We start from the raw sequence: 72,089 nt of genomic DNA, 5'->3' as shown, positions 1-72,089 counted from the left end.
TCTCAGAGTTCACAACAGTTCTTTGGAAAAAACGCTTGAATTAGCGATCAATGCTCGAGTAATGCTACTGAAAAATATCAATGTATCAGATGGTCTTGTGAATGGAATTTTTGGAACAATTAAAGAATTCTATTATGAAAATGATGAAATATTTCCATCAAAAATATACATTGAATTTGATGATGAACGAGCTGGTAAAGAAGCTAGAGGTAAAAATCCATGTTTAAAACCTGGACTGGAGAAAAGCACAGCAATCGAGCCTGAAGAAGAGAAAGTGACAAGCAGTGGTGGTGTCAGAAGACAGTTTCCTTTGAAATTGGCATGGGCTTCCACAGTTCACAAAGTGCAAGGTCTGACAGTGAACAAAGCTGTTGTTTCATTGAAAAAGATATTTGCTCCAGGACAAGCATATGTAGCATTAAGTCGAGTGACCTCTCTTGATGTAGAATAGAAGATTTCACAGAAAAAGCTATTTTTTCAAAAGACAACATTGAGGAAGCTCTACAGAGAATGCCTCCTTTCATTGATCCATGTGAAACCACAGAAAACATACAATTTCAAATGATGCTACACAATGTCCAAGGGCTCATTCCACATATTTTAGATATTCGGCAAGATAACAGATATTGTCAAGCAGATATGATTTGTGTAACAGAGACGTGGCTAAAGCCAAACTATTCGGAGAACGACGTCAATCTTTCTGGATACCACTTTCATGACAAACCACGAAGTGTTGCATATGACACAAGTGAAGATGTTTTTGCTACACTTAAACAGGAAAATCATGGTGGTGTTGGTATATATCACAGAGAGAATGTAAAAGCTGCTTTAGTTGATTTACCATGCATTAACATTGAATGTCTAATGTGTCATACACAAGACTTAAACACAACTGTGGCAGTCGTATACAGACCATCATCATATAACATGCCGTTATTTAGAGAGAACTTGATTACCTTAATTCATCAAATAAACAGCTTATCAGGTGGAAAAATAATTCTAGGAGATTTCAATGAAAACATTTTCAATAAATCAACTATTCATGATCTCATGCAGCATTTTGGCTTCACACAAATTGTTGCAAATGCAACAACTGAAAATGGCACATTAATTGACCATGTATACATTAAAGATATTGATATTGATAGAATAAAGATTGATATCATGCCTACATACTTCAGCTATCATGACTGTGTTGTGCTGAAGTGGCTGTTGTAATGAAACGTCCAACCAGAATGGGGGGGGGGGGGGGGGGGGGGGGGTACAGAGGTGGATGACTAACACTGGACGGCCTCTGTGGGAATTCATGCTGCCTTCACGTGCTATCGGAATTAGTGCAAATATATTTTTTTAGTCGGAAATTTAGCATAATAATTATTGTTGATTAATAAGATTTATGAAATAAGAATCACTATAGATGTTATCAAAAATACTATTTTTCTGTACAACAAAGCACACGAACATGTCAAACCAATAATCATGGCTTATAAAGTCAGAAATAGGACATTTCCGAAAGAAATAGATAAGAATCAGATTCTATCAAAAATATAATTTTTTTGTACAACAAAACACATTAACATGTCAAATTCATAATCATGGCATAAGATGTCTGAAATAACACATTTCCGATAGCACGTGAAGGCAGCATTAGACATTAGGATTGTTAGTGGGTGTTAAGGCCACCTACAATACATTTCCATATTCCTGTTGAATTATTATAATGTTAATATTTTATTATTTAAATATACATGTCAAAATATATGTTTTTTTTATTCAAAGGCCTTAACACCCACACAAACATTTTATTATTTTTAATTTATTTATTCATTCATTCATTCATTCATTCATTCATTTTATTTATTTGATGTATTTTATTGTTCAAAATGTCTTTGTAATGTCATTTTACAATGAATTTATATGGAGACCTGCATCATACAGTTGGCTAATTTATAGTAAAGTAATTCAAAAGGTGAATATTTGCAGCAAAACAATAAATGAGAAGATATATAAAAAAGAAGAAAAGACAAAGATGGACTTTAAGAAATATTACAATATCTTTGCTGCTTCATTATCATCATATTCCAACACTTCAAGTATTGATAAACAAGGTAAGATTATTTTTGTCGTTTAAATTGATTATAACTTTCATTGCTCTGTAATATATGCTTATATGCATACATGCTTGCTTTAAGCACAATGTTTTATAAATTTGTATAAGTTATAAAGTATAAAAAAAATCCTAATCACATCTTCATTGTCTATAGGTACATCAAATATCTTACACTGATTGATGACCAGATCATCTTCATTATTAGGACAATATTCAACTCCAGAACCAGCTGAAGATTACATTCTGCAAATCAAGGAAGCAGTTTGACTATAGACAACAATGTCCAGATCATCACATCACCATTACAATTGTGGACTACATCTGTGTGGCTCAGTTCAGCATTCAGATTCATCACAGTGCAAGGTAATTTTTCTACTGTTCTCTGTTTATTTTGGTAACTTTGAGCTCATTGCAGCTTTAGCTTTCTGTTCTTGGCTTTCAAAAGAGGAAATCAACAATCAGTTGATCAGTTATTTTACATTGCCATGTGTTGAACATTCTGAAACGCTTATCCCTAGTTTTTGTGTTTAACAGAGGCCAATCTTGTCTTTGATTGATGGAATTGTAGTGGTGTTGTCCTGCATAGACTGAAGCGAAGCCCTGACCACACTGTCATCTCTGAGGATTGTCCTATGAGCCGACTGTCCACTGAATTATTGTCATGGGATGAAATGGATTATTACAGTTTCCACTGGTTTGGCCAACTTACAAGATGTCTTCATCTCTGCTAGTTCAGTCCAGTCATTAGATGTCTTTGTTGCTCTGCTTCAGTCCAATTCCATGTCATCTTCATCACCACTGGTCCTGCCCAGCTCCAAGTCTGTTTTGCTGAAGCTGCTCACAGGTCTTAGTCTCCTTGGTCACCATATCTGCCTGAATCTACACTGTTCACAACTACACCTATGTCAGTCTGAATCATGGTTCCACCTTGCCTCTTACCTCCATCACCTCCTCTAAGTCATCCTTTGTCTTCTTCCTCCATCATCTCCACTGTGTTGTTTCATTTAGCCAGATCCTGGGTCTCATTGGTATTTGTCTGCTCATTGCCAACGTCTGTTACCGCTGTTGAAAATTTTGCAGCATGAGCACAACATTTCTGGTGGTGTGTGATTGGGGGGAATTAAGCCACAATAGTATTCTGTTTCCTTTCATTGTCATATTCAGTTTCACTTTCCCTGTCACCAATATAACTTGTTTGTTGTTATATTTTTTAAATTATTTTTATTAATGCAGGTCTACAGTACTTAATAACTTTACTTTTTATTAAATGTTATTTTTGTTTTTAAAATTTGAATTTTTTTCAATGCATTCAAAAAGAATGAATTAATGAATGATTGGTTTATTTTTTATTGTTGACATTTGGATTTTTTTAAATTAATTTTTATATAATGTCATTTCACATTTAATTTGGATTTCTGTTTTACTCTATAATGCTTCTTTAATGTATTTAACAACTACACTTTTATTGAAAATAATAATATTTAATCTCAAAATATTTTTTAAATGCATTTGAATGAATTAATTAATGTTTAATGTTTTTAAAATTAATTTTTATATTATGTAATTTCAGATTTTATGTGGACGTCTTTTTTACTATTTATTGCCTCATTAATCTACTACTTAAGAACTATACTTTTTATTGAATGTTATTTTTGCTTTGAAAATGTTTTCAATTCATTTAAAAGGAATGAATGAATGCTTTATTTTTATTGTTGATATTTTTAATTGATATATTCTGCAATTTCACATATTTCATACTTGAAAATTATTCTTATTTAATATGCAATATAGTTTTGAACATATATTAACACAAATACTTTTCTACGTTCATATGTGCAAACAATTGAAATGAATGAATGAATGAATGAATGAATGAATGAATGAATGAATATTTATTTACAACTATTGGACATTTTTCAAATATTTTCCTATGGTTTGTTTAAAAAAATAATTTATGCTTTTTTTCGGTTACTATTTAACTTTTTTTATTTTAATAAGTAGTGTTTTAAATTTTATTTGTAGATTCTGTCATTTCAAATATCAATACTGCACAGTTATGTATTTTCATTTAATGTGATTACTATAAAAAATTGTTTTACTACAGAGACATACTTCAATATGCAAAAATTTGAATTTGAATGAATTGATTGATTTCATATTACCTATTTTCATATGCATTGTTTCAAAAGAAACATTGTATTATTCTGTCAATAAAATACAGTTTTGTTTTCTATGACTTGTTTGAGTCCATGTTTTTTTAATGGCACATTTTCCATATTAACTCTAACAAAAATGTTTAAACACACACACACACACACACACACACACACACACACACACACACACACACATATATATTAAATAAATGGCAGGTAAAAAAAAATCTTATTACAGGTTTCCCGTTTAAAACACAATTTTCAATTGTCATTGTAATCATATCATTTTATTGACAAAAATATGCCTCAAATCATCAATAAATGGTAAACCTTAAATAATCTGATCTGTAATGTTTTTATAATGATTTTTTAAAGATAAAATTTTATTTCAAATTAAATTAGTTAAAATATTAGCGAGCACAATGTAGTAATAAGTGATTCTCTACTGCCATCTAGTGGGAATTTCAGAAAAATAATTTCAGAGAAATTCCAAAAATAGAAAAATGATCATTCTTAACCTTTTTAACTTTTATAGAGGCACGTATTGCCCAATCTCCATGAAATTTTGCATGCTTGTTTATATGTCTATTTTACTATTGTAATTCCTAGAGTTTTAAACATTTATGCTTCTTGTAATGTACAACTGACACAAATAGCATAAAAGGATACACTAAAACAAAGAAAAGAGAACTTTAAACAATAATACTTGATACAGTTTTACACATGCGTACACACACACAATATGTTGTAATGAGATATGATATTGTGAACATAACTTTTAATGGTGATTAAGTATTTCACATTTTTGTTTGTGATCCAATAATATAAAACTATATTACAGTGCATTGTGATAATTAAAAATATTGTAAATGTAATCTTGCTGCTCCCTCTAGTGGACAACAGTGGTATTAAAGCCTCCATCTTACAGTTGAAATTATTGTTAGTTTAGATTTTACTGTGAACCCTCTTAGCATCAGAAGTCCATGAAATGTTGCATGTTTCTTCAAAATGACATGTTCTTCACATGTACAAAGCTTTGTGAAGTTTATACTTTGTGCAAACATTATATAGCAATGTTACTAATTATAGACAATATCAGATTTATAAATAAATAATAAGTATTCAAATCCTTAATGCAAGTCTTCTTTTTGTAGAAGACAAATGTTGTTGTTTTTTCAATCATTAACATCATAGATGGAAAGACAATGTTCTAGCATTATTTACCATGATATAATACATTCTAGCATGATTTACCAGAGTTTATCATGATTTACAACATTACTAGCAATTATGTGAAGTGTCAGTGCAAATGAAGTGATAAACACTGACAAACTATCATTGTGTTATAATAGTTAGTTATATAAGTGATTTTTTTAGTGTGTGTTCAAGTATGAATGCAAAAAACATGTAGAATGGCCAGCAGAGGGCATTAGAAGACCACTTATTAGCTCACTTTCACTTTAAACCTCATGATTTTCACCAGTTTGCTGCACTAAAGCAAACCAGTGTTTCTATGTTAACACAATAATGCATACTTACACACACACACACACACACACACACACACACACACACACACACACACACAAATGTTTCAGTGATATTGGTGTCACATTCACCTTCATCACATTCACCTTCTGTCTTCATCACATTCACCATCTGTCGTCATCACCTGCACCTGCTCCTCATCACCCTCATCATCATCACCTGCTCCTCATCATCACAACCGTCACCTGTTGTCTTGATCTGTGTATTTAAGTTCCTCTCTCACCCATTATCATTGTTGGTTATTGTTTGTGCACTAGCACTCTGTTATGTTTGTTTTCATGTTGGAAAATAAAACCTTTGTTATATTTGTACCACACACACACACACACACACACACACACACACACACACACACACACACTTACCATAGTTTATCATGATTTACCATGGCTGATACCAATATGACAAAATTACTATTTTAAACAGCAGGGGGCAGTAAAATACCACTTATTGGCTTAACATGCCATTAATTCATATCATTTTCACCTTTTTAACTGTTATAGAGGCAAATTTTGTCCGATCTGTCTGAAAATTTTCATGCTTGTTCAGGGTGATATTTCACACGTTCTGACTTGTTTTTAAGAAGGTCTGAGCATTGATTAAAGAGATATAGGCTTTCGGGGACACTGGGTAAAGGCCAGATTTTGAAGTGAACCTATTATAGCTATCCAAATGAAGTAGTTCAACTTTTTCTGACAATTATTGATCTAGTGAGTCCAGAGAATTGTATTGCACTAGTTTTGAACATTATGATATGAAAATTATATGATCAGAGATGGAAAAGACCATTTACAGCCAATACAGGCAGTTTACCATAGGAAATATATGATTTTAAAGCTTTTTAACAGTTATAGCGCCACCTATCGTCCGATCTCCATAGAATTTTTCATGCTTGTTAATGATGTTATGTCACATATGCTGACCAATTTTTGTGAAGTTCTGAGTTTTTATTTAGGATTTATAGGCTTTTTAATGTATTTTGACACGCCCATTTTATAAATTACCCTATTACAGCCATCCAAATGCAAAAGTTCAACTTTTTTTTGATAATTATTGATCTAGAGAGTCCAGAGAATTGTCCTAGACTGGTCTGGTTCCGATCGGGCAAAAAACCTAGGACTAGTTCGCAAAAGTAGGTTTTTAACATATTAATGAATAATTAATGAACAGTTTGATTGACAGCAATGGTTCTAGAGGCAAAGTTGTTCAGGATGAGGAGATCTATCAAATGATATGCATATTGTGTGGATATTTGTAACACCACGTGATTACAGAGCCGTAAAACTCGTTAGCGCCAACTAGTGGCCGATTTCTTTCAAAATTCTTACAGACCTTTAGGGCCATGAGCCGAACATGCCCATTGAGTTTCGTTCCGATCGGCCTCCGTTAACCTTGTCTAATAGGTGCTCAAACTTCGTTGGCCGATGGCGGCCATGTTTTTTGAGATACGCCAATGTCCTCATAGACATACATGGCACCTTGGACCAAGACACTGCATACCAATTTTCAAGTCAATCGGACTAACGGTCAGGTGGTTATAGCCTGTTTTATGTTTTTTTCATTTTATAGCGCCACCATGAGGCCAATCGTCGCGATTTTTTTACTGTGACCCCAGAGTAAGCTCATACACATGTGTACCAAGTTTGGTGAAGATACCTCATTTACATCGGGAGTTATAGCCATTTTAGTAAAATAGGCCCCTCCCACAACGTACGTTTTGGCGCCCCTTAGCGACCGTGAATCGAAATTTCCACTTTTTTTCGATAATTATTGATATTCAGTCTCCAGAGAACATTTCTGCACTAGTTTGGTTCCAATCGGGCAAAAATCCAGGGACTAGTTCGCAAAAGTAGATTTTTGACAAAATTCAAAATGGCGGAAAATCTATCATGACGGAAATGAAATCGGAGATATACGTTTTGTTCGTCAGGCGTCCAGCTTTCCAATGATATACGACACTTGAGTCTACGACATACGGTCTAGGAGTTATGAGCAGTTTCGCGCTTTTGGTTGTTATAGCGCCACCTATGGGCCAATCGGGGTCATAATCTCTGAACCTTTCCTCGATTTTTGTACTACCATCTGTCAAAGTTTCAAAGTTCCAGCTCTTACGGTTTGGGCTGCACGATGCGTTTTACGGCGGAATAATAATAATAATAATAATAATTAAAGCTGCAAGCAGCATTTATCGGGGTTCAAGCAGTTAAGGCCTTTAAGGCATTTAAGCACAAAAGCATCAAAAGTTATTAAGATTTATTTAGCAAGCATGTAACCACTGACATAATAGATGGAAAAGACCATTTACAGCCAATACAGGCAATTTGCCATGGGATATATATGGTTTTAAAGCTTTTTAACAGTTATAGCGCCACCTATGGTCCGATCTCCATAAAATTGTTTACTGTGACCTCAAATTGAACCCATACACATGTGTACTGAGTTTGGTGAAGATATCTCATTTACTTCTTGAGTTATAGCCATTTGAGTAAAATAGGCTCCTCCCACGACGATTTGCCACATTCTAGAATTATTTAATATGATTCTAGCATGATTTACTATCATATACCATGTTCCAGAATGATTTATTAGGATTCTAGCATGATTTACCTTGATACACCTCATTTCAGTATTATTTACTATGATTTACAATGTTTCTAGCATGATTAACCACATTACTAGCAATTATGTGAAGTGTCAGTGCAAATGAGGTGATGAACACTGACAAAATATTATTGTGTTATAATAGTTAGTTATATACGTGATTTTTAGTGTGTGTCCAAGTATGAATGCAAAAGCACATGTAAAATATTTCATTATTAAGTAGAATGGCCAGCAGAGGGCACTAGAAGACCACTTATTGGCTCACTTTCACTTTAAACCAGTTTTCTGCACTAAAGCAAACCAGTTTTTCCATGTTAACTCAATGCATGCTTACACACACACACACACACACACACACACACACACACACACACACATACACACACAGCATAGTTAACCATGATTTACCATGATATACCACGTTCTAGTATTATTTACCAGGAGATAAACGACAATCTAGTATTATTTACTTTGATTTACCATGTTTCTAGCCTGATTTATCACATTACTAGCAATTATTTGAAGTGTCAGTGCAAATAAAGTGATTAACACTGACAAAATATGATTGTGTTATAATAGTTATTGCTATATAAGTGATTTTTAGTGTGTATTCAAGTATAAATGCAAGCACATGTGGAAAAATTTAATTAATAAGTAGAAGGGCCAGCAGAGGGCAGTAGAAGACCACTTATTGGCTCACTTTCACTTTAAACCTCATGATTTTGACCAGTTTTCTGCACTAAAGCAAACCAGTGTTTCCATGTTAACTCAATAATGCATACTTGCTACATATGCTACACACAATAATGCTACACACACACACACACACACACACACACACACACACACACACACACACACACACACAAATGTTTCAGTGATATTGGTGTCACATTCACCTTCATCACATTCACCTTCTGTCTTCATCACATTCACCATCTGTCGTCATCACCTGCACCTGCTCCTCATCACCCTCCTCATCATCACCTGCTCCTCATCATCATAACCGTCACCTGTTGTCCTTGTCTTGATCTGTGTATTTAAGTTCCCCTCTCATCCATTATCATTGTCGGTTATTGTTTGTGCACTAGCACTCTGTTATGTTTGTTTTCATGTTGGAAAATAAAACCTTTGTTATATTTGTACCACACACACACACACACACACACACACACACACACACACACACACACACACACACACATCATTTATCATGATTTACCATGGCTGATACCAATACCAATATGAGAAAATGACTATTTTAAACAGCAGGGGGCAGTAAAATACCACTTATTGGCTTAACATGCCATTAAATCATATCATTTTCACCTTTTTAACTGTTATAGAGGCAAATTTTGTCCGATCTGTCTGAAAATTTTCATGCTTGTTCAGGGTGATATTTCACACGTTCTGACTTGTTTTTAAGAAGGTCTGAGCATTGATTAAAGAGATATAGGCTTTCGGGGACACTTGGTAAAGGCCAGATTTTGAAGTGAACCTATTATAGCTATCCAAATGAAGTAGTTCAACTTTTTCTGACAATTATTGATCTAGTGAGTCCAGAGAATTGTATTGCACTAGTTTTGAACATTATGATATGAAAATTATATGATCAGACATGGAAAAGACCATTTACAGCCAATACAGGCAGTTTACCATAGGAAATATATGGTTTTAAAGCTTTTTAACAGTTATAGCGCCAACTATTGTCCAATCTCCATAAAATTTTGCAAGCTTGTTTGTGATGTTATGACACATATGCTCACCAATTTTTGTGAAGTTCTGAGTTTTCATTTAGGATTTATAGGCTTTTGAGTGTATTTTGCCACACCCATTTTATAAATGACCCTATTACAGCCATACAAATACAAAAGTTCAACTTTTTTTTGATAATTATTGATCTAGAGAGTCCATAGAATTGTCCTAGACTGGTCTGGTTCCGATCGGGCGAAAAACCAGGGACTAGTTCGCAAAAGTAGGTTTTTAACATATTCATGAATATTTAATGAACGGTTTGATTGACAGCAATGGTTCTAGAGGCAAAGTTGTTCAGCATGAGCAGATCTATCAAATGATATGCATTTTGTGACAATATATCTAACACCACGTGATTACAGAGCCATAAAACTCGTTAGCGCCAACTAGTGGCCGATTTCTTTCAAAATTCTTACAGACCTCTAGGGCCATGAGTCGAACATGCCCACCGAGTTTCGTTCCGATCGGCCTCCGTTAACCTTGTCTAATAGGTGCTCAACTTCATTGGCCAATGGCGGCCATGTTTTTTGAGATACACCAATGTCCTCATAGACATACATGGCACCTTGGACCAAGACACTGCATACCAATTTTCAAGTCAATCGGACTAACGGTCAGGTGGTTATAGCCTGTTTTATGTTTTTTTCATGTTATAGCGCCACCATGTGGCCAATCGCCGCGATTTTTTTACCGTGACCTCAGATTGACCTCTTACATATGTGTACCAAGTTTGGTGAAAATACCTCATTTACTTCTGGAGTTATAGCCATTTTAGTAAAATAGGCTCCGCCCACAACGTTAATTTTGCGCCCCCTAGCGACCCTGAATCGAAATTTCAACTTTTTTTCGATAATTATTGATCTTCAGTCTCCAGAGAACAATTCTGCACTGGTTTGGTTCCGATCGAGCAAAAAACCAGGGACTAGTTCGCAAAAGTAGGTTTTCGACAAAATTCAAAATGGCGGAAAATCTATCATGACGGAAATGAAATCGGAGATATACGTTTTGTTCGTCAGACGACCAGCTTTCCAATGATATAAGACACTTGTGTCTACGACATACGGTCCAGGAGTTATGACCACTTTCGCGCTTTTGGTTGTTATAGCGCCACCTATGGGCCAATCGAGGTCATAATTTGATAACCTCTCCTCGATTTTTGTACTACCATCTGGCAAAGTTTCAAAGCTCTAGCCCTTACGGTTTGGGCTGCACGATGCGTTTTACGGCGGAATAATAATAATAATAATAATAATAATTAAAGCTGCAAGCAGCATTTATCGGGGTTCAAGCATTTAAGGCCTTTAAGCACATAAGCATTTAAGACATTAAGTTTTATTTGGAAAGCTTTTAACCACTGAAATAATAGATGGAAAAGACCATTTACAGCCAAAACAGGCAATTTACCATAGGAAATATATGGTTTTCAAAGCTTTTTGACAGTTATAGCGCCAGCTATTGTCCGATCTCCATGAAATTTTGCACGCTTGTTTACAATGTTATGGCACATATGCTCACCAATTTTTGTGAAGTTCTGAGTTTTCGTTTAGGATTTATAGGCTTTTGAGTGCATTTTGCCACGCCCATTTTCTTTATGACCCAATTATAGCCATACGAAAAATTCAAAAGTTCAACTTTTTTTCGATAATTATTGATCAGGAGAGTCCAGAGAATTGTCCTAGACTGGTCTGGTTCCGATCGGGCGAAAAACCAGGGACTAGTTCGCAAAAGTAGGTTTTTAACATATTCGCAAATAATTAATGAACGATTTGATTGACAGCAATGGTTCTTGAGGCAATGTTGTTCAGCATGAGCAGATCTATCAAATGATATGCATTTTGTGACAATAAGTGTAACACCACGTGATTACAGAGCCGTAAAACTCGTTAGCGCCAACTAGTGGCCGATTTCTTTCAAAATTCTTACAGACCTCTAGGGCTATGAGTTGAACATGCCCATCGAGTTTCGTTCCGATCGGCCTCCGTTAACCTTGTCTAATAGGTGCTCAAACTTCATTGGCCGATGGCGGCCATGTTTTTTGAGATACACCAATGTCCTCATAGACATACATGACACCTTGGGCCAAGACACTGCATACCAATTTTCAAGTCAATCGGACTAACGGTCAGGTGGTTAAAGCCTGTTTTATGATTTTTTCATGTTATAGCGCCACCATGTGGCCAATCGCCGCGATTTTTTTACTGTGACCTCAGATTGACCTCTTACACATGTGTACCGAGTTTGGTGAAGATACCTCATTTACTTCTGGAGTTATAGCCATTTTAGTAAAATAGGCCCCTCCCACAACGTACGTTTTGGCGCCCCTTAGCGTTCGTGAATCGAAATTTCAACTTTTTTTCGATAATTATTGATATTCAGACTCCAGAGAACATTTCTGTACTGGTTTGGTTCCGATCGGGCGAAAAACCTAGGACTAGTTCGCAAAAGTAGGTTTTTGGCAAAATTCAAAATGGCGGAAAATCTATCATGGCGGAAATGAAATCGGAGATATACGTTTTGTTCGTCAGGCATCCAGCTTTCCAATGATATAAGACACTTGAGTCTACGACATACGGTCTAGGAGTTCTGAGCAGTTTCGCGCTTTTGGTCGCTGTAGCGCCACCTATGGGCCGATTTGGCTAAGTCCGTGTATCTGAGTAGCGAGCAATACTACTACCATTTGACCAAGTATCACGTCTCTAGGCCTTACGGTTTTGGCTGCACGATGCGTTTTAGGGAAGAATAATAATAATAATTAAAGCTGCAAGCAGCATTTATCGGGGTTCAAGCAGTTAAGGCCTTTAAGGCATTTAAGCACAAAAGCATCAAAAGTTATTAAGATTTATTTAGCAAGCATGTAACCACTGACATAATAGATGGAAAAGACCATTTACAGCCAATACAGGCAATTTGCCATGGGATATATATGGTTTTAAAGCTTTTTAACAGTTATAGCGCCACCTATGGTCCGATCTCCATAAAATTGTTTACTGTGACCTCAAATTGAACCCATACACATGTGTACTGAGTTTGGTGAAGATATCTCATTTACTTCTTGAGTTATAGCCATTTGAGTAAAATAGGCTCCTCCCACGACGATTTGCCACATTCTAGAATTATTTAATATGATTCTAGCATGATTTACTATCATATACCATGTTCCAGAATGATTTATTAGGATTCTAGCATGATTTACCTTGATACACCTCATTTCAGTATTATTTACTATGATTTACAATGTTTCTAGCATGATTAACCACATTACTAGCAATTATGTGAAGTGTCAGTGCAAATGAGGTGATGAACACTGACAAAATATTATTGTGTTATAATAGTTAGTTATATACGTGATTTTTAGTGTGTGTCCAAGTATGAATGCAAAAGCACATGTAAAATATTTCATTATTAAGTAGAATGGCCAGCAGAGGGCACTAGAAGACCACTTATTGGCTCACTTTCACTTTAAACCAGTTTTCTGCACTAAAGCAAACCAGTTTTTCCATGTTAACTCAATGCATGCTTACACACACACACACACACACACACACACACACACACACACACACACACACACACACACACACACATACACACACAGCATAGTTAACCATGATTTACCATGATATACCACGTTCTAGTATTATTTACCAGGAGATAAACGACAATCTAGTATTATTTACTTTGATTTACCATGTTTCTAGCCTGATTAATCACATTACTAGCAATTATTTGAAGTGTCAGTGCAAATAAAGTGATTAACACTGACAAAATATGATTGTGTTATAATAGTTATTGCTATATAAGTGATTTTTTTAGTGTGTATTCAAGTATGAATGCAAGCACATGTTGAAATATTTCATTAATAAGTAGAATGGCCAGCAGAGGGCAGTAGAAGACCACTTATTGGCTCACTTTCACTTTAAACCAGTTTTCTGCACTAAAGCAAACCAGTTTATCCATGTTAACTCAATGCATGCTTACACACACACACACACACACACACACACACACACACACACACACACACACACACACACACACACACACACACACACACACACACACACACACAGCATAGTTAACCATGATTTACCATGATTTACCACATTACTAGCAATTATTTGAAGTGTCAGTGCAAATAAAGTGATTAACACTGACAAAATATGATTGTGTTATAATAGTTATTGCTATATAAGTGATTTTTAGTGTGTATTCAAGTATAAATGCAAGCACATGTGGAAAAATTTAATTAATAAGTAGAATGGCCAGCAGAGGGCAGTAGAAGACCACTTATTGGCTCACTTTCACTTTAAACCTCATGATTTTGACCAGTTTTCTGCACTAAAGCAAACCAGTGTTTCCATGTTAACTCAATAATGCATACTTGCTACATATGCTACACACAATAATGCTACACACACACACACACACACACACACACACACACACACACACAAATGTTTCAGTGATATTGGTGTCACATTCACCTTCATCACATTCACCTTCTGTCTTCATCACATTCACCATCTGTCGTCATCACCTGCACCTGCTCCTCATCACCCTCCTCATCATCACCTGCTCCTCATCATCATAACCGTCACCTGTTGTCCTTGTCTTGATCTGTGTATTTAAGTTCCCCTCTCATCCATTATCATTGTCAGTTATTGTTTGTGCACTAGCACTCTGTTATGTTTGTTTTCATGTTGGAAAATAAAACCTTTGTTATATTTGTACCACACACACACACACACACACACACACACACACACACACACACACACACACACACATCATTTATCATGATTTACCATGGCTGATACCAATACCAATATGAGAAAATGACTATTTTAAACAGCAGGGGGCAGTAAAATACCACTTATTGGCTTAACATGCCATTAATTCATATCATTTTCACCTTTTTAACTGTTATAGAGGCAAATTTTGTCCGATCTGTCTGAAAATTTCCATGCTTGTTCAGGGTGATATTTCACACGTTCTGACTTGTTTTTAAGAAGGTCTGAGCATTGATTAAAGAGATATAGGCTTTCGGGGACACTTGGTAAAGGCCAGATTTTGAAGTGAACCTATTATAGCTATCCAAATGAAGTAGTTCAACTTTTTCTGACAATTATTGATCTAGTGAGTCCAGAGAATTGTATTGCACTAGTTTTGAACATTATGATATGAAAATTATATGATCAGAGATGGAAAAGACCATTTACAGCCAATACAGGCAGTTTACCATAGGAAATATATGATTTTAAAGCTTTTTAACAGTTATAGCGCCACCTATCGTCCGATCTCCATAGAATTTTTCATGCTTGTTAATGATGTTATGTCACATATGCTGACCAATTTTTGTGAAGTTCTGAGTTTTTATTTAGGATTTATAGGCTTTTTAATGTATTTTGACACGCCCATTTTATAAATTACCCTATTACAGCCATCCAAATGCAAAAGTTCAACTTTTTTTTGATAATTATTGATCTAGAGAGTCCAGAGAATTGTCCTAGACTGGTCTGGTTCCGATCGGGCAAAAAACCTAGGACTAGTTCGCAAAAGTAGGTTTTTAACATATTAATGAATAATTAATGAACAGTTTGATTGACAGCAATGGTTCTTGAGGCAAAGTTGTTCAGGATGAGGAGATCTATCAAATGATATGCATATTGTGTGGATATTTGTAACACCACGTGATTACAGAGCCGTAAAACTCGTTAGCGCCAACTAGTGGCCGATTTCTTTCAAAATTCTTACAGACCTTTAGGGCCATGAGCCGAACATGCCCATTGAGTTTCGTTCCGATCGGCCTCCGTTAACCTTGTCTAATAGGTGCTCAAACTTCGTTGGCCGATGGCGGCCATGTTTTTTGAGATACGCCAATGTCCTCATACACATACATGGCACCTTGGACCAAGACACTGCATACCAATTTTCAAGTCAATCGGACTAACGGTCAGGTGGTTATAGCCCTTTTCATGTTTTTTTCATGTTATAGCGCCACCTAGTGTTCAATCGTCGCGATTTTTTTACTGTGACCCCAGAATGAACCCATACACATGTGTACCGAGTTTGGTGAAGCTATCTTATTTACTTTTTAAGTTATAGCCATTTTAGTAAAATAGGCTCCTCCCACAACGATTATTTTGCGCCCCCTAGCGTCCATGAATCGAAATTTCAACATTTTTTCGATAATTATTGATCTTCAGACTCCAGAGAACATTTCTGCACTGGTTTGGCTCCGATCGGGCAAAAAACCAGGGACTAGTTCGCAAAAGTAGATTTTCGACAAAATTCAAAATGGCGGAAAAATTTGCCAACCGGAAATGAAATCGGAGATATACGTTTTGTCCGTCTTGATCCAAGGATTATAGTGATATAAGACACTTGAGTCTACGACAAACCGGCTAGGAGTTATTAGCGATTTTATACTTTTGCTTACTATAGCGCCACCTATTGGCCAATCGGGGTCATAATTTGATAACCTCTCCTCGATTTTTGTACTACCTTCTGGCAAAGTCTCAAGTCTCCAGCACTTACGGTTTGGGCTGCACGATGCGTTTTACGGCAGAATAATAATAATAAAAATCAGGACAATTACAATAGGGTTTCAGCACTTCGTGCTTGAACCCCTAATAATAATAATAATAATTAAAGCTGCAAGCAGCATTTATCGGGGTTCAAGCTATTAAGGCCTTTAAGGGGTTTTAAGCACAAAAGCATCAAAAGTTATCAGGTTTTATTTAGCATGTAACCACTGACATAATAGATGGAAAAGACCATTTACAGCCAATACAGGCAATGTACCATAGGAAATATATGGTTTTAAAGCTTTTTAACAGTTATAGCGCCACCTATTGTCCGATCTCCATAAAATTTGGAATGCTTGTTAATGATGTTATGTCACATATGCTCACCGATTTTTGTGAAGTTCTGAGTTTTCATTTAGGATTTATAGGATTTTTAATGTATTTTGCCACGCCCATTTTATAAATGACCCTATTAGAGCCATCCAAATGCAAAATTTCAACTTTTTTTTGATAGTTTTTGATCTAGAGAGTCCAGAGAATTGTCCTAGACTGGTCTGGTTCCGATCGGGCGAAAAACCTAGGACTAGTTCGCAAAAGTAGGTTTTTAACATGTTTGCGAATATTTAATGAACGGTTTGATTGACAGCAATGGTTCTTGAGGCAAAGTTGTTCAGGATGAGGAGATCTATCAAATGATATGCATATTGTGTGGATATTTGTAACACCACGTGATTACAGAGCCTTAAAACTCGTTAGCACCAACTAGTGGCCGATTTCTTTCAAAATTCTTACAGACCTCTAGGGCCTTGAGTCGAACATGCCCATCGAGTTTCGTTCCGATCGGCCTCCGTTAACCTTGTCTAATAGGTGCTCAAATTTCATTGGCCGATGGCGGCCATGTTTTTTGAGATACGCCAATGTCCTCATACACATACATGGCACCTTGGACCAAGACACTGCATACCAATTTTCAAGTCAATCGGACTAACGGTCAGGTGGTTATAGCCTGTTTTATGTTTTTTTCATGTTATAGCGCCACCATGTGGTCAATCGCCGCGGTTTTTTTACTGTGACCTCAGATTGACCTCTTACACATGTGTACCAAGTTTGGTGAAGATACCTCATTTACTTCTGGAGTTATAGCCATTTTAGTAAAATAGGCCCCGCCCACAACGTACGTTTTGGCGGCCCTTAGCGTCCGTGAATCGAAATTTCAACTTTTTTTCGATAGTTTTTGATATTCAGACTCTAGAGAACATTTCTGAACTGGTTTGGTTCCGATCGGGCGAAAAACCTAGGACTAGTTCGCAAAAGTATGTTTTTGACAAAATTCAAAATGGCGGAAAATCTATCATGGCGGAAATGAAATCGGAGATATACGTTTTGTTCGTCAGGCGTCCAGCTTTCCAATGATATAAGACACTTGAGTCTACGTCATACGGTCTAGTAGTTATGAGCAGTTTTGCGCTTTTGGTTGCTATAGCGCCACCTATGGGCCAATCGGGGTCATACTTTTATAGGTTCTCCCCAAATTGAGGACTACCATTTGGCCAAGTTTCAAGGTTCCAGCTCTTACGGTTTGGTCTGCACAATGCGTTTTAGGGGAAAATAATAATAATAATAATAATAATTAAAGCTGCAAGCAGCATTTATCGGGGTTCAAGCAGTTAAGGCCTTTAAGGCATTTAAGCACAAAAGCATCAAAAGTTATTAAGATTTATTTAGCAAGCATGTAACCACTGACATAATAGATTGGAAAAGACCATTTACAGCCAATACAGGCAATTTACCATGGGATATATATGGTTTTAAAGCTTTTTAACAGTTATAGCGCCACCTATGGTCTGATCTCCATAAAATTGTTTATTGTGACCTCAAATTGAACCCATACACATGTGTACTGAGTTTGGTGAAGATATCTCATTTACTTCTTGAGTTATAGCCATTTTAGTAAAATAGGCTCCTCCCACAACAATTTAGCATATTCTAGTATTATTTACTATGATTCTAGCATGATTTGCCATATTCTAGCATAATTTACCATGATATACTACATTCTAGTATGATTTACCATTGTTTACTGTGATTCAAGCATGGATTACCATAGTTTATCATGATTTATCATAGTTTACCATGATTTATCATAGTTTACCATGATTTACCCTGTTCTAGCATAGTTTACCATGATTTACCATGTTCTAGCATGATTTACCATGATATACCACATTCTAACATGATTTACCATAGTTTATTATGATTTATCATGGCTTACCATGATTTACCCTGTTCTAGCATAGTTTACCATGATTTACCATGTTCTAGCATGATGTACCATGATATACCATGTTCTAGAATGATGTACCAGTTCTAGAATGATGTACCAGGATTGTAGTATGATTTACCTTGATACACCACATTCTAGTATTATTTATTATGATTTACCATGTTTTTAGTGTGATTTACCATGATTTACCACATTGCTAGCAATTATGTGAAGTATCAGTAAAAATGAAGTGATAAACTCTGACAAAATATGATTGTGCTACAATAGTAATTGTTATATAAGTGATTTTTTAGTGTTTTATTGTTATATAAGTGATTTTTAGTGTCTAATGAATGCAAAAGCATATGTGAGTAGACTTCATTAATAAGTAGAATGGCCAGCAGAGGGCAGTAGAAGACCACTTATTGGCTCACTTTCACTTTAAACTTCTTGATTTTCACCATTTTTCTGCACTAAAGCAAACCAGTTTTTTCCATTTTAACTCCATAATGCATGTTTACACACACACACACACACACACACACACACACACACACACACACACACACACACAAACACACACACACACACACACACACACACACACACACACACACACACACACACACACAAAGACAAATGTTGTTGTTGTTTTTTCAATGCTATTGGGATATGTCATTATGAAAATATATTTGAATGGTCTATAAACATTTCACAAAGTCTTTGTAAGCTATTAATCAGATCATTCAGAATTTATTCAGAAACCTAAGACTACACACACACATTCTGTTGTAGATACAGACATTTGAAGTATATGATGTGATCAAACTGTTTACTGCAAATCTCCTTCAGGATTCACTTTCCTCAATGTGACAATTGTTAGTAGTAATACTTCAATAGATGAATTTGACTACATGTGATTGTAAATGTTAAAAGAGTTATTCAATAACGTCTAAATATGAATTCTACAACAATATGACAAAATGACTATTTTAAACAGCAGGGGGCAGTAGAATACCACTTATTGGCTTAATATGCCATTATATTCATATCATTTTCACCTTTTTAACTGTTATAGAGGCAAATTTTGACTGATCTGTCTGAAAAGGTTCATTTTTGTTTAGAGTGATATTTCACATGTTATGACTTGTTTTGAAGAAGCTCTGAGCATTCATTGAAGAGATATAGGCTTTCGGGGAGACTTGGTCAAGGCCACATTTTGAAGTGACCCTATTATAGCCATACAAATGAAGTAGTTCAACTTTTTCTGATAATTACTGATCTAGAGAGTCCAGAGAATTGTACTGCACTAGTTTTGAACATTATTATATGAAAATTATATGATTATAGATGGAAAAGACCATTTACAGCCAATACAGGCAATTTACCATAGGAAATATATGGTTTTAAAGTTTTTTAACAGTTATAGCGCCACCTATGGTCCGATCTCCATAACATTTCGCATGGTTATTAATGATGTTAGGTCACATACGCTCATCCAATTTTTGTGAAGTTCTGAGTTTTTTTATATATGATTTATAGGCTCTTTATTGTATTTTGCCACACCCATTTTATAAATGACCCTATTACAGCCACCCAAATGCAAAATTTCAACTTTTTTTCGATAATTATTGATCTAGAGAGTCCAGAGAATTGCCCTAGACTGGTCTGGTTCCGATCGGGCAAAAAACCTAGGACTAGTTCGCAAAAGTAGGTTTTTAACATATTCGCGAATAATTAATGAATGGTTTGATTGACATTAGTGGTTCTTGAGGCAAAGTTGTTGAGCATGAGCAGATCTATCTAATGATATGCATTTTGTGACAATAAGTGTAACACCACGTGATTAAAGAGCCTTAAAACTCGTTTGCGCCAACTAGTGGCCGATTTCTTTCAAAATTCTTACAGACCTCTAGGGGCTTGAGCCGAACATGCCCACCGAGTTTCGTTCCGATCGGACTTCGTTAATAGGTGCTCAAACCTCATTTGCCAATGGCGGCCATGTTTTTCGAGATACGCCAATATCCTTTTAGACATACATGGCCCCTTGGGCCAAGACACTGCATACCAAATTTCAAGTCATTCGGAAAAACGGTCAGGTGTCTATACGTTTTTTTTATTTTATAGCGCCACCATGAGGCCAATCGACGCAATTTTTTTACTGTGACCTCAAATTGACCTCCTACATATGTTTACCAAGTTTGGTGAAGATATCTCATTTCGTTCACGAGTTATAACAATTTTAGTAAAACTGACTCCGCCTCCTTCGAACATTTTGGCACCCCGTAGCGACCATGAATCGAAATTTCAACTTTTTTTCGATAATTATTTATATTCAGACTCCAGAGAACATTTCTGCACTGGTTTGGTTCCGATCGGACAAAAAACCACAGACTAGTTCGCAAAAGTAGGTTTTTGACAAAATTCAAAATGGCGGAAAAATTTGCCAACCGGAAATGAAATCGGAGATATACGTTTTGTCCGCCTTGATCCAAGGATTATAGTGATATAAGACACTTAAGTCTACGACAAACCGTCTAGGAGTTATTAGCGATTTTATACTTTTGCTTACTATAGCGCCACCTATTGGCCAATCGGGGTCATAATTTGATAACCTCTCCTCGATTTTTGTACTACCTTCTGGCAAAGTCTCAAGTCTCCAGCACTTACGGTTTGGGCTGCACGATGCGTTTTACGGCAGAATAATAATAATAAAAATCAGGACAATTACAATAGGGTTTCAGCACTTCGTGCTTGAACCCCTAATAATAATAAAAATCAGTACAATTACAATAGGGTTTCAGCACTTCGTGCTTGAACCCCTAATAAAAATCAGCACAAATACAATAGGGTTTCAGCACTTCGTGCTTGAACCCCTAATTAAAGCTGCAAGCAGCATTTATCGGGGTTCAAGCAATTAAGGCCTTTAAGGCCTTAAAGCACAAAAGCATCAAAAGCTATTAAGTTTTATTTAGCAAGCATCTAACCACTGACATAATAGATGGAAAAGACCATTTTCAGCCAATACAGGCAATGTACCATAGGAAATACAGGGTTTTCAAAGCTTTTTAACAGTTATAGCGCCACCTATCTTCCGATCTACATGAAATTTTGCATGCTTCTTTAGAATGTTATGGTACATATGCTCACCAATTTTCGTGAAGTTCTGAGTTTTCGTTTAGGATTTATAGGCTTTTGAGTGCATTTTGCCACGCCCATTTTCTTTATGACCCAATATACCCATGCGAAAAATGCAAAAGTTCAACTTTTTTTTGATAATTATTGATTTTGAGATTCCATAGAATTGTCCTAGACTCGTTTGGTTCCGATCGGGCGAAAAACCTAGGACTAGTTCGCAAAAGTAGGTTTTTAACATAATTACGAATATTTAATGAACGGTTTGATTGACAGCAATGGTTCTTGAGGCAAAGTTGTTCAGCATGAGCAGATCTATCAAATGATATGCATTTTGTGACAATAAGTGTAAAATCACGTGATTACAGAGTCATAAAACTCGTTAGCGCCAACTAGTGGCCGTTTTCTTTCAAAATTCTTACAGACCTCTAGGGCCATGAGTCGAACATGCCCACCGAGTTTCGTTCCGATCGGCTTCCGTTAACCTTGTCTAATAGGTGCTCAAACTTCATTGGCCGATGGCGGCCATGTTTTTTGAGATACACCAATGTCCTCATACACATACATGACACCTTGGACCAAGACACTGCATACCAATTTTCAAGTCAATTGGACTAATGGTCAGGTGGTTATAGCCAGTTTTATGTTTTTTTCATGTTATAGCGCCACCATGTGGCCAATCGCCGCAATTTTTTTACTCTGACCTCAGATTGACCTCATAAATAATTGTACCGAGTTTGGTGAAGATACCTCATTTACTTCTGGAGTTATGGCCGTTTTAGTGAAATAGGCTCCTCCCACAACATACAATTTGGCGCCCCTTAGCGACCGTGAATCGAAATTTCAACTTTTTTTCGATAATTATTGATATTCAGACTCCAGAGAACATTTCTGCACTGGTTTGGTTCCGATCGGTCGAAAAACCTAGGACTAGTTCGCAAAAGTAGGTTTTTGACAAAATTCAAAATGGCGGAAAAATTTGCATACCGGAAATAAAATCGGAGATATACGTTTTGTTTGCCATGAGGTCTTGATTACATTGATATAAGACACTTGAGTCTACAACATACAGTCTAGGAGTTATGAGCAGTTTCGCGCTTTTGGTCGCTGTAGCGCCACCTATGGGCCGATTTGGCTAAGTCCGTGTATCTGAGTAGCGAGCAATACTACTACCATTTGACCAAGTATCACATCTCTAGGCCTTACGGTTTTGGCTGCACGATGCGTTTTAGGGAAGAATAATAATAATAATAAAAATCAGGGCAATTACAATAGGGTTTCAGCACTTCGTGCTTGAACCCCTAATAATAAAAATCAGCACAATTACAATAAAAATAAAAATCAGCACAAATACAATAGGGTTTCAGCACTTCGTGCTTGAACCCCTAATAATAAAAATCAGCACAATTACAATAGGGTTTCAGCACTTCGTGCTTGAACCCCTAATAAAAATCAGCACAATTACAATAGGGTTTCAGCATTTCATGCTTGAACCCCTAATAAGAAGAGACGTTTTGGACAGTTATAGCGCCACCTATTGTCCGATCTTCACGAAACTTGGCATGCTTCTTCACCATGTTCTGACACATCTGCTCATCGATTTTTGTGAAGTTTGGGGTTTTCCCTTAGGTTGTATAGGCTTTTGAGTGTTTTTTTGTCCCACCCCTTTCCTGAATGACCCTGTTACAGCCAGGCCAATGCAAAAGTTCAACTTTTTTTCGATAATTATTGATCTAGAGACTCCAGAGAACTGTGCTAGACTGGTCTGGTTCCGATTGGGCCAAAAACCTAGGACTAGTTCGCAAAAGTAGGTTTTTCACTAAATTGCCCATAGAATTTTTTTTTGTTGCTCGGATCGGGATTTGGAGATAGCCATTTTGTCCGTCTGGATCCAGGGATCACAGTGATGCTAAAACTGTCTAGGAGTTATGAGCAATTTAGTAAATGTGGTCATTATAGCGCCACCTATGGGCCAATCGGGGTCATATTTTGATAGGTTCTCCCCAAATTGAGGACTACCATTTGGCCAAGTTTCAAGGTTCCAGCTCTTACGGTTTGGGCTGCACGATGCGTTTTAGGGCGGAATAATAATAATAATAATAATAATAATAAAAATCAGCACAATTACAATAGGGTTTCAGCATTTCATGCTTGAACCCCTAATAATAAAAATCAGTACAATTACAATAGGGTTTCAGCACTTCGTGCTTGAACCCCTAATAATAATAAAAATCAGTACAATTACAATAGGGTTTCAGCACTTCGTGCTTGAACCCCTAATAAAAATCAGCACAATTACAATAGGGTTTCAGCACTTCGTGCTTGAACCCCTAATAAAAATCAGTACAATTACAATAGGGTTTCAGCACTTCGTGCTTGAACCCCTAATAAAAATCAGTACAATTACAATAGGGTTTCAGCATTTCATGCTTGAACCCCTAATAACAAATCCAAAAACAAAACAACAAATTATAAACACAATGGCAAGTCTAAAATCAAAATAACAATTCAGAAAACAAAATAACAATTCAGAAAACACAACGACAATTTAGAAAACAAAATAACAATTCAGAAAAAACAAAACGACAATTCAGAAAACACAACGACAATTCAGAAAAAACGGAAAAGGTAGGTATATTTTGAGAATGACGTACTTATCGCTGAATGGACGAGGCACCTGTCAATCAAGCCAGAACCGGAATCAAGCGATACTGGAAGTACCGAGGGTAGAAAACAAATCGTACCCATCAACGCGCCAAAGATAATTCGGTCCCATGGAGTGATAGGTTCGCCTAACGAATCTACGACGTGTCCTTGTTCTGTCCCTGGTGGGTTGAGTTCTTGCAGCAGCCGCATAATGTCATCACGTTTAACACGCAACTTCTGCAGAAGTACTAACCACATTGCCCGGTAGCCGAACAACTGTCCCAGTCCATGCAGCTTTTAATGTCGTGGTATGTCGAAAAATGAAATAAAAGAGAGCATTGCAGTGATGGCTTCTTTATTGGTGTATTACTCAGAATGAAGCACAATAGAACATGCATAACAAAAGCTCAAAACATACATTCTCAACATGTATATCACTTTTTTTACAGTAATGACTCGTTGTAGACATAAGTGACTTTAAACATTCCATCACACTAGGAAAAATATGATCAACAAGCTATTACTCTCTCTGTACAGTTCTCATGCTCTAGCTAGCCCCAAAATGACGTGTGGCATTTACAGCTGGTAGTAACACTAATCTCATGCTTTTTACAAACAAAATAAGACTGAAACAACATCATGTATTGTACTTGCATACACTCAAATAACATCGACATAATGAATAGCGGGCTATCGCGCTAATCGCGAAACACTTATGCTAACCATGTGCTGCTCAGGCATACTAAACTCATGACACACTATTAATATAGTAAATATTATGTGGTATGCCGCCAGCATGTCCACAATCACGGCACATGAATGTCCTTCTTCAAAGTAACGTTTAAAGTGTTCTATTTTCGCATTGCAAAACAAAGTTGAACACAAATTTGTTGATTGACAGGTGTCTCGTCCAATCAGTGATAAGTACGTCATTCTCAAAATATACCTACCTTTTCCGTTTTGTATGAATTGTCGTTGTGTTTTCTGAATTGTTATTTTGTTTTCTGAATTATTTTGTTTTCTAAATTGCCTTGTGTTTTCTTAATTGTGATTTTTGCACCTCTCGGCCACTGTACATGGTCCTACAACTAACGTTACTCCCACAATTCAAAGAAGTTAGACGGTGTTATCCTTCAAGCAGATAAGTAAAGATTATTCAACAAATCTCAATCTGTAATATGTTTTATGTTTTGGTTCTGTTGATCCTGGTTGTGCTGTCCTTTTTAAAAATTGTTTCAGGAATTTGCAACGCTGATGTCCAGCAATCTACATGCCAGAGAGCCCACGCCTTATTTCCTGGTATGTAAACATTAAAGGGGTAGTTTAAACCTAAAATGAAAAGCCATCATTTACTCACCCCACTGCAAAATATGTTTTTCTTAATTAGTGTTTTTTTTTTCTTGTTTCCAGTCCAGATATCTAAAATTCTTACATGAAGAAGCATGTAGGCCTAATAGACAAGTAAAAATTGTCTTGTTTTCTGAAAGAATAAGTCAAAATTAAGTGAGTTTATGCTTAAAACAAACAAAATTATATGCCAGTGCATTTTAGCGTTCTAACCCTAACCAATTTTAATTTTTAGTTGAAAAATGTAATTCATAGAACTATGAATAGACTACATCGAACCACAGTGGAACCCACAGTAGTTATTTTAATTATTAATATTATTTATTTATTCTTTTTTTTTTATTATTCCATTACAGGTCAATCTCAACCAGTGCTGGATATTACGTCTGGAAGGTCAAGGTGTGTGTGAAAGGATCACAGCCTAACTTCATCACTGGCCTGGCAGCGCTGTTTGCCTCCTCCTATGAGTTCAGCTTACAGTACCAGGAAGAGGCAGCACCTTGAGTTTGTTCAGAGGTTAGTCATTAGCATATTTGCCATTCATATATATATATATATATATATATATATATATACACACATATATATATATATATATATATATATATTAGACTGAATTGTGTCACTAACCTTGACTTGACAGTATTTATTAAGCTGACTACTGGTATGAACAATATGGCCCTGGTTTCCATACAGGGCTTAGCTTAAGCCAGGTCTAGGCCTTAATAAAATTAGGGTATTTAAGCAGCTTTTATAAAAATGTATCATACAAAAAAAAACATTACTGGTGTGCATCTTGAGACGAAACAGTGGCAGTCACATATTTTAAGATATGTCAGTGCAAGTTGTTTTCAGTTAAAGGATTAGTGAAAATTCTGTCATTAATTACTCACCCTCATGTCTTTCCAAACCTGTAAGACCTTCGTTCATCTTCAGAACACAAATTAAGATATTTTTGATGAAATCTGAGAGGTTTCTGAACCACCCATAGACAGCAAGGTCTTTGCAACTTTCAAGGCCCAGAAAGCTAGTAAAAACATTGTTTAAATAATCCATGTAACTACAGTGGTGCAACCTTAATATTATGAAGCGACGAGAATCCTTTTTGTGCACAAAAACCCCCCAAAATAACGACATTATTCAACAATCTCTTCTCTTTCACGTCATTCTCCTACGCTGTTGATGTAGTGTAAACAGTGTCAAGTCACCTTCATTTATATAGCGCTTTTAACAATATAGACTGTTTCAGCTTTACAGAGATAATAGGAGATTACAGTAGCATAGATTGTTTAGGCTTTACAGCAGCTCTAGAATAAAGTTATTAGATCGACTATTTTTGACCGTCAAAATGCTGGTGGACACAGCTTCAGTGAGTTGTTCAAAATCTTTCATTTTAGTAAACTCTGTGTACACAATGTTCTCAATGCTCAAGTTCATGTGTAGAGCCCCTGGTGATACTTCCAGCACAGTTTCATGTTGTGTCGAGCCTTCTTAGTGTTTTAAAAATAGTGATTTTTGATGCTATCATAGAAGTGCCCCAAGCACTCCCATTCAAAAGGCAATTTGACCAAAAACGCAGATACAGTCAAACTTAAAAGTGGCGTTTCCATTCTAATTATGCTTTTAAACGAAGGTTTGCCTCAGGCAGAAAAGGCCAGTGCAGCGCTTCTGGGTTCTACGTCAGAACGTAGGCTTATTATTGGCCGACTCTGGTCGTGTGTGATGACCCAGGAGCTAGCCAATAGTGAGTCTACGTTCTGATGTAGAACCCAGAAGCGCTGCACTGTTTACACTACGTCAACAGTGTAGGAGAATGACATGGGAAAAGAAGAGATTATTCAACAATGTCGTTATTTTGGGGTTATTTTGTGCACAAAAAGTATTCTCGTCACTTCATAATATTTAGGTCGAACCACTGTAGTTATATGTACTATTTACTGATGTTTTTACCACCTTTCTGGGCTTTGACAGTTGCAATGACATTGATATCAATGGAAGGACAGAAATAATGAGTAATAATGACAGAATTTTCATTTTTGGGTGCAAACATGCATTTTAGTCTGGTAAATGTCATGTTTAACATTATCATGTAGTCATATATGCAATAAACATTGCAAGGCTTGCAATTAAGTTAAATTATTTCTGTCACAAAGGTTTGGGCTGGATTCTGGCAATGTGTGCTCTATATAAACTGAGAGTCTATGGCTGCCTTTCCACTGATACTCTGATGGACCTGATGAGGGGATGATATTGTTAATGAGCTGGGTGATGAGTAGACAAAAGTTGTAGAATAAAACTTTAAATCTGGCAACCCCACTTCCAAAAGTTTAGTTAGTTGACAGTGCACATGTAAACAGACACATTGAGTTGATGTATTTTAACCAGGGCAGAAAAAATATCACTTATTGATCACAACATCCATTGCATTTTTTTTTTCATGTTGTTCAGTTTTATCCAAACAAACTAGTCGTTAAAACCGATATCTGGTTTCTTTTTACACATCTTTTGTGCTGTCTCTCTCTGTCAAAATATATACACTCAGTTCATAATATTTAATTGTTTTTTCTTCTTTCTTTTCTGCCTTTTAGACACTTTCTTGACATCAATCCTGAACGGTGGATCAAAAACAAAGAAAGGACAAGTAACTTCAAAGAAAGCTGGCCAAGTTGTGCAAAAAAAGAACACCACTGAAAGCCTACAGGTTTCCTCACTTCTGCGAAAACTTGCAGACTTTGAATGGGATTTTGTTTGTACTTTTATGGACTTCAAAAAAGAAACAGCAATTCACTGCCATTATAAAGCTTGGAAGAGCCAGGATATTTTTTTATATAACTCCGATTGTATTCGTCTGAAAGAAGAATGTCATATACACCTAGGATGACTTGAGGGTGAGTAAATCATGGGCTAATTTACATTTTTGGGTGAACTATCCCTTTAATTAAGTGCTAACTGTTACCTGTTTGTTGTTAAGTGTTAAAATTGCATTTTATGTTTAAAAAATTATTCAGCCAACATGTTCACAGAAGGCAATTTTCTGATCTTTGCTTTTAACCTAAATAAATGTTTTAAAACCCAGAAAATGTTGTTTTCTTTTTCCTAGTGTGACTACTCTTATGAAACCAAAGTATAATATTTTAATTATGTAATGATAAAAGCAGTATTCCCTGTAAAAATACAATTTATTGCTGTAGACCAGGGTTCACCAATCTCGGTCCTGGAGGGCCGGTGTCCTGCAGAGTTTAGCTCCAACCCCAATTAAACACACCTGAACCAGCTAATCAAGGTCTCACTAGGCGTACTAGAAACTTTCAAACAGGTGTGTTGGAGCTGGTTGGAGCTAAACTCTGCAGGACAGCGGCCCTCCAGGACCGAGATTGGTGAACCCTGCTGTAGACAATTTTAATATTGTAAAAGTATGTGGTATATACTGTATTTGGTAATTACAGTGGAGTACTGTAAATGCTGTTTACTGTACTAGTGTTGTAAAAATACAGTATGTGGATGGCAACCCAGCTGCCAGTATTTTACTGTAAATTTACAGTGAAAAGTTTTACAGTGTACATGCATGTGATACTGATGCATTTTTAAAGCTAAGGCATATGGTTATGGTACTTTGTGGATGTATGTGTCAAAAATGACAAAGAAAACACTGCATTATTGTATTAAAATACTATATTTGGTATTCACACAATAGACACAAAATCTCCAACTATAGGCATTTAATTACAAGGCATTCAGATATAAGATTTGTATCCCTAATATAAGTGAAAGTATGTACTATAGAAATAAGTACATATATGCATGTATACATATATGCGCCATATATGCATACATGCGTCTTACACATGTTTCACATTTATGTGCATATACGGGAAAATATATGGCACTTACATGAAAACGGTCATTTTTGCTATATTTTGAAATATATGTTTCATGAAATATCAATGTTCATTCATGTCTATGTGTTTTACATATATGAATTTTGCATATATTCTCATATACGCAGCAGACATACATGGGCACTGACATTATATATGTAATTTACATATTGACATATTACATTTCTGTATGGGATGGTCGCACCACATGACATTTTTTAAGGCTACGGACAATTCATCTAGATGAAAAAACACTAAAATCACTTAAATTAAAATTTTAAAATGAATTTAGGTGTACACAACATCCTTAATGTTTGAACAATTGCAACAGGTATTATTATTTTTTGTATTTTAAAATTGGCCTGTTGAAAATCCTTATACGTCATTGACCCATTTACTATTATCATTTTTAGTCATATTTTAAATTACCTTTAATTTTGTTCAGTTTGTATGAAAATTTGTTTATTTTTTTTGTAATTTTGTTTTTGTGCTTTTGTCATTTCTTTTTTTATATATATATTACTATTTAGGTTTAATTTATTTTTATTTCAGTTTTAGTTTTAGTTAATGATAATAACCCTGCTCTGAATGCCAAGGAGCAAAAATTACAATCCATTCTGTACCTTAGGAGATGTTTTAGATCTTTTCAAATGACTCTGTAATGAGAGATCATTAAACAAAGTGCTTATGGCAATGACGTTTATTAAATATTGAAGGAACATCGTTTAACAGACTTGTTTGCCTTGAAAATCTGTTGGTGTCATTTTTCCATGAATGAGACATTGTAATGAGTGATGGGACAGAGACTGAATTAGTTTTGATGAATGGGGAAGTGTTTACCTGGAGGAAAATGTTATTGCTCAGAGGTTTCTCTTTCACATTTAAGGAGCTTTACACACATTTTCACATGAGTAAGTCAAGTATCAAAACATTTCTCTTAAGATTCCTTAGGAAAAATAAAACTACACCTAAACGAGTCAATAGGACTAAGTTCAGATATTTTCAGGCAGACTGTCCGCACTATTGAGTTGTGGTGCAGAACTTTTTTGCACAAGAAAAACTATTTGGACATTGCAGTATGAATACTTTCAGCATTTCTGTCACCAGTTATGTCATTATCGTTTTTAGCATTAAGAGTGATGCAAAAGACAATTTAAAATCTGATTTGAACATCCAGAGTGTTCAGACTGAGACGCATCTGTAAATAATATGATTGGAATCGCATTTCAAACTACCTCCATATGTGGTTTAAATTTAGCCTGGTCCTACCAGACTCTCGTACATTTCATTTGTACAGAAAGTCTGGCCACTCCCCATTGACAAGCGTTAACTTCCTTGAAGGTGGGTACTCTGTTGAAGTTATTGGATCTGTCTTAACCAATCGCTAACGTTCGCCTTAGCCAACTCATTCACCACTAACGGAGCGAGCTGGAAAATCAAACTTTTCCCGAACCCCGTGGGGAGGAGGGCCACTACATCATGGCCACCATCAAAACTCAACAAATATTGTTCTTGCATCATCAACGTCATCGTTCTCAGCCACTCCCTCTGTTCGCTTATTGGACAGGTAAAAATTGGCCGGAGAAAACCCGCGAATATACCGCAGTCCCAGACGACGGAAAATGAAAATTGAGCGGAAGTACATGAGGGCGGAGCCAGGCTAGTTTAAATCAGTTTTGAAAAAGAAAAAAAGTTTTGTTGGCATTTGCTGGCAGTCTGAACATAACCTAGTTACTCATAGAGTGGCTAACAATAATGTGAATAGCATCTCAGACCAGGGACTGACAATCTGTGCGTTCTGGAAAAGTCCAGAACGGCCGTCCAACAGAGGGCCGTCGGCAAAAAAATTTTAAGTCTAATAAAGCAATATGAACAGCCAACAGTCAAGTCAAGTCAAGTTTATTTATATAGCGCTTTTCACAATACAGATTGTATCAAAGCAGCTTCACAGTATTAAATTAAAATAATGCATCAATGTTTGTTTCTAGTGGAAAACGTCCACGTTTGGTAATGCTGATCAATAGTATTGTTGATTGATGAATTGAATTAAATATCCCCAAATATCCCCAACTGAGCAAGCCAAAGGCAACAGTGGAACCGAAAAACTCCATCAGATGACCTAATGGAGAAAAAAAAAAACCTTGGGAGAACCCACACTGTTAACAATTTTCTTGTATTTTAACAGTACAGTACTGGCAGCAAGGTTGCCAGCAAGTTACTGTATTTTGATTTACAGTAACTGTACTGTAATTTACTTTACAGTACACAAGATCAGTACTGTAAACTACAAAACAGTACTGTACTGTATTTTTACTGTATTTTGTAATGTTTCTGCTTCTGCTGTAATTAATTATACAGTATTGTACTGTAATATCTATATTGATACATTATTGCTAAATATTATGATTTTCAAATTACTAATAATGATAATATTATATTTATATAATATGTAGTTATTACAGTATATACATTTACAGGTAATAATATTATCAGGTAATAATATTATACGCCAACTTCAGAATAACTGCAAATCAATCAATCCAAACAATGTTTTGTCAAAAACAATTTTTTATTAATCAATTACACTATTGTGGATTTGTGAAAAAAAAACATTTCATTTAGGAACACTGCATGTCCAGTACACCAGCACTTTACAGGTAAACAGCTTTTAAAGGGATAGTTAAAGGAACATGCCGACTTTTTGGGACTTTGGCTTATTCACCGTATCCCCCAGAGTTAGAAAAGTCCATACATACCCTTTTCATCTCCGTGCGTGCTGTAACTCTGTCTGACGCACACCGCTAGCCTAGCTTAGCACAAAGACTGGAGGTAACGGCTCCAGCTAGCATACTGCTCCCAATAAGTGACAGAATAACGCCAACATTTTCCTATTTACATGTTATGATTTGTATAGTCACAGCGTGTACAAATAACAAGGTCACATGAGACACAGCCATCTTCTAACCGTATACATAATGGGAACTATATTCTCAGAAGGCGAAGCACTACTACTTCTGCGGAGTGATTTGCTCGCAGCACCTGAGAAGCCCGGTGGTGAGGAGCAGAGTTCGCTCAGAGTGTTGCACTAATCACTCCGCAGAAGTAGCAGTGCTTCGCCTTCTGAGAATGTACTTCCCAGTGTGTACACGGTTAGAAGATATCGGTGTCTCATGTGACCTTGTTATTTGTACACGCTGTGACTATACAAATCATAACATGTAAATAGGAAAATGATGGCATTATTTTGTCACTTATTGGGAGCAGTATGCTAGCTGGAGCCGTTACCTCCAGTCTTTGTGCTAAGCTAGGCTAGCGGTGGGTGTGTCAGACAGAGTTACGGCACGTACGGAGATGAAAAGGGTATGTATGGACTTCACTTATCTTACTCTGGGGGATACGGTGAATAAGCTGAAGTTCCAAAGAGTCGATGTGAGAGGTTGAGAAACTGCATGACTTGCAGCTGTAGCTGAGGTGGTACTGGAACCTGGCGGTGACCAAAACTGAAAAAGACATTAAACACAAAAACACGTATGATAAAACCTGTTATCCACAGCACCAATAAAGATGAGCAGACAGTGTAAGAGATAAATTGTAAAAGAAAATTCTGTAGAAAAAAACAAAACAAAAAAACAGCCAATAAAAAAAATGAAAAAAAAATGTAACCTTTAGATTTTAAACCTTTAAGTTTAAAACATTGTATTCACATGGCTAATACTTACAGAAAACTCCTTCCCAGGCTGCAAATAAAATTGGCCCACACTGTAGAGCTGTAAGAAATCAAAATACATATTATTCAGTTAACTGTTATGTTTCTTGTTGAGGACATATATTTCATACATCTGCTTAACTTTACAATACATCTAGGTTAATAAAAATAAGCTTCACTTTAAGCTTCACTTGTCCTCTCTAAATATTCTAACTTGCTTTTTTGGCATGCATTTTACTTGTCTTTGTTACCTAATAGATCATTATTAACTCTGATAGTTTTGAACAATTTACTCCTTTATTCATATTTTTAATTATTATAGTAATTATTATTTGTCATTACAAAATCACAATGCTACAGAACTGGGTCTCCCACCTAAATAGAAATGAAATAAAAGGCTAAACTGGTACCAATAGTCAATCTCTCTTAGACCAAATCACCCATTTTGCGTTGCAAAGGAAAGTGCAGTATTTTTAACCCGTGTTTTCACGTGTTTTTGTGTCTAAACAACTTAGTAAATTTGGTCCAGTATTTATCATAACGTACAAGTTCGTAAAATCATGTATCATCAAGTTCGCCATCCGAGAAACGGACTGCAAATATAGCATTTTGAGCAAAATAACGTACGTTATGTCTATTATAAGTGCTTGTTTTTACCACTGACGGGCTCGGATGTTATGGAAACGATCCTTACAGATAACAGACATTTTAGTTATCATAAGATCCTTCAAACGTAACATGTCAAATGCAGTAATTTTATCTCGCAGACCATCGTATAACACATTTAACGTTAATTAACCACCTCGATTTGTCCTTCCACCGTTCCAACAATCACCAAGTCTGTTTTGGTCGAAATAAACCGTGAGGTAGCCTAATGTTTATTCAATGTTCAAATCTCGAGTTAGATTTGAAAATGTCGTACAAGCAACGGGGTGAAAGAGCAGATCTAACTAACGGTGTTTTTGCAACCGTCGCTGGCTAAACTTCCACTGTCACTTGTACACTATAGTGTAAAATCCTAAAACCTTATTATGAAATTCAAAATTAACCTACCAAATTTCCAGATATCCGCAGAGTGAAATCCATCCATCCAGCGAGTGATCTCATATACAGCTCGCTGCATCCTGCGGTGGATATCCAACCCAGCCCACATCCAAGTGTGACGTCAGAAGCCACGCCCATCCAAGTGTGACGTCGGAAGCCTACAAATACGGCACGTGACTTGATTTGTTCTCCGGTACGGATCGAGTAGCGACAGTTTAGTTATCATAGTTATTGGTTTATAATAAAGATGAGGTTATTGGTGTAGAGGTGTGACGCTACAGATTATTGGTGCAGTTAAATTGTGACGCTATGGCAGGCTTGTAATGGTCTAATTCACAATCACTCCCTCAACAGCAATACGTTTCCTCTGCATTGCTCACTGGTTTTGTAAGTTAATGACATGGTAGTACAAGTAAACAATGTACCTTAAAACGATATTTTTGTATTTCTCTTGTATTTCTGTTACACAAATGGTAATCAATAATCATGGTTTTGCTATAATAAACATATAAGGGAGCATCTATACTTAAACTAAAACGAGTTTTTGTCACTTTCTTAATTATATGTACTCCAAACTGCACTTATAGTTACCCCTTCTAAATAAAAAAAAAAGTAAACTTTAGGGTTTTTTTTTTACATTTCTTTCTATGTGGTTATAGAAATATTGCATTTTTACAACCAAATTAAGAATTCACTTATTAGTTAATGCCTGTTATAGCAAATTACTTTGAAATCAAATAATAGAACAGCAGAATGGAATTTATGTAAAGTAAACCTTAAGTTAAAGAACCAATATGGTGAAACTCGAAAAATTTGAATATCGTGCAAAAGTTCATTTATTTCAGTAATTCAACTAAAAGCTGATACTAATATATAATATAGACTCATTACATGCAAAGTGAGATATTTCAAGCCTTTATGTGTTATAAATTTGATGATTATGGCTTACAGCTATGTTGAATTACTGAAATAAATGAACTTTTGCACAATATTCTAATACATAAAAAACAGTTAATCTCTCGCTTCCCCCTCTGTACAGGTTTTATGAGTTTAACATCAAAATATAACATCAGAATATCATCATAGTTCAAAATATCTTGGTCACAAATTAATATTTTAATTTAATATTTTGTGTTAATGCACAAAGTTTACACACATGGGTCTAAAATTACCCATCTATGCAAGTGTGATAACTTTTTGTTAAAATAACCAATGTCACAGTTGTTCAGAGCAACACATTCACTATACTACTTAAAATCAATAGTATATTCCTGCACAATCGGAGGCTGCAGCTTTTGGACCCCGGTTACAGGACCCTAGTTTTTTGTGACAGCGCCACCTGCCGAACTGGATGATATAGCAACGGTTGCAGTTTCAGGACCACAGTTATAGGACCCAGGTTGTTTAGTTTGTACATACATATTTCGAAAGACATTTAATCTCAGGAGTATTTTTATAAATGTGTTTTTTAATTCAAAATGCATCAGAGGCATTTTGAAAAATGTAATTTACACAAAACAAATTAAAAATGTATCCACTTTTTCAGTTGTTTAGTTTCTTGAATTATACTGTATATTGATTAACCTCCTTAAGTTTAACTAATTTGCTCATTATCAGGTAGAATAACGATGGAATCAGCATATGCAGTCACTAATTGATATGGCCAGATAGAAGGCAAAACTCGAGAATGATTCAAGAATGAATTTATTTATATATAAGTAGTAATTACCAGGGGGCATGTGTCAAAATGATTTACGACTTTGACCTTTGACCTTTTGACAGGTTGAACTTCCGGTGACCTTTATGATTGATGGGTGAACTTCCTGGTATGAGGTCATGGGATTAACCTATTGACCCTGCTAGCCTATCGATCATGTTTTTTGACAGTTAGTTTTGAACTATGACCTAGCTAGGACTAAATCATAATTTTGACGGGTAGTTTTGTCCTATATTAATAGAACAGATGTTTTTGCCGGTTGTTTGAACTTTGTCCCAGTTATATGGGTTTTTGTGTGGTTATGTGTGTGCGTGTGTGGTTATATGGCTTGTGCCTGCGCCCCCTCCACAGTGAAAGTGAGAAGCGTATGTCACACAAAATAATCTCACTGATCCAATTATTTTAGATGAATAAAATAATATAAAATAAAAAAGCCTACTAAAACCAATTGTTTTAGTTTTAGAAAAAAATTACATAAACATTCCATCCTTTATATCCTTTATATAATATACATAATCTAAAGCAATTTAACTAAGGTTGAAAAAAATATTCTGTTCTTTTTAAAAGTATATAATGAAATGCTTACACAATATATCTTACTAAAAAGTATATAATGGAATGCTTACACAATATATGTTTGTATACATGTTTGTAAGTCTGGACGGTCTCTGACTTCAGTGATAAAGATATCAGGGGCTGAAATTATTTCAAAGTTTAAAAATGTTTTAAAGTTGTAATAATGCTTTTAAAATCAATGAATTATTAAAAGTGGAAATACAAAAAGACTTTCTTCCTGAATGAGCTTACCCCTGTCTCAAAACATAAGGAGCCGTGCGCGTGCCTGCATGCGCACCCCCTCTCCGTCTGAGCTCTGACCCCTCCTTTGCATACCAATCTCACACTAACAAAAGTTGAAAAACATACCTTTAAAAGTGTATAATATAAAATAAAATAATTTTACTAAGGTTGAAAAATATTCAGTTCTTTTTAAAAGAATATAAAATAAAAAGCTTACTAAAACCAATTCATTCAGCTGAATAAATAAAATCATCTTACCTTATTTTAGAAAGTTGAAGTATACCATTGATGTCCACAAAAATGTAATGTATGAATGGATTCAAAATTGTTTTACACAACTGAATTCACATAGTCATTCCTGAATGTCTCTCAAAGCACCGTCTCAAAACATAGGGAGCACGCCTCTAATGTATGTGCGTCAAAAGTAAAACACACGTGTCTGTGTGTGTGTGTGTGTGTGTGTGTGTGTGTGTGTGCTCTGACATATGAAACAGGACCCCACTCCACATTCCTGAGCCCAGTGAAAGTGTAAAGCCAGTAAAGTATATCTCATTTAAAGTGAGAATAATGTTTTATATTTCACAAATAACATAATATACAATAATATAAATATATTACAAAAATATACTGAAATGCTTGTAAAAAGAATAAAATTCATCTTACATGTTTAGAGTTACAACTCTTGAACTTACATGTTCAAGAAGGTCTTAAGAGACATAAATCACAGAGTGGTTCTCTCTCACACCAGCGTCTCAGAGGAGTGTATTCAGTGATGGGATGAGACATTGTGAGTGTTGTGTTAAAAGTTTAAATGACATCTTTTAAAAATAAAATTTAAATAAATTATTAAAAGTCTTAATAAAAACAAATATTCTACAACGATGGTCTGTGGAAAAATTCGACTTGAACTTAAAGTATATATTTTTTTATCATGGGTATGTAAAATAATTTGAAGCGTCACAAGTCATCTCACGCCTGTGAAATGTTCAATAATTTCTTAAGTTGAATCTGTGAGAAAATGACAACAACATAGGTCTATGTTCAGAGAGAGCAACCATGAGAACATTTAGAGACTGGGAATCTTCCAGAAATAAGGTCCTTCCGATCAGCGCTGAGAAAGAAGTTACTTGACAATAATGATAGTTTCAGGATATCGGATGACAGATGAGCCTCTGTGCATCGTGTCAGAGCGTATGTCATGTTAGTCTGCTAACACCTTTCCATACCAAATTCATTTCAAAGCATAACCTTACACGTTTACATTAGATATTTTAAAAGATTGATTAAATTATATCTTTAAAGTTTGAATACATACTCATCTTCTATTTATCTTTTAGAAGACTTATATGATATAAATTATTTTGCCTAACACGGTGACCTAAAGTAGAATTGTTATTAAACAATGTCTGTTCAAAAACTGTACTTGGTCGTCTTAAATCTCATTTATATGAAAAAGATTCAACCAGCATTTTTTGTCCATCTGGGGGTTTCAACTTTTATGGTGGGGCTTTCCATAGCTATCCCGTACACCTAAACACGACCATCACAGAAAACTACATTTTCAAAATGTAAACAAAGTTTTAGCTAAATAAAAACACCTTACATTCCAGAGAGGCAAAGTAGTTCTTTATGCATTGATAAAAACGATCCAAAAAAGCAAATAGTTTAAGTTGTCATAAACAGAACAAAACAAAACAAAAATCCTCCAGTGATAAACTACAGTGTGAACTGAAGCTTCAGGATATAGGGCGACAGACCAGATGAGTCTCGGGGGACAATGTCACAGTAAATCTAGTCTGGGTTTCAGAGCATACTACATCCAGAGTTTACACTAATTTCATTTAAAAGCATAACCTTAAAAGTTTAAATCAAATCTTTAAAATCATATCTTCTTAGAAGATTTATGTATTATTGTTACCAAGCAGCGTCTGTCCAAAAACTTTAGATTGTTACATACAACATACAACATGAAACATGTTGTCAAAGTTTGTCACAATGTTTTTTAAGAAATCCTAGGACTTTACATTGCTCTTATTTAGACAAAGTTGTATCATTTGGAAAATCACCACACAATTTGAGAGATGCAATCTGTGATAAGTAAAAATCACACATCGTCTTAATTCAAAGTATAAGTATAAGATCGTATAAGATCATTTTTACTCGTATCTCCCGAACTAGGGTGAAACCCTTTACTGAGAATATACCACCGGCCATCTACTCAAAATAAATGTAGAAGTTTCAAATGTTAGCATTTGTTGATGGTGGCCGTATGAACAGACTTTGGGGGGAGCTATAGCAGGAAGCATGCCCTTTGACCTCCTTGATTTGGAGGCTTTTTTGTTAAAAAGATTTCTCCCATCTACTCGTTTTTTTTCAAATGCGCGTTGCAACTGCGGTAGCCGTTATGCGTCAAGAATCTATGACAACGTGTCTTCCGATAGCGCTTCATCGAGTTTAATTGTACATGTTCTACCGTTATGATGTACTTGTTACATGTTCTACCGTACATGTTCTACCGTTCTATATAATGATTTACACAACCAAGCAATAGACCGTACCTTTGACTTACCCGTCGAGAAGAAAGTAGGTGTCTACTGCGTCCCTCTTTCCACCTGGGAAAAGCTATCCCGATATTTATTTACATACCGATAAATTAAATTTTAGCTTTTTGGCTTTTTTGGGGATTTTTGCCCCGTGCAGTGCAGCCTTTCAAATGTGGCTGGGGCAGTATCAATGCCTCCCATATGGTCTAGCGGTTAGGATTCCTGGTTTTCATCCAGGCTGTCCAGGCTGCTACTCAATAGTCGAATAATCATCAATAATAATTTTTAGTAATTCATAGTCTTAGAGGCCTACACGAACTGCAGAAACAAGCAGAATGTGTGAAAACTCAGTTTCAGTTGCAAATCATTTTCACAAATACAATTATATTGAATTCAGAAAATTTCACTATGGAATACTTTATCTATCATAATTTCAATTTAGTACGTCATCATTTCAACTTTTCATCTCATAATTATGACGCATAGTCATAATTTCAACTTTTTAAGTCATCATTTCGACTTTTTGTCAATTACGCCTTTTTAATGTTTTAAAGTCATAATTTGGTTTTTGACTATAGTAGTGTTGCACCTGCATGTCCACTAACTCGCTTGTGAGAGTCAGAGTGTGTAAAGTAAACTCTCATTAGTGTTAGTAGAGCATTAGTGGACTGGTAGGGTTAGAATAAGTAATATTAGAATAAAATATCTGTTGGGGAGCATCACAATAAAGAGTTAGCAGATATTAAGCACATATTAAAATTACCATTTTTCAACCGAGCGAATCTGCGCATGAGAGGCCTTCTTCAACTTTTTAATTCAGAATTACAATGACGCCTTTTTAATGTAATACTTAAAACGTTTTTTTAAGTCATAATTTGGTTGTTGACTATAGTAGTGTTGATGATGAAACGTGCTAGTGCTTTTTGTACCTCTCTGGTATTATAGTGTTTCAAGATGACGGAACAACACGGAAGCCTCCTTGGACTTACCCGCCCCATGTAAATAAAAGATAAGAAATGATCTTTCTTAAAATCAGATCATTGGCACAGATCATTTTACACACATGAGGACATATTTATGAATAAAGACAATGATTTTAGCTAATAAAATACCATTTTTCAATCTACACATGAGAGACCTTCAGAAGTCAGAACTTCAGGGGTCAACGGTTTAGGCCCGTTGGCGAAAACACTGCATGTGTAAGGTAGTTTTCCAGATTTTCACCCAAAATCAAATACTGTATGACACTTTTCAAAGTTAGAATAACCTGTTGTGTTCTGACACAAGGCCATTAACCGGTTCTTTTTGTTTTATAAATGTATTTTTTGCTTATTTCTAAATATCAACCTGATAAATATGAATACACGATTAAACAAGATAATTTTTAAGAAAAAACATTTTTTAAGAAAAATACAACTAAACCATGATAATGTTTAGTTTAGATGTTGATGATTAAGTTTCAGGCGTAGTGCAACCAGATTTCTCTAACATCTCACTCACGACGAACAACGTTGTAAATAAACATTTTCAAACTGTAATTTAACCATATTTTATTGATTATGGTGATTTAAAGTTTTTGTTATTAACTAATACCTTTATCTTTTAACTAACATCTGACCCCAAATAAACAGATAATGGAATGTTCACAATCTACATTGTTAGATATTCTCCTATGTATGTAAGTAGTTGTGCTTAAATCTTTGGCTGTATCTTGACACAGCATAGCGATGCAAAGTTCCACACTCTATAACTTTAAAACATCATCTTTGGAATCACACGTGTAAGATTCAAAAAGACCAAATCACTAAGAATTTGTGATACACAAATAAATACACAAAAGTTTATTACTCCGCTAGATTTAGTCATCTTGTTCAGATAGCAGGCGTCGGCGACACTGTTTCACATGTTGTACGTTGGACTGTGTGTGTGTTTTAGGTGAAGACGTTTCTTTGAGAGCCGTTTATAGAAATAAATGACGCTTAAGAATTTAAGTGATAGTTTGACTAAATTGATATCAATCACACAAATACGAATCACACAAAGTATTAACACGAAAAGTAAGTTCTAGAGGTCAACTCGGTTAAAAGTAAATGCATCATCATGAGCCATTTAAAACAAATACAGAAAAGCCACTATAGTGATCTGTTTTGAATGGCTGTCATTGACATCTTGTTTCTTTTTGTACAGTTTGCAAAAAGTACATAGAGCGTGGTCAAACATGTTAGGAATGTATCCTATACATTATAGGTCCTTCTACACGAGAGTGTTTAGTGTGATTATGGCTGTTTTTCTTTTACCTATTACGCTATAACTCGTTTAACTATTACACTTATTTTGTGTGTGTGTCGCTAAACAATGGTTAAGCTAATGAATTACGGTTGATACGTGGTATTTTCACGTGAATTGATTCATTTTTTATTCCGTCCACACTTTGACACCAGAGTTTTATTCGGCAGAATTACATATCGTAAATTTCAATGGTTAGATAAATCATCTAACTACTATTATATCTAACAAGCACAGTCGCATTAGAGTCAGATTCTTGTTTATATTGAACATTGTTATTGAACCGTTTTTCAATATTATTGAAAATAATTGTTAAATAAAAGCGCTATTGTTCTCGGCCTCATCAAAGTTCACATAGTTTTCACAGGAGCGTACCGACTCTGAAACAAGACTTTTGTTTAAAAGATTTTGTTTGCATTTCTTCTGAAACACCCTGTTTTGAAATTTTCAACACCATTCTCAATCTATTGTAGCTTGTCTATTTTCCTTACACTTTTAACACTTACCGTATTGTCGGGTGGGATTGTGATGTTTTTTTATGGTGGTTTTTTTACACTTTCCCCGGGATATCATATTTGTTATATATCTCTTTGTTCATACACGATGGTATTCGCATGAATTGGCATGATTTGAGTCTTGATTTGATACGAGAGACATTTATTATATTATTATACCATAAATAGCACTAAAATTTATATTTTAATAATATCTCTGGTTCTATGTTTTTAAAGACAAGGAGTAGTCAGTAACAGATCCGCACACCGAATACGCTCCCATTCAAAAAATGTTTTATTAGGGCCCGAAACGTCACTAATAAAACATTTTTTGAATGGGAGCTTATTCGGTGTGCGGATCTGTTACTGACTACTACATGGATTATACTTGTGATCCAGCACCCGTAATGAAAATAAGATGTGCGTGATTTACTCCTGTAAAGACAAGGACGCCTCTTTCTATAAGCGACCCTCAAAATCTGTGCATACAACAAAATTACTTTTGTTTGAAGAAAAACTCAGCGGGTGCTATTGAAGTTATTAAACACCCCTGAATTCGGTAATGATATCACATTTTAATTTCAACTAACTTCAAATAACATCTTGTTGGTCAAATGAACTTAAAGCCTACGCAAAATTATTCTTAAAAAACATTAACTTAAAGCAAGCGCATCCTAACTACTTTCTAAATGTTTGTAAATCCAAAAATGTTGTCACTGGATCGAGTGAAAATAATAAACTTCTCCTTTGTTTTTATGCATCAAGTTAAATGTAAATTTGCAAATCCAAATGATAGGAAAACTTTATGATAGGAAAGTACGGACGGCGCCTTTGACCAATCCTCTACATATGGGGCACTTGCTCAGAGAAGGCGCACATTCTTTGCACACAACTAGGTGACCACAGGGGATGAAGACAATGTTCACTTCCTTATCCATGCAAACTTTGCACATGCGCTCCTCTTGAAGTCTTCTTAACTGTTCCTCCATAGGCAAGTCTGAAAGATCTTGACTCGGTGATGCAGCTTCATTTGTCTGGGCCGTCAGGCCATGCTCAAATTCCATCTCTAAAGCAGACTTCACCAACGCATCTTCTGAACGGTCTTCTCCAGGACCCACAGGCGGATCAACAAATTCTCTCGAGTCGCTGTCTCCATGAGTCAATAGCCGCTCAAATAGTCTTGGAAATCTTGCTTGAATCTGATGAACAAACTCTTGGCCCTTTTCTTGCAGCAGGTATTCACATCTTGGAAACCACTTGGCATGTTCTACCCATGGATCATCACCAGACTCCCAACATCTGAGTCCACCATCGCAAGAAAAGCACTTCACGTCATCCTTACGACCAACATAGTAAAAACCAGCCTTAGCCAATTGGTCTGGTCGAACAGTTATTCTTGAGGGCCAGTAGACAAATGTGAGTGACCTTTCTTCACACCGTTGCATTGCCGATACATTGAAAAGGCTAGATAAAGGTACATTATCTGCACGGTCACCTCGAACGAAGCGGCAGTTGGGGTAATGCCTCTGGTGTTCTGATACTGCACGATCTCCCGGTTCCCAGTTGCTAAGCTGGCCTCCACAACTGAAACAAGCCACTCTGTCGCCCTGGCCAAGATGGTAGAAACCAGCTTTGGCAAGCTCGGCCGGACATACTGGTGCAAGAGTCCAATTCTGAAAGGTGTCAAGGCGTTCCTGTTCCCGACGCATGCCAGGATTGTGACAAGCCGGAGGTTGCTGGTGAGACATATCCATGTTTAAGTAAACTCCTCCGTTTGGCCTGAAACGGATGTCGCAGGGGCGGAAAACTCTCATAAAAATGACATAAAAATGTGACCACAGGGCGTGTCTGGAATGTAAATGGTTGCACATGCATGCACATTAAATGCAGAAAACAAATATTGAAATATTTAATCTTTTAAATCATGTATACTATTTTATGAGCTCAGACATTTTTTTACCAGAATTTTATTTCAACATTATACTTTCATACATTGAAGAAATTTGAGTGAAAGACATTTACAGATGGTCTAACCAGAATAGAAAATCTCTGCAGGCTATCATGTTTTGCTCCAGGGTATAGTTGACCAGACTTTCAACTAATTCACCAACATCAGTTTTTGCATTTTTTGACACCAGTGACACACAGAGATCCGTTACAAATGTCCATATAGTGAGAATTTCTGTGGTTTCGAATTCGTCACTACATTCACGCAACACATCCAGAACTTTTCTGAGGATTACGCCGTTCGGCTCTTTGCCATTAAAAAACATGGGCGTTACATCAGGCCATGGCTTTGTCAAGCCTCTTACGACGTCCATTTCATTTTTGAGATTTGTCACACGTTTGGTATCCTGCGCACAATCTTTTTTCATATCACACGCAGCGTCGATGATCCTGTGCATCAAGCCAACCATTTGGCCTCTAAAATGATCTTTAAACATAGAGTCCAGCGCAGCTCTTAAACGACACTCTTTGCCCGTGGCACACTCACACACCGGAGGATAATTGTACCCCGTATCGCCAGAACTCAACGGGGAGTCGCTCTCCTTTAGGTTTTGCGTCGCCATTTTTTCAGCTTTTGGAAGAGTCTCCTGAATCTCCTGCAATGTTCCTGGAATCTCCCTTGCGGTACAATCGTGCCTTGTGCGTTAATGCGCAGAAGTTTGTGGGTCAGAAGTTTGCGTCAGGTTCAGACAAACAGGACTTTCAACTTTTGTTGCAGTGGCGCAGCAGTCCGAGGCTAGTAGAGCTAGAGTAGAGCGTGTAATGTCCTGAAATATTTATCAGGCTGGGGTCCACCCACTCTGTTGTGTAGAATGTATGGAGGTTGGCCTCAGGAAAGCCATAAATAACTAGTTCCTGCATAACCAACAAGTCCTACATGTCGCCAGAGAGAAGTTTGAATCGTTCGAGTCATACACACAAGTGCAGCGATGGAGAGCGTGAACACGAGCAGTGTGAGAGGATTCCTGAGATCTTGCGACGATCTGACTGAGAAGATTCGCTGTTTAATACAGAAGAAACTCATCAAGAAGTACTTGAGCAGGTATAAAAACCTATTTTATTTGTGGATTAAAGAATAGAATAAAAAATAGCCATTTCTATAATAAAAGTATTTCTCTCTCACTATGGACAACCAATCCCATGCATGCCAAACTATCATTATCAACATATTTTTGATAAAAGAGTTCCAAAGTTCACTTTGTCCACAAAAAGGAACTTAGCCTTAATTTACTTTATGGATGTTAGGTAAATACGTTTATTAAATTGTACACATTCATTATTAATGATTCTTAATATTGTTTCTTCTCCTCTCACATTAAATCACAATTTAGAAAAAAAGAAATTAGAAACAAGTTGATTATTTTTGTAGTTGTTTAACATTTCTCAAAACATTTGTCAAATATGAAATGTTTAGTTTAGCTACTTACACCTTATCTCGCACTTTATGACCGTTATCAGCTATTATCAGATACTATTGTCCTAACATAGACTACTGTTTTAACTCTGGTTTAACCTGATGTGCGTCTGTTCACCATCCATCATGTGCTCTAACACCTGCAGCATCAGCCGGTTCATTGACTTTGAACTGGTGTATGAATGTGTTTATTTTATGTTAACTTTGTTTTGCTGTACATACATTATATTCTTCTAACTGCTTGTCTTTGGTTAACACAGCTGGAGAAGAACAACAGGGAGGTTGGAAGATACAGTAGAGGAACTACAGAATAAATATGGAGAGAAAACAGCATTAAAAAGGATCAAGTCCATAGTGAAAAAAATCAGAAAAAAGAATATCAAACGTAGGAAAAGATTTATAATTTTACTTTGTTAGTAGTCCATACGGTTCTCAATCTTCAATAAGCTTTACTATAATGTTTACATGGTTTTGGTTGTGTATTTAATCGATAATTTTTTTAACAGGTGGTGACGTTCAAACGTTGAGCGTTCAAACACATTCTGGAAACATGACAATTCAACAGCCAAACAACCTTCCACAACGACTGCATAATAATTCTACATCATTCGGACAGCTATTAATTCAGAACCCTAATCAGCTTAACTTCACAATTGACCAGAAGAATGGTGGGACAATAGTTGCTCCAATCATGGTAGAAAAGACAATATATGGTGATGTTAACATCAGTGCGGTGAGTGTCTGATCATTTAAGAAACAGTTGCTTAGTTAAGAAATGATTTGTGTATGTGTTTTTTCACAAATTTTGTTTTGTTTTTTAAAGTTAGTCCATAGTCTTTACAAGAGTGTGACAAAATATGCTGCCGTGTAAAAATACGCCCAAAGATACTAATTAGGAGAATATCTAACTGTAGATTGTGATCTGAGATCTCTTTCATTTTGTGCCGGATGTTGAAGTGTTAGTTAATAACAAAAACTTTAAATCACCATAATCAATAAAATAAAATTACAGTTTGAAAATGTTTATTTACAACGTTGTGCGTTGTGAGTGAGATGTTAGAGAAATCTGGTTGCACTATGCCTGAAACATTTATGTAGGACTGTCAAAAAATCATCAACATCTAAACTAAACATTATCATGGTTTAGTTGTATTTTTCTTAAAAATGTTTTTTCTTAAAAATTATCTTGTTTAATCGTATTCATATTTATCAGGTTGATATTTGTAGAAATAAGCAAAGTACATTTATAAAACAAAAAAAGAACCGGTTAATGGCCTTGTGTCAGAACACAACAGGTTATTCTAACTTTGAAAAGTGTCATACAGTATTTGATTTTGGGTGAAAACTACCTTACACATGCAGTGTTTTCGCCAACGGGCCTAAACCGTTGACCCCTGAAGTTCTGACTTCTGAAGGCCTAGATTCGCTCGGCTGAAAAATGGTATTTTATTAGCTAAAATCATTGTCTTTATTCATAAATATGTCCTCATGGGTGTAAAATGATCTGTGCCAATGATCTGATTTTAAGAAAGATCATTTCTTATCTTTTATTTACATGGGGCGGGTAAGTCCAAGGAGGCTTCCGTGTTGTTCCGCCATCTTGAAAAAGACCAGAGAGGTACAAAAAGCACTAGCCTAACTCAACACTACTATAGTCAACAACCAAATTATGACTTTTTAAGCATTACATTAAAAAGGCGTCATTGTAATTCTGAATTAAAAAGTTGAAGAAGGCCTCTCATGCGCAGATTCGCTCGGTTGAAAAATTGTAATTTTAATATGTGCTTAATATCTGCTAACTCTTTATTGTGATGCTCCCCAACAGATATTTTATTCTAATATTACTTATTCTAACCCTACCAGTCCACTAATACTCTACTAACACTAATGAGAGTTTACTTTACACACTCTGACTCTCGCAAGCGAGTTAGTGGACATGCAGGTGCAACACTACTATAGTCAACAACCAAATTATCACTTTAAAACATTAAAAAGGCGTAATTGTAAATCTGAATTAAAAAGTTGAAATGATGACGTACTAAATTGAAATTATGATAGATAAAGTATTCCATAGTGAATTTTTCTGAATTCAATATAATTGTATTTGTGAAAATGATTTGGTACTGAAACTGAGTTTTCACACATTCTGCTTGTTTCTGCAGTTCGTGTAGGCCTCTAAAACTAAAAATTATTATTGATGATTATTCGACTATTGAGTAGCAGCCTGGACAGCCTGGATGAAAACCAGGAATCCTAACCGCTAGACCATATGGGAGGCGTTGATACTGCCCCCGCCACATTTGAAAGGCTGCACTGCACGGGGCAAAAATAGCCAAAAAAGCCAAAAAGCTAAAATTTAATTTATCGGTATGTAAATAAATATCGGGACGCAGTAGACACCTACTTTCTTCTCAACGGGTAAGTCAAAGGTACGGTCTATTGCTTGGTTGTGTAAATCATTATATAGAACGGTAGAACATGTACGGTAGAACATGTAACAAGTACATCATAACGGTAGAACATGTACAATTAAACTCGATGAAGTGCTATCGGAAGACACGTTGTCATAGATTATTGACGCATAACGGCTACCGCAGTTGCAACGCGCATTTGAAAAAAACGAGTAGATGGGAGAAATCTTTTTAACAAAAAAGCCTCCAAATCGAGGAGGTCAAAGGGCATGCTTCCTGCTATAGCTCCCTCCAAAGTCTGTTCATACGGCCACCATCAACAAATGCAAACATTTGAAACTTCTACATGTATTTTGAGTAGATGGCCGGTGGTATATTCTCAGTAAAGGGTTTCACCCTAGTTCGGGAGATACGAGTAAAAATGATCTTATACGATCTTATACTTATACTTTGAATTAAGACGATGTGTGATTTTTACTTATCACAGATTGCATCTCTCAAATTGTGTGGTGATTTTCCAAATGATACAACTTTGTCTAAATAAGAGCAATGTAAAGTCCTAGGATTTCTTAAAAAAACATTGTGACAAACTTTGACAACATGTTTCATGTTGTATGTTGTATGTAACAATCTAAAGTTTTTGGACAGACGCTGCTTAGTAACAATAATACATAAATCTTCTAAGAAGATATGATTTTAATAAAAATTTTAAAGATTTGATTTAAACTTTTAAGGTTATGCTTTTAAATGAAATTAGTATAAAACTCTGGATGTACTCTGGAAAGGCGTTAGCAGACTAGATTTACTGCGACATTGTCCACCGAGACTCATCTGGTCTGTCGCCCTATATCCTGAAGCTTCAGTTCACACTGTAGTTTATCACTGGAGGATTTTTGTTTTGTTTTGTTCTGTTTATGACAACTTAAACTATTTGCTTTTTTGGATCGTTTTTATCAATGCATAAAGAACTACTTTGCCTCTCTGGAATGTAAGGTGTTTTTATTTAGCTAAAACTTTGTTTACATTTTGAAAATGTAGTTTTCTGTGATGGTCGTGTTTAGGTGTACGGGATAGCTATGGAAAGCCCCACCATAAAAGTTGAAACCCCCAGATGGACAAAAAATGCTGGTTGAATCTTTTTCATTTAAATGAGATTTAAGACGACCAAGTACAGTTTTTGAACAGACATTGTTTAATAACAATTCTACTTTAGGTCACCGTGTTAGGCAAAATAATTTATATCATATAAGTCTTCTAAAAGATAAATAGAAGATGAGTATGTATTCAAACTTTAAAGATATAATTTAATCAATCTTTTAAAATATCTAATGTAAACGTGTAAGGTTATGCTTTGAAATGAATTTGGTATGGAAAGGTGTTAGCAGACTAACATGACATACGCTCTGACACGATGCACAGAGGCTCATCTGTCATCCGATATCCTGAAACTATCATTATTGTCAAGTAACTTCTTTCTCAGCGCTGATCGGAAGGACCTTATTTCTGGAAGATTCCCAGTCTCTAAATGTTCTCATGGTTGCTCTCTCTGAACATAGACCTATGTTGTTGTCATTTTCTCACAGATTCAACTTAAGAAATTATTGAACATTTCACAGGCGTGAGATGACTTGTGACGCTTCAAATTATTTTACATACCCATGATAAAAAAATATATACTTTAAGTTCAAGTCGAATTTTTCCACAGACCATCGTTGTAGAATATTTGTTTTTATTAAGACTTTTAATAATTTATTTAAATTTTATTTTTAAAAGATGTCATTTAAACTTTTAACACAACACTCACAATGTCTCATCCCATCACTGAATACACTCCTCTGAGACGCTGGTGTGAGAGAGAACCACTCTGTGATTTATGTCTCTTAAGACCTTCTTGAACATGTAAGTTCAAGAGTTGTAACTCTAAACATGTAAGATGAATTTTATTCTTTTTACAAACATTTCAGTATATTTTTGTAATATATTTATATTATTGTATATTATGTTATTTGTGAAATATAAAACATTATTCTCACTTTAAATGAGATATACTTTACTGGCTTTACACTTTCACTGGGCTCAGGAATGTGGAGTGGGGTCCTGTTTCATATGTCAGAGCACACACACACACACACACACACACAGACACGTGTGTTTTACTTTTGACGCACATACATTAGAGGCGTGCTCCCTATGTTTTGAGACGGTGCTTTGAGAGACATTCAGGAATGACTATGTGAATTCAGTTGTGTAAAACAATTTTGAATCCATTCATACATTACATTTTTGTGGACATCAATGGTATACTTCAACTTTCTAAAATAAGGTAAGATGATTTTATTTATTCAGCTGAATGAATTGGTTTTAGTAAGCTTTTTATTTTATATTCTTTTAAAAAGAACTGAATATTTTTCAACCTTAGTAAAATTATTTTATTTTATATTATACACTTTTAAAGGTATGTGTGGCGAGCACGACGAGGTCGAGGGCCGTGGGAGGACGGCGCGAGGCCGGTGGCGCGATTGATAATGAGCGACACGTGCGCGATGCACCGGTCTCGCATCTCTCACGGAGGAGCGGAAGCATAAAGGAGGAGCGACGACAGTGAAGAGCGAGAGAGGGCAGGCCTGTGTTTTAGTTGATGTTTTGTTTTTGGTTTGTGTTGCCAGCAGTCGTCCGTGAGGGGCTGCTGGCTTTTACTTTCATTTTGTATTTGTGTCATTTTATTTAAATATTGTTGAATGTTCGCCGGTTCCCGCCTCCTTCTTCCCATAACATCTAAACCCCGTTACATTGGTGCCGAAACCCGGGAAGAAGGAGTGACACGCTGTCGGAGAGCCCTCGCTGCTGGGGGGGATCGCGGTGCTGAGGAGGTCGGGCAGCACGAGGGAGCGACGGCCGCCGATTGCTGCCCGAGGCGATGGTGCTGGAGCGATGGAAGATCTGGTGGGACGGAGAGCTCGACACCGTGCTCCTGGATCGAGGAGGGGTGGCTGCCGTCCAAGAGGGAGCGGAGGAGTCGCTCCCGTTCGCCGTGGGCCGGAGCCTGTTGCCGTCGGCCATGATGGGGGCGGAGCAGGGAACGGGAAACTCGCTGCCGGCTGCCCTCGACAGGAGGAGTCACCGCCGGCCGCCAGGAGGCGGAAGAGCGTCGAGCCGTACCCAACGAATGTCCAGTACCATCGCATGGCACCGCGAGTGACTCTCAGCCGGTTGAGGACTGAGCGGCAGTGTGTCCGGGAACCGGATCAAGAAATTTTTTTATTATTTTTTTCCTCTCTCCCCTCTCTCGTCTCTGTCGCTCCTCGTGCTTCCGTCTCCTTTTCCCTCACCTCGTCTATCCATACCTCCAGCCCAGGTACCGCAGCCGCCGTGATCGGTCCCCCCGGGGAGGGGGGGAGGGGGAGTAAGCGCAGTCTCGTGGGTGCCCCCCGGCCTGCGAGGGGCGATGGGGGTATGTGGCGAGCACGACGAGGTCGAGGGCCGTGGGAGGACGGCGCGAGGCCGGTGGCGCGATTGATAATGAGCGACACGTGCGCGATGCACCGGTCTCGCATCTCTCACGGAGGAGCGGAAGCATAAAGGAGGAGCGACGACAGTGAAGAGCGAGAGAGGAACAGGCCTGTGTTTTATTTGATGTTCTGTGTTGCCAGCAGTCGTCCGTGAGGGGCTGCTGGCTTTTACTTTCATTTTGTATTTGTTATTTATTTATTAAAAATGTTGAATGTTCGCCGGTTCCCGCCTCCTTCTTCCCATAACATCTAAACCCCGTTACAGTATGTTTTTCAACTTTTGTTAGTGTGAGATTGGTATGCAAAGGAGGGGTCAGAGCTCAGACGGAGAGGGGGCGCGCATGCAGGCACGCGCACGGCTCCTTATGTTTTGAGACAGGGGTAAGCTCATTCAGGAAGAAAGTCTTTTTGTATTTCCACTTTTAATAATTCATTGATTTTAAAAGCATTATTACAACTTTAAAACATTTTTAAACTTTGAAATAATTTCAGCCCCTGATATCTTGATCACTGAAGTCAGAGACCGTCCAGACTTACAAACATGTATACAAACATATATTGTGTAAGCATTCCATTATATACTTTTTAGTAAGATATATTGTGTAAGCATTTCATTATATACTTTTAAAAAGAACAGAATATTTTTTTCAACCTTAGTTAAATTGCTTTAGATTATGTATATTATATAAAGGATATAAAGGATGGAATGTTTATGTAATTTTTTTCTAAAACTAAAACAATTGGTTTTAGTAGGCTTTTTTATTTCATATTATTTTATTTATCTAAAATAATTGGATCAGTGAGATTATTTTGTGTGACATACGCTTCTCACTTTCACTGTGGAGGGGGCGCAGGCACAAGCCATATAACCACACACGCACACACATAACCACACAAAAACCCATATAACTGGGACAAAGTTCAAACAACCGGCAAAAACATCTGTTCTATTAATATAGGACAAAACTACCCGTCAAAATTATGATTTAGTCCTAGCTAGGTCATAGTTCAAAACTAACTGTCAAAAAACATGATTGATAGGCTAGCAGGGTCAATAGGTTAATCCCATGACCTCATACCAGGAAGTTCACCCATCAATCATAAAGGTCACCGGAAGTTCAACCTGTCAAAAAGGCAAAGGTCAAAGTCGTAAATCATTTTGACACATGCCCCCTGGTAATTACTACTTATATACATGTATTTATTTATATTATATGAAAGAACAAAATTATTTGTGCAAGAACAAAATATTGTGCTAGAACAAAAGCACCAAAAAGATCCCCTTTTCCACCAGTTGCTGCAAGAATGGCTTCAACTCTGAGAGAGAGAGAGAGAGAGAGAGAGAGAGAGAGAGAGAGAGAGAGAGAGAAATAATAGAAATTTGTTAAACATGTTCAACTGAATTATATATTTCTGATTTAACACTTATGAAATGTTGGAGTTGTAGAGAGAGAAAGTCAAATAGAACATTCATGTTACTGACGTCTAATTCCAAACTCCAAATGTGTAAATGTAAGAGCAATACCCACCAATTGAATGGTCTCCCTTCTTTCCTCAATTGTTTATCAATTTGTCTGTTAAAATCTTCCACTTCACTGAAATAGTTATCAGAGAACAGTCACTGTTGTGTTAACAGAAATATCAGTAACAAAAGGGTGCACTGGGCATTGTGTAAGGGTTAATGCCCGACGAGGTGTCCATTGTCAGGTATTAATGGACGACGGCAAGCCTCAGCCTAAGTCCATTAATTGATACTTTGCAGTCACGTGATATCTGGCGGGCAACAAACGCGGTTAGTGCATCCAATCGCACAACAACTATCTGGCATGTCGTGTACACCACAAAACACCCACTTTTCTATATTAAAACTGGCAACGTCCTGGCAAGATCCTTGATTAGTTTACTGGTTTTCGTTGCTAGAGAATGACGTTCTTGCCCGCCAGCCAGTACAACTGACGTCACGTGCAAAGTATCAATACCCGACAATGGACACCTCGAAGGGCATTAACCCGCTTATACCATGGTCACTTGCCAAATAACACATTTTTAAAACAGTTTATATTTTAATTAGTTTTACAATCTAAATCTAAAGTTTTTACAAACAATAACTTGGTTTCGTAGATTTTTATAGTGCGCTCAGCTCGTAGAACCCTTCAGTTTTGTTTTGATACAATAAATTGTAAACGGATACTTTGACTGCCTGTTGCTATGGTTACTCACAGCTGATGTAGCCAGCGCATTTATTTATTAATTTCGAACGGTAAACAGGCAGTTTCACCAGAACTCCTTTACTAGGTGTCCTCTATCACTTTTTAACGGACACCCTGCAGCCAATCAGAATCGAGTATTCACCCAGACCATGGTAAGCAAAATATAGCCTAATATAAGCAAAAATAATTAATAATCTACTCTGACCTGCAATGATAATCCGGACCAGAAAGGAAGACCTGCTCAGCCTCCTGTAAGGAGATATCCCGGAGGACAGCCAGGGCATTTATGATGGCCTATGAAAAACGTTAATATAAATATACAATAATATACAAGCAAGCTAGCCATTATATAGTAGTGCTAGCATGCAGCAAGCCATTATATAGTAGTGCTAGCATGCAGTTTATACAGTACATTTTGTAAGCACAGGAGCAGGACACACAAACACATTACATGGTTCGGCATACCTCTGGAAAAAGAACACCACAGATGAACTCCACTTCATCTGTGACGCTCAATTGTGTTGGTATCCTATCCAGCAATCCTCTCAGATATGAGAACAAGATGTCCTGTTGTTCCTCACTGTCAAGGTAGACTGGCACCCGGGAAGAAGTTACCTTATGTAACCACTTAGATGGCTTCCCGTTGAGTACACCCTAGGGTCAAACCATGGTACAAAAACCATTATTTAAGGAATTGATACATTTAATATAAAGATACAATAATTTGCAGCATAGTTAAAAAATATGTTAATGTTTTCCCTAATTAAAACATTGACCCTTGGAGAATCTTTACTATGAGTTAGTCTTTAAAGATGAATAAATGTGAACATTGTTAAAGTACCACCAAATGTTCCTCAGATCCCAGTAACTTCACAATAAAGTCCACTAGTTTCTTTTCTTCAGCTGTGCGGACATTGGCAGCTTCAATGTGGGCTGGGACTTTCTCAGAGATAGCTTTCTGTCTTGGCACTCTGTAGACAGGCTGAAGAGTTCCTTGGACCAAGCTTCTGGCCTCATCAGTCCAGAAGGCAAACCGCTGACCATGCCTTTCAAACATTAAGAAGATTAATCTAAAGCACTGCATAGGCAAAAGCATACACAAACGTCTGATTGAGTGGAAGGTAGTTCCAGTCTGTTTGTTCACCAAAATTAATGCAATACCTATAAACAATTGTGACCATGGTACCATATAGTTGCAGCTGCATACAGAGTGAGGAAACTATTGTAAACATTACCTATTTACCTTACTTGCATGAAGCTAAATGGATGATAGTCATTATTCATATCTAGTGAACATGGCGATTTTAATAAATAAGCCAAGGCACAAAATTAACAATAGACTGTAAATGAAAACATAACAAATGTAATAAAAAACAGCACAGGGTATTAAAACCAGCAAAAGTTACAGAAATGAATATACACATATTTAGTGGTGTCATACCCTTCTATTTTGAAGCGCTCCATCAGAAGGAGACACCACCACTTTCGAATGGAAGGCATGTCCATCTGAAAGATGTGTGACAGTGATGAGGAGAATCTTTAGTTCATAATGTATCCATTTTCTTCATGATGAAGAGTGTGCACTCAGACAACATGTAAAGTGAGAAATTTCCTTTTACATTTTTACTAACTAACCTCCTCGAAGTCAAACCCCACACCTGTCACAATGCAAAGGGTATACTGAAATATAAAAGACAGAAAACATTTTATTCACAATGTTGACAGAAACTTGTACGGACTTGCCAAATAAACTGACCTTACCATAAGCATGAAAATCCCACAGTCATTTCCACAGATCTGGTGTGGCAATCCCTAAAAGCAACAAAAAAGGTAACATACATGTCAAATAGATGAAAGCATTATCCATCTCGGTTACATTATGACATCTATGATATGCAGAATATGGGATATAATAATATTTGTTTGAAGTAGCTAAATATGCATTTATTAATCACCGCAATATCACGTCCAGTCTTTTCAGTCCAGCTCCCAGGATCAATTTTTTGTGCAAGATTTCTACAGAAAAAAAATAGAATGATAAGAACATAGCTGCAATATATCAGTACAGGCTAAAAGAACGTAGCCGCAATATATCAGTACAGGCTATAAGAACGTAGCCGCAATATATCAGTACAGGCTATAAGAACGTAGCCAAAATATATCAGTACAGGCTATAAGAACGTAGCCGAAATATATCAGTACAGGCTATAAGAACGTAGCCAAAATATATCAGTACAGGCTATAAGAACGTAGCCGAAATATATCAGTACAGGCTATAAGAACGTAGCCAAAATATATCAGTACAGGCTACAAGAACATAGCCAAAGTATAAATTGCTATATGAACATGTCAAACAGTATGCCTCATTTGTGAACCTAAAAATGGCTCTGTAATCAGCATCACCAAATCCAGACTCATGCAATGTGAAATGTGAGTCTAAAAAGAACATCTCTCTCATGAGTGGCTTCATGACCTATAATGTGGTATTTGGTAAAAGATACACAACATTGTACAAAATATATGGAATTCACATTTTGAATTTACATGATTTAACAATAACCACTACATGTACAATCTAGTATCTTGGAACAGTACCAATCCCTTACACAGAGAACGAAGTGATCTGGCCCAATTGAGTCTGTCCATGCCGGAAACACCAACAAGTCTTTCATGTCAACATCCTCCTAACATTAATCAAATGTCTTGTCATTATGCAGATCAAATTTTTTGGAACCACATACATACATATTGTACTTTTTGCATACTTACTGGAAAGTTGACAACCATGTTATTTGGTGTATGCTTCCATGTAGGAACTACGTACATGTTCTCTATATATATGTCTTTTCCCTAAAGTAAAAACATTAAGTAAATATATTATAAAGTAAAAAGTTTATAACTACTTTGAGAGTAGACAATAATATGAAAGAATATAGTAACTGATTATGTTTAATTTAGGCTTTGGTCTTGTGTATATATAATACATATATAGAAGTTACATACGTGTTGCTGAGCTGCTTCATGGATCAATTTAAAGCAGGCATTCCCAATCTACAAACAAACAACCAAATCAAATATAAAAGACTATCATTAAAGGTATAGTGGAGGATTTTCTTTTTCCGGGTGGATCATCAAGACTATTGGTCCTCCTAATTGTCAATCATTCTGGTGATATGTTTACGTAAGGCCGTCGTACGTGCTCGTCAGCAAAAATTGTAAACAGAGCGTGCACGAGGAGAACTGGGCTCGTGTATGCTCTCTCGCACACGTTTAATAGGTGTTCCCTCTTGGGAGCAGGTAGAGTGTTGCGCATGTGCAAGTGGAGAGGGTGGTTCTTTTCTAAAATTTGGAAAAATCCTCCACTATACCTTTAAATTCATCCAACTATCATTAATCATTAAAAAACTAATACAAACAGGGCTTTCCCCCTCCTATTTTGAACAAACTTCCCACTACTCACCTGGGAATCCATGTATCTTTGTAACCCTAGGCTCCAAAACTCTTCACGGGTGAGACATGTGGGCCCTTCTTTTATAATAATTTCCGCTCCAGGCTGTCTCGTGTCCAGAACATAGCTGAGCTGAAAATTACCATTATTAGTACAAGAGCAAAATACATGGCAGTCTTTGTTAAAAGCTTCTAAAGTTATTCAGTCAATAGCATTTTTTTTCTTAACATCAATTACAGAGTGGGTAACATGAACAATGTGGGGTGTAACCTGTACAGATCATAGATCAAATATCGGTTACACCCATAACTAACTGTCGGATAATAGTGTGAGACTTGCCAAACATATCACATTTTAATAATTAGCTTACCAATTTGTCCTGGATAGGATTCAGTTCTTTTTCCCAGGGTTTACTCAGTCCGGAGAAGCCGAGGGACGCTGGACTGGGTGCAGCGCGGGACGCTGGACTGGGTGCCACGAGGGACGCTGGACTGGGCAAAGCGCGGGACGCTGGACTGGGTGCCACGAGGGACTCTGGACTGGGTGCCACGAGGGACACTGGACTGGGCAAAGCGCGGGACGCTGGACTGAGTGCTACGAGGGACTCTGGACTGAGTGCCACGAGGGACACTGGACTGGGTGCCACGAGGGACGCTGGACTGGGCAAAGCGCGGGACGCTGGACTGAGTGCCACAAGGGACTCTGGACTGGGTGCCACGAGGGACACTGGACTGGGTGCCACGAGGGACGCTGGACTGGGCAAAGCGAGGGACGCTGGACTGGGTGCCACGAGGGACGCTGGACTGGGTGCCACGAGGGACGCTGGACTGGGTGCAGCGCGGGACGCTGGACTGGGTGCCACGAGGGACGCTGGACTGGGTGCAGCGCGGGACGCTGGACTGAGTGCCACGAGGGACGCTGGACTGGGTGCAGCGCGGGACGCTGTACTGGGTGCCACGAGGGACGCTGGACTGGGTGCCACGAGGGACGCTGGACTGGACTCAAAAGAGGAGGATTGAGAATTCACAGCCATGGCTGCACCTAAAACACACATAAACAAACATCCTCACTCTAATAAAAAAATACATAAATAAATATATAATATTCACAATCAAAGATGATTGATCTTCCGACCACAACAACTGCACCTTCATACCTGGAATTTGACTGCATGCTGCATTATCAACAGAGGAGGATTGAGAATTCACAGCCATGGCTGCATCTAAAACACACATAAACAAACATCCTCACCTTAATAAAAACACACACATATATAAATATATAATATTCACAATCATATCATTACCACTAAGACTTAAGAATGAGGGTGGAATACATACCCAACACTGTCTGACCATTGGAATTTAACACTATGTCCACTCCCATGCCCAGTCTCGTCTTCATGTTCTCTATGGTTCTGGAGTTTTTGTGGATGTTGTTGTGATGCAAGATGTTTCGCATCAGAAAGATGTGTGAGGAGGGAGTCATCATATTGAGAAAATGGTTATTTTTTCTCATTCCAGAGAAGAGCTGTTCAGCACACTGGCTATTAAGCCAACCACACAACTCCGGGACCAGTTCCACCTTGCGCAAGGTATCCCTGGCGTCCTTAGAATTAGCCTCATGGAAACGATCATATAGGGCATAATGATCAGATGATCCTGTTAGAGGGTGGCCATTTACATCTGGCACTGACTTTTCAGTGAGTAGCCACGGTAAGTTCACTTTTATCTGCCCAGAATTTGCAAGCTGAATGTTTTCCTCTGTAGGCTCTAGCAGCCTGCCCCCATGAGGATGGAAGGTTTCGGGTTTTCTAATGTTAGTGTGTGTTGCCAACCCTCTGGCAAAATCATACAATGAAATATTTGGAAAATGTTTCATTGAAAACAAAAGGTCTGTGAAGTCCCGTGGGCTCTCAGCTCTGATGTTAAATTTTACCCCATAGACCACAGCACAAGGACAGGTGACCACAGCCCATCCACCTGTTGAAGGAAAACACAAATCATTTGGCCCATTTGAAAGAACCGTAAACAAAGAACTGCTTGTAAAGTCTGAAAAGTTTTTTCTCTGTAATACAACATAATATACCAGATGCTCCCCAGATCTGTGAAAACACCTTGTCGTAACTGGCTCTGTTTTTCATTTCTTGCTGCAGTCGTCCAACCAAGTCCATTCGCGAGCCCTTGGGGTCGATGCCACACTCCCTACATAAGGAACGCACTGCCTCTATCTTTAATGAACATTAGCATATTTGAATAATTAACACATAGTATGATTCAGTAATACACATATATTAACTGACATAGCTCACAGTAAATGATTTAATGAGTCAAATACCTTGAGTTTTAGAAGCTCATCTGTTAGCCGGTCCTCTGTGAGGGTAAACTCAGATTCCTCCTTCACACTATAAGGAGAATGCACCTTCTGATATTCTGTATTGAGAAGATGATTCCCGCTTCTTGTGTGAGGACCAATCCATGGAGCCCAGTTATGGTAGCTCGGACGAACCACAAAGGGGTTTGCCTTATTGTCTTTGAATAAGAAATTGTTAATAGAATATTTGATCATAATTCCATAGTAAAGAAAGCAAACACTAATATGTGATACCAGCTGTATCAGGGAATCATACTCACTTGGAACTAAGCCACGACTGATCATTTCCAGAGAAACACGCTCCCAGAAATCTTCAGCATTCACCTTTCCATCAAAATCCTCTGGTGGTTCCTCAATGCTGCTCACTAAAAAACAAGACTTTACTAAACACAAGTCTTACCCAAGTTGGACATGCAATGTACATGACATAACAAACGAGTAAAAAAATAAAATAAATGTGTGGACTTACCAGGCATACTAAAAACACCCTTCTTATGAAGGTCCATTACGACGGACACTGGATGGTAACCACACGTTACGCATGCAAAAGTGTAGGTGTGGTCGGACAGTGCCTCAAAACTCAAATAGGCATGCAGGATCCTTGTTTTTGAAGGAAAGCCTTTACCCGAGGTCCTCTCCAAGACCTCAATTGCACTTCCTACAGCCTGGTGAGTCTGCCAAATAGAGGTCACATTATGTAGACTTTACAATACATATTCATGACAAATTCTTTGTTGTTGTTGTTTTATACAACAAATTCAATACAACATGGTTCTTTACCTGGAGACTGTTGCGCAGAAAATGGCACAAGTGTATCGACAGAAGTATGTGGTCGTCAAAATTATAGATACCATCACACCACTCCTGATATCTTTATACCATGCCACATCTGTAGCACTGTTTCCTGTACATTGATATTCCTACCAAAAGCAAGAGGTTACCAATTTTTTTGTCACAGCTTTACCGTACAACCCTAATACAATAAACACTAAAATGAGTGCATGGAGATGTTAATAAGCCTACAAGTAGAGAGAAAGACCCTGACAATCATGGTCATCAACACTTAACAGTACATGTAAACAGGAATTAAATGTTGAATTAATGATAAATTTAAAGAAAACATAACAAACCTTCTATGACATTGGTCATCGTCAGGATTTTGGCTTTTGATGTGATGATCAATGGTTCACTTAGTGGAATTACCTCAGAACATTCTGTGCAAAAGGCTTCAGATGGTGTGAAGCTCAGAGGAAAATTACAAGAGTTTAACACATCTGAGGGGATGACTGCAGGTAGTTTCTTTTTATCAAAGATGTACCTAACCATCCGAGACAGATTCTGGCCTTCGGGTGGGTACTGGGCTCCTTCCTCTGCCTCAAAACCTTCCACATTGGTGGGAAAATGTTGTGCAATACTATCCTCCTCCACACTTCTGGTTTTCCGAAAGAGTGCTCTGTCCACTTCAAATAGGTGCCACTTTGCAACATTTTTGTGAAGGCATGACTGCCTTGGTTTAGCACAAGGACAATGGCAAGAAATTGTTTTGGAATCATAGGTAACCATGACTCGACCAAGCCTGCTGTAGTAGGAAATGGTGGGCTCGAACACAGAAATGTATTTTTTATGGCTGGGCCCACAAACGGTCACTAGGCAGGAGAGAGGGACTCCTGCGTCAATTGCCTCTCTCTGGCGTGCCAAACATCTCTCCTTCTTGTCCTTTCCAAACCACCTATCATCAACCATGGTCTGTAAACCTTGCTCTGTCAGTAAGGAAATCTCCCTTCCGGCTGGTGGGCAGTATGCAAGTGATCGAAGGTGATGGCACTCATAGGAACGGATGTTTGATCTTTCTGCAAATTCGGTATTAATTCTGCAGATGTCAAGTTCACATGTTGTTCTTTGTTCTGAGCCCCACGTCTTTCTGATGATGTGGATTGGAGTGTTGGGTGCTGAAAATGCTTTGGCTACTGCATAGACACCATTTCTATAATCCACACACTGTGATTTAAGGTGGTTCAGAGCGCTAATGTCCGTTTTTATTGGTGTATGTCGTCTCAGAATGTGTAGCCTTACATTTCGTCTGTTAAGCAACAGTCCACAATGAGGACACATGACTGTGTTTGTCTTCTTTTGAATTTTTTGTGGGGGTGGTGCAAAGGAGCCAGGATCAGAGGTAAGGGAGTTAGAAACTAAAGACATCACTCTCTTTCTTTGTATTTGTGGGGGTGGGAATGGTACAAAGGAGCCAGGATCAGAGGAAAGGGGGGTAGAGACTGGAGCCTTGGTAACTAAAGTAGCTGGGGGACAGGGTGTCGGGCATGCAGCTACAGAGAGAGCTGGAGATAGGGTAGGTGCTGCAAGTACTTCTGTCTTAGAGCATTTGAAGACATGGCTTATGTACTGTTCCTTCCGTATTACTGTCTGGCTGCAGTACAGACAGTGAAAATGGGCTGTGGTCCTGCACAATTTGTTGCATTTTGAGATGAAGTAACCTGCAAAATTATAGCAACTAAGTTATCAACAGTGCAGAGTGTACACAGTAAGTTTAACAAAACACAGAAATAGATAAATAAACGTAACAACATTGTCATCACTTCAGTGTAGGGCTATGTGATTTTTACGTTGACAAGTTAACATTTAAAGAAATCTAAATTCTGAAAAGGAAAAATCAAGATTTTATTTTTTTGCCATAATAGCCCTGCCCTACTTCAGTGTAGTTTCTACTTCAAGAAACTACAGCTCATCTTGTTTGTCTTCGTTTTGAGATGAAAGTACATATTTAGATTATACAAACATATTTGTGATTTAAAACCACAAAAATGTATCAATATCTAGAGAAATGCTCCCACCATACCTCCATGCTCCACTGCATGACTTATGTGGTTCTCAAGATGAATAGAAAATGAGAATTTCTCTTTAGTCATAAAACTGCAGCAGGGACATTCGAACCCCCCATCCAGGCAATATTGATCAGCATCAGGCTTGAACTGAAAATGTGTAGGATGCTGTAAAACATGACAATGACAATAATTATGTGATCTTTCCATTAAGATAGAAGGATACATAGATAATTTGCCACATACACAGTGTTATCAAGATGTAGTGAAATGATTCGGTTGCTCAACCAAGTTACTTTGCAAGGGTTGTAAGTGATAAGTGATCAGACCAAAACGTTTTAACCTAGCTATCGTTAAGTTGTTAATTCCATTTCAGACAAACCTTTGGCCCGACAGTTAACAGTACACAACTTGATTAGGATACAAACCAAAGTTTATTTTTACTTACCGACATGGCAAACAATCACTTGCTTTCAAAATTGTAGTACTCCTGAAAAGAAGTATAATATAGTTAGGAAAGACTGCTGATGTGATGGCTGGCTTGCCATCACTGTATTTACTATGAATCAATAATAAAACTTATGCATATTACAACAGTTTATCATCACAGTACATTATCTAAACATGTATAACTTCTTTGCATAGCAATGACTGAACAACTTCAAACTTTTTCAATATGCAGTATTTACAACTGACAGAGTGACAATCAAATCTCATATTCTTTACGAGCAGAATAAGATTTACAGGATGTAACGTCACACATAAGCACTGAAATAATATATTTTTCATATTTACCCTTAATCCAAATAACAACATGAAATTGGTGATGTAATAATGCAGTTAGTATAGTATAATAGTACGTTAATATTATACAAAACAACATTCTCAGTTGAGAATCTAACATAGTTAACGTTATTGATACGAAATTCACTCAGCCAAATAACTCAGACATCACAGGGGAGTTAAATGACCAAATATGTAAGTTGAAGATAATTCATAGCTCTAAAACAACATCATCAAATCTGGTTGTTTCGAATTTATTACATATCGCGGATTCGCGGGCTTTCGTGCTAATTGCGGAGCAGGCATGCTAGTCAAGTGATCAGCCGCACCGCACTGACCTCATTACAAACTATTATTAAAGTGATAAGAGCTGCTTTCAACAGGTAAGTTAACATCTCATTCTCTTACAACTCATTCGTATTATGTTGAACAGTGTTTATACTAAAACCGCAAGTGTGTTTTGTGCATTTTGTTTCGCAGTTACCTTCGTCTTATAGTCTTCTCTTCTCGATGCTTCTTCCATTAATGAGAATGTGTCCAATTTGGGCATGGGCGTGCCCGGCGTGGTGGCTTCTGACGTCACACTTGGATGTGGCAGGGTTGGATGTCCACCGCAGGATGCAGCGAGAGGCTACTCAGTGATCTGCGTCTGCCTGCAGTTGTGCTCTGACGTTAGTCGGGCGGCGCGCGCGCTCTCTGTTTACAGCAACCCTGTATTTTTGCCAGGCATTTTACAGCCAGGTTACAGCTAGCTTACAGCAACACTAAAATTTACTGTAAAATGTTCCCGCTCAAACAAAATTACCCACAATACAATGCAAATTACGGTACTTTACTGTAATATAGAAATGCAGTATTGTACTGTAGGTTATTACAGTACTGTGCTGCTAAATCTACAGCGACATTTAACAGCGCAGGCTCAGTCGGGGGCCAGTTCTCCTCTGGCATTTATAAACTAGAGGTCGGATTTAACTGTAAGATTAAAAGTATTATATGAATGCCTGGCTGAAGAGATGCGTCTTTAATCTAGTTTTAAACTGGGAGAGCGAGTCTGAGCAACGAACAGTATCAGGAAGACTATTCCAGAGTTTTGGAGCTAAATGTGAAAATGCTCTCCCTCCTTTGATGGACCTAGATATCCTAGGTATGACCAAAAGCCTAGAATTTAGTGATCTTAAAGAGCGCGATGGATTATAGGGCGATAGAAGATCCGTTAAATAGACTGGAGCTAAGCCGTTTAGGGCTTTATAAGTCAGTAGCAGTACCTTGTAATTAATACGGAACTTAATAGGTAACCAATGTAGTGATGATAAAATTGGTGTTATATGATCATATTTTCTTGATCTAGTAAGAACTCTAGCGGCAGCATTTTGGACTAACTGTAGCTTGTTTATTGAGGATGCAGGACAACCAGCTAATAAAGCATTACAGTAATCTAGTCTCGAGGTCATGAATGCATGAACTAACTTTTCTGCATCAGAAACTGATAGCATGTTACGTAGCTTAGCAATGTTTCTAAGGTGGAAAAAGGCTGTTCTTGTAACATATGAAATATGATTTTCAAAAGAAAGGTTGCAGTCTAATATAACACCCAGGTCTTTTAATGTAGAGGATAAAGTAACAGGACATCCTACTATGTTGAAGTTGTAGTGTGAAAGGTTTTGTGGGCGTTTTTTTGAACCGATGATTAGTACCTCTGTCTTGTCTGGATTTAATAAAAGAAAATTGCGCGTCATCCAATCTTTTATATCTTTAACACACTCTGTCAATTTGGATAATTTAGCGTTTTCATCTGGCCGTGATGAAATATAGATTTGAGTGTCATCAGCATAACAATGGAAACTAATTCCATGTTTCCATGTTTCCAATATTTCCAAGTGGCAGCATATATATTGAGAATAACAGAGGGCCTAACACAGATCCCTGCGGCACTCCATAGTTTACTGGAGTTATGATCGATTTTTCTCCATTTAAATAGACAAAATGGTAGCGGTCAGATAAGTATGATCTGAACCAGCTTAATGCTTGTCCTTGAACACCAGTATAATTTTGTAGTCGATCTAAGCGTATTGTGTGATCTATAGTATTGAACGCAGCACTAAGATCAAGTAAAACTAGTATTGTGATAAAGCCTTGGTCAGAAGCTAATAGTAAATCATTTGTGATTTTAACGAGCGCAGTTTCAGTGCTATGATGCGGTCTGAATCCAGACTGAAACTTTTCATAGATGTCATTTTCTTGCAAGAAAGAGCCCAGTTGGGCGGATACAACTTTTTCTAGTATTTTAGACATAAAAGGAAGATTTGAAATGGGTCTATAATTTGCTAGATTATGTGGGTCTAATTGTGGTTTCTTAATGAGAGGTTTTATAACTGCCAGTTTAAATGTTCTTGGAACATGACCTAAAGTTAAAGATGAGTTAATAATATTGAGGAGAGGCTCTTCCACTACAGGTAACACTTCTTTCAGTAGTTTAGTTGGTATAGGATCTAATAAACATGTTGTTGTTTTAGATGAGGTGATAAGTTTATTTAACTCTTTTTGTTCTATAGTTGTAAAGCACTGTAATTGTTCTTGCGGGGTGATAATTGAGGCTGAATTATAAGGCGCGATTGAGGATTGAACGTTTACAATTGTGGTTCTGATGCTTTCTATTTTCTCAGTGAAGAAGTTCATGAAATCATTACTACTAAGCTGTAACGGGATATTTTGTTCAGGTGACGTCTGTTTATTTGTTAGTCTAGCCATGGTGTTAAATAAAAACCTAGGATTGTTTTGGTTGTTTTCTATTAGTTTGCGGAGGTGCTCAGCCCTGGCTGCTTTTAGGGCCTTTTTATAACATGACATACTGTCTTTCCATGCGATTCTAAAGACCTCTAAATTAGTTTGTTTCCATTTACTCTCTAAATTACGGGTTTCTCTCTTTAGAACATGCGTAGTATTGTTGTACCATTGTGCTTTACTTTTCTCTCTGACCTTTTTTAATCTAATGGGTGCAACAATATCCAATTTTCCAGAGAGAATGGTGCTCATAGTGCTAGTTAATTCCTCTAGTTCATCTGTTTGTTTGGGTTCACTGAGCAGCTGAGACAGATCAGATAAGCAATTTGAAAAATTATCTATGGTGGATGGAAGGATTGTTCTGCCTGATCGATAACGCGGCACAGCATGATATATTACAGGAGTACGTAATATGCAAGTTACCATGTAATGGTCAGTGACATCATCACTTTGTGGAATGATATCTATATCGGTTGGATCAGTTCCATGTGATATAATTAAATCGAGTGTATGATTAAAACGATTAGTTGGTCCGGTAACGTTTTGCTTGACCCCAAAGGAGTTTAATAAATCTGTAAACGCAGCCCCTAACGCAGCATTTGGATTATCTACGTGTATGTTAAATCTCCAACAATTAATGCTTTATCGACATTGACTAATAGGTCTGAGAGAAAATCTGCAAACTCTTTTAGGAAATCAGCGTAAGGCCCAGGCGGTCTATATACGGTAGCCAAGGCTAGAGATAATAGGGATGTTTTTCTTACATCTGAGAGCGTAACATTTAGTACAAGTACTTCAAACGAAATAAACTTATAACCCGTTTTCTGAGTAACATTGAGAATATCTCTATAGATTGTTGCAACACCGCCGCCACGACCAATCAGACGGGGTTCATGTTTATAGGAGTATCCTGATGGAATAGACTCATTTAGACCGAAATAATCATTTGGTTTAAGCCAGGTTTCAGTAAGGCAAAGTACATTGAAGCTATTATCTGTGACTATTTCATTTACAATAACTGCCTTAGGTGTGAGTGATCTAATGTTTAGAAGACCTAGCTTTAGAAATTGTTTTTGTTTACTAATAGCAACATTTTCTGTTTTAATAACGATTAGATTTTTCCTAGATCCTGCAGTAGATTTATTATTTGATCTCACTAAACGAGGAATAGACACAGTTTCTATGCAATGTTCTACACTAGTATTTATATCAGTTAAATTGGTGCAGCAGAGACTATGATTTGGACTTTTGGTTACTAGTCAAAAGGTATTTAACATTTTGGAGATTTTATCCGACAGAAGATCCACTCCGAATCTGCTTGGGTGTAAGCCATCAGTACGGAAAAGCCTATGACGCTCCCAAAACAGATTCCAATTATTTACAAAGAGCAGTTTCTGCTCATTGCACCATGACATTAACCATTCATTTAGCGCGAATAACCTACTAAACTTTTCATGTCCTAGTCGGTACGTGGGAAGCGGTCCTGGCACAATGATCGTTGTTTCAGGCGATGTGCTGCGTACCGTATCGATCAGATTCCTAAAGTCTTTCTTCAGAACCTCCGTCTGGCGCAGCCTGATGTCGTTCACTCCCGCGTGCAGGACCACAGTTCCGATGCGCTCGTCACCGTTCAGAATCTCGGGAACGCGAGCAGCGATTTCAGAAACATGAGCACCAGGAAAGCAGTGACTGTGCACCTTACTTTTACCTAACGTAGCGTGTACGTGCCGAATGATGGAATCGCCGATGATCACAGCATCGCGTTCTGTTTCGCGAAGAGGGGAGAAGCGGTTTTGGGTGGATATCTCGAAAACCGGGAGGGTCGGAGAGAGTCTTGGTCTAGACCTGACTCGCGTCTTCTGCTGCGGAACCATCCAGGCTTCGTGGTGGTGTGTTGGAGCCGGAGTGAACGAGACCATGGCTGATCGCGACCTCGGCGCTCGGGACCGATGCTGAGAAACGCACGGAGTAGACGAGGTCGGAGTCAGCGGGTTAGTAACGTTAATCACTGATTTGTGTGCATCGGCGCGTGATGTTTAAAGAGCTAAACGCCGGTCTCTCAGCTCGGCGCTGTGTGCATCGGCGCGTGATGTTTCAAGAGCTAAACGCCGGTCTCTCAGCTCGGCTTGTCTCACTAAAAGGTCGTGGATCTGTTTCTCAACAGCTTCCAGCTCAGACTGCAGTGCGTGCAGCTCAAATGTGTCCTCACCTGCACCAAAAGTTAGACTACTTACATCTGATATATTCGCCATTTTAACAGATGGACAGTAAGTTAGCAATGACGCTACCAGTGATGCTATCAATATTAATACTAATTTATGACTGAAGTCTTGGATATAATCCGTCTTTTTAGTGGTACGGGTGTAGAGTAGACGCACGATAGGTGAAAAAATGTTTGTTTGTAACTAAGTGAGTGTGGAGAAGACGCGTTCAGCCGTGATCCACAGGAGTAACCTATTAGAGTATCCGATGTTGGATCACTAATAGGCTTGAGACGCGTCTGCTCAACAGTCCGCGTTGTAACTATGAGGTGAGGAAAAGTAGAAAATGTTCGTTGTGAGTTTAAAGAGAAAAATCAAGAATTATAAATCAAATCGATGGAGCTCCAAAGACAACAACGCGTTCAGACGCAACGCATGCGCAACAGCAGGGGCACTAATACGATCACTTATATGCTACGTGTAAAAAAAAACAACAACTGAGGAAGAAGAGTTGGCCTACTAGCCACTGACAGAAAGTTAGTTTTATAAGGCTGCACTTTTAAATTTGCTTACATTACATTATATTTGAATACTTAAGTTATAGTATACACGAATCCGACGAGCGTTCTGTGTAGGCTGCCATCTTGTGGCGACGCCATTACTGAGCTGTTACTGGTATGTAAACAAACCTCCGTGATAACGCACCCTCGATGACAGCTACAGCCAGGCAGTATGACTTGTTGGGTTGATGATGTTAGACAGTGGCCTCCAGTCACAGATGAAGGTACAAACGATTTTACAGATTATTTATGAAAATAGCTTGGCAATAACTATGCTAGCTAGTGAGGAAACAATAAAAAGATCTGTCCATTTGGCAACAATAAATAAATGAATGAATGATATCAAATAAACGAATTCATGTTTTTCATTTGTGACCATTATTTATCTAATTTTCACATTTCAAAAGGAAAGGGTAAGGTACAGCTAACTGCTAGCGTTGTTGGTTCTCAGAGTGAGAGTCACAGTCAAGCAAATCAAACATTAACAAAAAACATAACAGTAATGTTACTACTGCCCCAACGCGCCCCTTCTGTTGTTTTAAAGGTATTCAAGAGTATTTTCTCCTTCGCCTGGCATCCGATGATTAACAAAATGCCAACTACAGGTCACTGATAGAGGGTCAAAATTATCTGAGCTCCGGATGGGTTGGTCAAATAATGCACACTCCCAGATAGCATACATATCCGGGCCTCATCTGGGCCAACTATGGCACATGTGGCTCAGTTCTGGCAGCGGCAAAGGTTATATGGGCCGTCTCTGGCCCACACACATCAAGCCGGTTTTAGTGTGAGTCGTGGCATGCTGTTCATGGGCCAGATCTGGCCCGTGTGCAACAAACCGGCTTTAGTTTGAGTCGTGGCTTGCTGTGTGTGGGACAGATCTGGCCCGTGTGAAACAAACCGGCTTTAGTTTGAGTCGTGGCTTGCTGTGTGTGGACCAGATCTGGCCCGTGTGCAACAAACCGGCTTTAGTTTGAGTCGTGGCTTGCTGTGTGTGGGCCAGATCTGGCCCGTGTGCAACAAACCGGCTTTAGTTTGAGTCGTGGCTTGCTGTGTGTGGACCAGATCTGGCCCGTGTGCAACAAACCGGCTTTAGTTTGAGTCGTGGCTTGCTGTGTGTGGGCCAGATCTGGCCCGTGTGCAACAAACCGGCTTTAGTTTGAGTCGTGGCTTGCTGTGTGTGGGCCAGATCTGGCCCGTGTGCAACAAACCGGCTTTAGTTTGAGTCGTGGCTTGCTGTGTGTGGGCCAGATCTGGCCCGTGTGCAACAAACCGGCTTTAGTTTGAGTCGTGGCTTGCTGTGTGTGGGCCAGATATGGCCTTTGTGCAACAAACCGGCTTTAGTTTGAGTCGTGGCTTGCTGTGTGTGGGCCAGATCTGGCCCGTGTGCGACAAACCAGTTTTAGGATTGTTGTGTGTGGGCCAGATATGATATTTAGTATGATATTAATTCATAGTTATTAAGTTTTAAAATGTAAAGGAAGAAGGCTGACTTTTGTTCTTTTCACTTTGTTTGTCTTAGATCTGATAAAGAATCATTGAATTAAGTCATCCTTTCTTTTTCATAATCCGACAGATTTGTCTGTATAATTAAGATACTATTCTGTTCTTTAAAGGGTAAGTTCGGTATTTTACACTTAAAGCCCTGTTTACAGATCGTTTCTGATGAAATAGAACGGTTAAGATTAAAATTTGGACACATGCTGCTGTCCCGAGAATTTTAGGTTTATTTCGCTTTCCCCCCCACCTACACAATGGCAGCCTATGGGCACTGGAACAATCCTTCCTAAAATGCATTAAACTTTCGTTTACAAAGACGTGAAACTCACCGAGTGGTCAGGGGTGTTCACTGATATGCTCACACAAAAATCGCTGCAAAAGATGCTTTCCAACAGGTTTTATCGTAGTTTTTGTCCAACTCCATTGACTTGTATTGAATGTGCAGTGTGAGGTACGGTATTACTCCGCCGCTTCTTCTTCTGCTTCTTCTGTGTATTCAATGAAATGCCAGCGGTTTGCTTGCAATTGGCAAAGGTGCATTATCGCCACCAACTGGGCTGGAGTGTCTATTCAAGCTCTCAACGGAAGAATCTACGGGTGTGAGACGTTTGGAAAAATAGATCCACAGTTTTACAACGAATGGTAAAACACATGTTGGAAAGCATCTTTTGCAGCGATTTTTGTGTGAGCATATCAGTGGACACCCCTGACCACTCGGTGAGTTTCACGTCTTTGTAAACGAAAGTTTAATGCGTTTTATGAAGGAGTGTTCGAGTGCACCTATACACCCATTCTAGAGGTTTTGGGGAAAGCGAAAGAAACCTAAAATTCTCGGGACAGCAGCATCTGTCCAAATTTTAATCTTAACCGTTCTATTTCATCCGAAACGATCTGTAAACAGGGCTTTAAGTGTAAAATACCGAACTTGTCCTTTAACTTTGACACTGAACTTGAGGAATTCTAGGTAATAGCAGTCATTCTGGTCATTCAGTAATCAGTAACCTAGATATGAATATCTTATTCTAGATTGCCAAGGGCATGTTGTTTATTTGTTCATTTATATATTGGATAATGATGGAAATAAACTAGGATACTGACATTTGCAATGTATACAGCCTTATGAAAAGCAGCAATCAATTAGATCAAAAGTAATCAGAAAAAAAATTTCAGCCACCTGCAACATCTGAAAATTCAATCAGTACTTTTTTTGGACTAATGTAGTTTGCACATGCACACAGATTATCTGTTATCTTTGTGGGCACTCTCAATAGACATCTTTAAAGGTGCAGTCTGTAAGAATGTCTGTGAGCTAGTGGTGGAAATAGGTACTGCAGTCCAAATTCAAGTTATGGGAGATTGTTGTTTACCCCGTCCCCTCCTCTTCAGACTCGACCCTCATGCAGGTTGCCAGTTTAAGGTCACGCAACAGGAACGAGCGCAATTGACAATGGAAGCCGAGGAGACTTACTCATAAGTTGATGAGCTGATTTATCCATGTTAT

The 72,089-nt window shown here is 37.4% G+C and overlaps 2 protein-coding genes and 3 long non-coding RNA genes across 6 annotated transcripts; all 5 read right to left on the bottom strand.

Annotated features, from left to right (window-relative positions):
- Positions 1–33,255: 33,255 nt before the first annotated feature.
- On the bottom strand, positions 33,256–34,757 carry LOC307160789. The gene is made up of 3 exons (XR_013821637.1): positions 34,726–34,757; positions 33,686–33,733; positions 33,256–33,466 (listed from the first exon to the last, which is right to left on the bottom strand). It is a non-coding gene; the product is annotated as an uncharacterized lncRNA (long non-coding RNA).
- An 8,600-nt stretch (positions 34,758–43,357) lies between these two features.
- Positions 43,358–44,308, bottom strand: LOC307159870 (putative inhibitor of apoptosis; the record flags this gene model as incomplete). The annotated part of the gene is made up of 1 exon (XM_079873568.1): positions 43,358–44,308. The coding sequence occupies one exon, from the start codon at positions 44,306–44,308 to the stop codon at positions 43,358–43,360; it is 951 nt and encodes a 316-aa protein (XP_079729694.1).
- A 9,126-nt stretch (positions 44,309–53,434) lies between these two features.
- Positions 53,435–54,747, bottom strand: LOC307160230. 2 transcript variants are annotated; one of them, XR_013821517.1, is made up of 3 exons: positions 54,557–54,747; positions 54,311–54,399; positions 53,435–53,490 (listed from the first exon to the last, which is right to left on the bottom strand). It is a non-coding gene; the product is annotated as an uncharacterized lncRNA (long non-coding RNA). The 2 variants fall into 2 exon arrangements; XR_013821518.1 differs by having other exon boundaries at positions 54,571–54,747.
- A 295-nt stretch (positions 54,748–55,042) lies between these two features.
- Positions 55,043–55,786, bottom strand: LOC307160229. The gene is made up of 3 exons (XR_013821516.1): positions 55,741–55,786; positions 55,547–55,611; positions 55,043–55,151 (listed from the first exon to the last, which is right to left on the bottom strand). It is a non-coding gene; the product is annotated as an uncharacterized lncRNA (long non-coding RNA).
- A 73-nt stretch (positions 55,787–55,859) lies between these two features.
- Positions 55,860–61,268, bottom strand: LOC307159869 (uncharacterized protein). Its single transcript, XM_079873567.1, has 14 exons — positions 61,057–61,268; positions 60,707–60,846; positions 60,396–60,600; positions 60,187–60,291; positions 59,891–60,084; positions 59,642–59,783; positions 58,894–59,535; positions 58,710–58,775; positions 57,924–58,594; positions 57,566–57,685; positions 57,109–57,156; positions 56,875–56,955; positions 56,061–56,121; positions 55,860–55,917 (listed from the first exon to the last, which is right to left on the bottom strand). The coding sequence occupies exons 3-13, from the start codon at positions 60,430–60,432 to the stop codon at positions 56,101–56,103; spliced, it is 2,127 nt and encodes a 708-aa protein (XP_079729693.1). The 5' UTR covers positions 60,433–60,600; positions 60,707–60,846; positions 61,057–61,268; the 3' UTR covers positions 55,860–55,917; positions 56,061–56,100.
- Positions 61,269–72,089: the final 10,821 nt, after the last annotated feature.

This window comes from Squalius cephalus (genome assembly GCF_949319135.1).
Source record: "Squalius cephalus genome assembly, chromosome: 6".
In the NCBI taxonomy this organism is placed as follows: Eukaryota; Metazoa; Chordata; class Actinopteri; order Cypriniformes; family Leuciscidae; genus Squalius; species Squalius cephalus.
The sequence above is the reverse complement of the archived record's forward strand: the minus strand, read 5'-3'. Positions and strand labels throughout refer to the sequence as shown.

What these genes read in the sequence shown, in the direction of transcription:
- LOC307159869 (XM_079873567.1), bottom strand. Translation starts at nt 60,432, where the DNA reads ATGGACCTTCATAAGAAGGGTGTTTTTAGTATGCCTG. An exon ending in CAGTCGTGGCTTAGTTCCAA is followed by an intron (nt 60,085 to 60,186) that starts GTGAGTATGATT and finishes TCTTATTCAAAG; the next exon opens with ACAATAAGGCAAACCCCTTT. An exon ending in ACAGATCTGGGGAGCATCTG is followed by an intron (nt 59,536 to 59,641) that starts GTATATTATGTT and finishes TTCCTTCAACAG; the next exon opens with GTGGATGGGCTGTGGTCACC.